The sequence below is a fragment of the Pseudophryne corroboree genome (genome assembly GCF_028390025.1).
Source record: "Pseudophryne corroboree isolate aPseCor3 chromosome 7 unlocalized genomic scaffold, aPseCor3.hap2 SUPER_7_unloc_5, whole genome shotgun sequence".
Lineage (NCBI taxonomy): Eukaryota > Metazoa > Chordata > Amphibia > Anura > Myobatrachidae > Pseudophryne > Pseudophryne corroboree.
Genome location: NW_026967614.1, coordinates 379,642 through 430,426, shown reverse-complemented (window position 1 = coordinate 430,426; position 50,785 = coordinate 379,642). Strand labels below are relative to the sequence as shown.

The 50,785-nt window shown below is 48.3% G+C and overlaps 16 non-coding genes across 16 annotated transcripts; all 16 read right to left on the bottom strand.

Moving 5' to 3' along the window:
- Positions 1 to 9,018: 9,018 nt before the first annotated feature.
- On the bottom strand, positions 9,019 to 9,181 carry LOC134986689 (U1 spliceosomal RNA). Its single transcript, XR_010192517.1, has one exon. It is a non-coding gene; the product is annotated as a U1 spliceosomal RNA (small nuclear RNA).
- A 145-nt stretch (positions 9,182 to 9,326) lies between these two features.
- On the bottom strand, positions 9,327 to 9,490 carry LOC134986733 (U1 spliceosomal RNA). Its single transcript, XR_010192560.1, has one exon. It is a non-coding gene; the product is annotated as a U1 spliceosomal RNA (small nuclear RNA).
- Positions 9,491 to 10,151: 661 nt separating this feature from the next.
- On the bottom strand, positions 10,152 to 10,314 carry LOC134986704 (U1 spliceosomal RNA). The gene has a single exon (XR_010192533.1). It is a non-coding gene; the product is annotated as a U1 spliceosomal RNA (small nuclear RNA).
- Positions 10,315 to 10,466: 152 nt separating this feature from the next.
- Positions 10,467 to 10,630, bottom strand: LOC134986675 (U1 spliceosomal RNA). The gene has a single exon (XR_010192503.1). It is a non-coding gene; the product is annotated as a U1 spliceosomal RNA (small nuclear RNA).
- A 14,280-nt stretch (positions 10,631 to 24,910) lies between these two features.
- Positions 24,911 to 25,073, bottom strand: LOC134986716 (U1 spliceosomal RNA). The gene has a single exon (XR_010192542.1). It is a non-coding gene; the product is annotated as a U1 spliceosomal RNA (small nuclear RNA).
- Positions 25,074 to 25,225: 152 nt separating this feature from the next.
- On the bottom strand, positions 25,226 to 25,389 carry LOC134986750 (U1 spliceosomal RNA). The gene has a single exon (XR_010192577.1). It is a non-coding gene; the product is annotated as a U1 spliceosomal RNA (small nuclear RNA).
- Positions 25,390 to 26,060: 671 nt separating this feature from the next.
- On the bottom strand, positions 26,061 to 26,223 carry LOC134986706 (U1 spliceosomal RNA). The gene has a single exon (XR_010192535.1). It is a non-coding gene; the product is annotated as a U1 spliceosomal RNA (small nuclear RNA).
- A 152-nt stretch (positions 26,224 to 26,375) lies between these two features.
- Positions 26,376 to 26,539, bottom strand: LOC134986753 (U1 spliceosomal RNA). Its single transcript, XR_010192579.1, has one exon. It is a non-coding gene; the product is annotated as a U1 spliceosomal RNA (small nuclear RNA).
- Positions 26,540 to 27,210: 671 nt separating this feature from the next.
- LOC134986712 (U1 spliceosomal RNA) lies at positions 27,211 to 27,373 on the bottom strand. The gene has a single exon (XR_010192539.1). It is a non-coding gene; the product is annotated as a U1 spliceosomal RNA (small nuclear RNA).
- A 152-nt stretch (positions 27,374 to 27,525) lies between these two features.
- On the bottom strand, positions 27,526 to 27,689 carry LOC134986759 (U1 spliceosomal RNA). The gene has a single exon (XR_010192584.1). It is a non-coding gene; the product is annotated as a U1 spliceosomal RNA (small nuclear RNA).
- A 670-nt stretch (positions 27,690 to 28,359) lies between these two features.
- On the bottom strand, positions 28,360 to 28,522 carry LOC134986696 (U1 spliceosomal RNA). Its single transcript, XR_010192524.1, has one exon. It is a non-coding gene; the product is annotated as a U1 spliceosomal RNA (small nuclear RNA).
- A 152-nt stretch (positions 28,523 to 28,674) lies between these two features.
- Positions 28,675 to 28,838, bottom strand: LOC134986748 (U1 spliceosomal RNA). The gene has a single exon (XR_010192575.1). It is a non-coding gene; the product is annotated as a U1 spliceosomal RNA (small nuclear RNA).
- Positions 28,839 to 29,508: 670 nt separating this feature from the next.
- On the bottom strand, positions 29,509 to 29,671 carry LOC134986683 (U1 spliceosomal RNA). Its single transcript, XR_010192512.1, has one exon. It is a non-coding gene; the product is annotated as a U1 spliceosomal RNA (small nuclear RNA).
- Positions 29,672 to 29,823: 152 nt separating this feature from the next.
- LOC134986766 (U1 spliceosomal RNA) lies at positions 29,824 to 29,987 on the bottom strand. Its single transcript, XR_010192592.1, has one exon. It is a non-coding gene; the product is annotated as a U1 spliceosomal RNA (small nuclear RNA).
- Positions 29,988 to 30,662: 675 nt separating this feature from the next.
- On the bottom strand, positions 30,663 to 30,825 carry LOC134986693 (U1 spliceosomal RNA). Its single transcript, XR_010192521.1, has one exon. It is a non-coding gene; the product is annotated as a U1 spliceosomal RNA (small nuclear RNA).
- A 152-nt stretch (positions 30,826 to 30,977) lies between these two features.
- Positions 30,978 to 31,141, bottom strand: LOC134986730 (U1 spliceosomal RNA). Its single transcript, XR_010192556.1, has one exon. It is a non-coding gene; the product is annotated as a U1 spliceosomal RNA (small nuclear RNA).
- Positions 31,142 to 50,785: the final 19,644 nt, after the last annotated feature.

Here is a 50,785-nt window from a genome sequence, read left to right as displayed (position 1 = left end):
CTCCTAAGGCTACCATCACTAAGCGTAACATTGAAGCTATTGACACCACATTCCTTTCCTCCCTGTTTGACTCACTTCTCTCTCCTATTCTCTCTCTCTCATGCCGTGAACAAGCCACTTCCACATACAATGCTTCCCTTACTTCTGCTCTTGACTCTGTTGCTCCACCAACCACTATTCACCCTCACAAATTAACACCTCAACCCTGGCACACCAAATGCACCAGATATCTGCAAAAATGCTCACGTACGGCTGAGCGACACTGGAGGAAATCACGCTCTAAGGCAGACTTCCTCCATTTCAAACTTATGCTCTCATCCTTCAGTGCTGCCCTTTCTCTTGCTAAACAGTCATACTTCAAGAACCTCATCTCCTCCCAGTCTTCCAACCCCCGGCGCCTCTTTGCCACTCTCAACTCACTCCTCTGCCCACCTCCACCTCGTCTCCCTTCCTCACTCTCTGCTCTTGACTTTGCCACTTACTTCACATCCAAAATTGACTCCATACGTCAGGACATCACATCACACCAGACTATCAGTAACCAGCCTTCTCTCGTGGATGGCCAAGAAGAGCTTGGTACCCAGAACTTCAAGAATTTATATCGGAGGACCCATGGCCTCTGCCACTCAGACAGGACCTGCGGCAGCAGGGGCCCTGTCTGTTCCAAGACTTACCGCGGCTGCGTTTGTCGGCATGGCGGTTGAACGCCGGATCCTGAAGGAAAAGGGCATTCCGGAGGAAGTCATTCCTACGCTTACTAAAGCCAGGAAAGAGGTTACAGCAACTCATTATCACCGCATATGGCGAAAATATGTTGCATGGTGTGAGGCCGAAAGGGCCCCAACAGAGGAATTTCAACTAGGTCGATTTCTGCATTTCCTGCAAGCAGGAGTGACTATGGGCCTTAAATTGGGTTCCATTAAGGTACAGATCTCGGCTCTGTCGATTTTCTTTCAAAAAGAACTAGCTTCAGTACCTGAAGTTCAGACATTTATAAAAGGAGTGCTGCAGAGTCAGCCCCCGTTTGTGCCTCCTGTGGCACCTTGGGATCTCAACGTGGTGTTGAGTTTCTTAAAATCACATTGGTTTGAACCACTAAAAACCGTGGATCTGAAATATCTCACGTGGAAGGTGGTTATGTTATTGGCCTTGGCTTCTGCCAGGCGAGTATCAAAGTTGGCGGCTTTGTCTTGTAATAGCCCTTATTTGATTTTCCATATGGATAGGGCAGAATTGAGGACTCGTCCCCAGTTTCTCCCAAAGGTGGTGTCAGCGTTTCACCTGAACCAGCCTATTGTGGTGCCTAGGCTACTAGGGACTTGGAGGACTCCAAGTTGCTAGACGTTGTCAGGGCACTGAAAATATATGTTTCCAGAATGGCTAGAGTCAGAAAATCTGACTCGCTGTTTATCCTATATGCACCTAACAAGCTGGGTGCTCCTGCTTCTAAGCAGACTATTGCTCGTTGGATTTGTAGTACAATTCAGCTTGCACATACTGTGGCAGGCCTGCCACAGCCAAAATCTGTCAATGCCCATTCCACAAGGAAGGTGGGCTCATCTTGGGCGGCTGCCCGAGGGGTCTCGGCTTTACAACTTTGCCGAGCAGCTACTTGGTCAGGGGCAAACACGTTTGCAAAATTCTACAAATTTGATACCCTGGCTGAGGAGGACCTGGAGTTCTCTCATTCAGTGCTGCAGAGTTATCCGCACTCTCCCGCCCGTTTGGGAGCTTTGGTATAATCCCCATGGTCCTTACGGAGTTCCCAGCATCCACTAGGACGTTAGAGAAAATAAGAATTTACTCACCGGTAATTCTATTTCTCGTAGTCCGTAGTGGATGCTGGGCGCCCATCCCAAGTGCGGTTTATCTGCAATACTTGTACATAGTTATTGTTAACTAAATCGGGTTATTGTTGAGCCATCTGTTGAGAGGCTCTATTGTTTCATACTGTTAACTGTGTTTCATATCACGAGTTGTACGGTGTGATTGGTGTGGCTGGTATGAGTCTTACCCGGGATTCAAAATCCTTCCTTATTGTGTACGCTCGTCCGGGCACAGTACCTAACTGAGGCTTGGAGGAGGGTCATAGTGGGAGGAGCCAGTGCACACCAGGTAGTCTAAGATCTTTCTAGAGTGCCCAGCCTCCTTCGGAGCCCGCTATTCCCCATGGTCCTTACGGAGTTCCCAGCATCCACTACGGACTACGAGAAATAGAATTACCGGTGAGTAAATTCTTATTATAGTAGTGTATACACTAGAGATGAGCGCCTGAAATTTTTCGGGTTTTGTGTTTTGGTTTTGGGTTCGGTTCCGCGGCCGTGTTTTGGGTTCGAACGCGTTTTGGCAAAACCTCACCGAATTTTTTTTGTCGGATTCGGGTGTGTTTTGGATTCGGGTGTTTTTTTCAAAAAACACTAAAAAACAGCTTAAATCATAGAATTTGGGGGTCATTTTGATCCCAAAGTATTATTAACCTCAAAAACCATAATTTACACTCATTTTCAGTCTATTCTGAATACCTCACAATATTATTTTTAGTCCTAAAATTTGCACCGAGGTCGCTGTGTGAGTAAGATAAGCGACCCTAGTGGCCGACACAAACACCGGGCCCATCTAGGAGTGGCACTGCAGTGTCACGCGGGATGTCCCTTCCAAAAAACCCTCCCCAAACAGCACATGACGCAAAGAAAAAAAGAGGCGCAATGAGGTAGCTGTGTGAGTAAGATTAGCGACCCTAGTGGCCGACACAAACACCGGGCCCATCTAGGAGTGGCACTGCAGTGTCACGCAGGATGGCCCTTCCAAAAAACCCTCCCCAAACAGCACATGACGCAAAGAAAAAAAGAGGCGCAATGAGGTAGCTGTGTGAGTAAGATTAGCGACCCTAGTGGCCGATACAAACACCGGGCCCATCTAGGAGTGGCACTGCAGTGTCACGCAGGATGGCCCTTCCAAAAAACCCTCCCCAAACAGCACATGACGCAAAGAAAAAAAGAGGCGCAATGAGGTAGCTGTGTGAGTAAGATTAGCGACCCTAGTGGCCAACACAAACACCGGGCCCATCTAGGAGTGGCACTGCAGTGTCACGCAGGATGTCCCTTCCAAAAAACCCTCCCCAAACAGCACATGACGCAAAGAAAAAAAGAGGCGCAATGAGGTAGCTGTGTGAGTAAGATTAGCGACCCTAGTGGCCGACACAAACACCGGGCCCATCTAGGAGTGGCACTGCAGTGTCACGCAGGATGTCCCTTCCAAAAAACCCTCCCCAAACAGCACATGACGCAAAGAAAAAAAGAGGCGCAATGAGGTAGCTGTGTGAGTAAGATTAGCGACCCTAGTGGCCGACACAAACACCGGGCCCATCTAGGAGTGGCACTGCAGTGTCACGCAGGATGTCCCTTCCAAAAAACCCTCCCCAAACAGCACATGACGCAAAGAAAAAAAGAGGCGCAATGAGGTAGCTGACTGTGTGAGTAAGATTAGCGACCCTAGTGGCCGACACAAACACCGGGCCCATCTAGGAGTGGCACTGCAGTGTCACGCAGGATGTCCCTTCCAAAAAAACCCTCCCCAATCAGCACATGATGCAAAGAAAAAGAAAAGAAAAAAGAGGTGCAAGATGGAATTGTCCTTGGGCCCTCCCACCCACCCTTATGTTGTATAAACAAAACAGGACATGCACACTTTAACCAACCCATCATTTCAGTGACAGGGTCTGCCACACGACTGTGACTGATATGACGGGTTGGTTTGGACCCCCCCCAAAAAAGAAGCAATTAATCTCTCCTTGCACAAACTGGCTCTACAGAGGCAAGATGTCCACCTCATCTTCACCCTCCGATATATCACCGTGTACATCCCCCTCCTCACAGATTATCAATTCGTCCCCACTGGAATCCACCATCTCAGCTCCCTGTGTACTTTGTGGAGGCAATTGCTGCTGGTCAATGTCTCCGCGGAGGAATTGATTATAATTCATTTTAATGAACATCATCTTCTCCACATTTTCTGGATGTAACCTCGTACGCCGATTGCTGACAAGGTGAGCGGCGGCACTAAACACTCTTTCGGAGTACACACTTGTGGGAGGGCAACTTAGGTAGAATAAAGCCAGTTTGTGCAAGGGCCTCCAAATTGCCTCTTTTTCCTGCCAGTATAAGTACGGACTGTGTGACGTGCCTACTTGGATGCGGTCACTCATATAATCCTCCACCATTCTATCAATGTTGAGAGAATCATATGCAGTGACAGTAGACAACATGTCCGTAATCGTTGTCAGGTCCTTCAGTCCGGACCAGATGTCAGCATCAGCAGTCACTCCAGACTGCCCTGCATCACCGCCAGCGGGTGGGCTCGGAATTCTGAGCCTTTTCCTCGCACCCCCAGTTGCGGGAGAATGTGAAGGAGGAGATGTTGACAGGTCGCGTTCCGCTTGACTTGACAATTTTGTCACCAGCAGGTCTTTCAACCCCAGCAGACCTGTGTCTGCCGGAAAGAGAGATCCAAGGTAGGCTTTAAATCTAGGATCGAGCACGGTGGCCAAAATGTAGTGCTCTGATTTCAACAGATTGACCACCCGTGAATCCTTGTTAAGCGAATTAAGGGCTGCATCCACAAGTCCCACATGCCTAGCGGAATCGCTCCCTTTTAGCTCCTTCTTCAATGCCTCCAGCTTCTTCTGCAAAAGCCTGATGAGGGGAATGACCTGACTCAGGCTGGCAGTGTCTGAACTGACTTCACGTGTGGCAAGTTCAAAGGGCATCAGAACCTTGCACAACGTTGAAATCATTCTCCACTGCACTTGAGACAGGTGCATTCCATCTCCTATATCGTGCTCAATTGTATAGGCTTGAATGGCCTTTTGCTGCTCCTCCAACCTCTGAAGCATATAGAGGGTTGAATTCCACCTCGTTACCACTTCTTGCTTCAGATGATGGCAGGGCAGGTTCAGTAGTTTTTGGTGGTGCTCCAGTCTTCTGTACGTGGTGCCTGTACGCCGAAAGTGTCCCGCAATTTTTCTGGCCACCGACAGCATCTCTTGCACGCCCCTGTCGTTTTTTAAAAAATTCTGCACCACCAAATTCAAGGTATGTGCAAAACATGGGACGTGCTGGAATTTGCCCATATTTAATGCACACACAATATTGCTGGCGTTGTCCGATGCCACAAATCCACAGGAGAGTCCAATTGGGGTAAGCCATTCCGCGATGATCTTCCTCAGTTGCCGTAAGAGGTTTTCAGCTGTGTGCGTATTCTGGAAAGCGGTGATACAAAGCGTAGCCTGCCTAGGAAAGAGTTGGCGTTTGCGAGATGCTGCTACTGGTGCCGCCGCTGCTGTTCTTGCGGCGGGAGTCCAAACATCTACCCAGTGGGCTGTCACAGTCATATAGTCCTGACCCTGCCCTGCTCCACTTGTCCACATGTCCGTGGTTAAGTGGACATTGGGTACAACTGCATTTTTTAGGAGACTGGTGAGTCTTTTTCTGACGTCCGTGTACATTCTCGGTATCGCCTGCCTAGAGAAGTGGAACCTAGATGGTATTTGGTAACGGGGGCACACTGCCTCAATAAATTGTCTAGTTCCCTGTGAACTAACGGCGGATACCGGACGCACGTCTAACACCAACATAGTTGTCAAGGACTCAGTTATCCGCTTTGCAGTAGGATGACTGCTGTGATATTTCATCTTCCTCGCAAAGGACTGTTGAACAGTCAATTGCTTACTGGAAGTAGTACAAGTGGGCTTACGACTTCCCCTCTGGGATGACCATCGACTCCCAGCGGCAACAACAGCAGCGCCAGCAGCAGTAGGCGTTACACGCAAGGATGCATCGGAGGAATCCCAGGCAGGAGAGGACTCGTCAGACTTGCCAGTGACATGGCCTGCAGGACTATTGGCATTCCTGGGGAAGGAGGAAATTGACACTGAGGGAGTTGGTGGGGTGGTTTGCGTGAGCTTGGTTACAAGAGGAAGGGATTTACTGGTCAGTGGACTGCTTCCGCTGTCACCCAAAGTTTTTGAACTTGTCACTGACTTATTATGAATGCGCTGCAGGTGACGTATAAGGGAGGATGTTCCGAGGTGGTTAACGTCCTTACCCCTACTTATTACAGCTTGACAAAGGGAACACACGGCTTGACACCTGTTGTCCGCATTTCTGGTGAAATACCTCCACACCGAAGAGCTGATTTTTTTGGTATTTTCACCTGGCATGTCAACGGCCATATTCCTCCCACGGACAACAGGTGTCTCCCCGGGTGCCTGACTTAAACAAACCACCTCACCATCAGAATCCTCCTGGTCAATTTCCTCCCCAGCGCCAGCAACACCCATATCCTCCTCATCCAGGTGTACTTCAACACTGACATCTTCAATCTGACTATCAGGAACTGGACTGCGGGTGCTCCTTCCAGCACTTGCAGGGGGCGTGCAAATGGTGGAAGGCGCATGCTCTTCACGTCCAGTGTTGGGAAGGTCAGGCATCGCAACCGACACAATTGGACTCTCCTTGTGGATTTGGGATTTCGAAGAATGCACAGTTCTTTGCTGTGCTGCTTTTGCCAGCTTGAGTCTTTTCATTTTTCTAGCGAGAGGCTGAGTGCTTCCATCCTCATGTGAAGCTGAACCACTAGCCATGAACATAGGCCAGGGCCTCAGCCGTTCCTTGCCACTCCGAGTGGTAAATGGCATATTGGCAAGTTTACGCTTCTCCTCCGACAATTTTATTTTAGGTTTTGGAGTCCTTTTTTTACTGATATTTGGTGTTTTGGTTTTGACATGCTCTGTACTATGCCATTGGGCATCGGCCTTGGCAGACGACGTTGCTGGCATTTCATCGTCTCGGCCATGACTAGTGGCAGCAGCTTCAGCACGAGGTGGAAGTGGATCTTGATCTTTCCCTAATTTTGGAACCTCAACATTTTTGTTCTCCATATTTTAATAGGCACAACTAAAAGGCACCTCAGGTAAACAATGGAGATGGATGGATTGGATACTAGTATACAATTATGGACGGGCTGCCGAGTGCCGACACAGAGGTAGCCACAGCCGTGAACTACCGCACTGTACTGTGTCTGCTGCTAATATATAGACTGGTTGATAAAGAGATAGTATACTCGTAACTAGTATGTATGTATAAAGAAAGAAAAAAAACCACGGTTAGGTGGTATATACAATTATGGACGGGCTGCCGAGTGCCGACACAGAGGTAGCCACAGCCGTGAACTACCGCACTGTACTGTGTCTGCTGCTAATATATAGACTGGTTGATAAAGAGATAGTATACTCGTAACTAGTATGTATGTATAAAGAAAGAAAAAAAAACCACGGTTAGGTGGTATATACAATTATGGACGGGCTGCCGAGTGCCGACACAGAGGTAGCCACAGCCGTGAACTACCGCACTGTACTGTGTCTGCTGCTAATATATAGACTGGTTGATAAAGAGATAGTATACTCGTAACTAGTATGTATGTATAAAGAAAGAAAAAAAAACCACGGTTAGGTGGTATATACAATTATGGACGGGCTGCCGAGTGCCGACACAGAGGTAGCCACAGCCGTGAACTACCGCACTGTACTGTGTCTGCTGCTAATATATAGACTGGTTGATAAAGAGATAGTATACTCGTAACTAGTATGTATGTATAAAGAAAGAAAAAAAAAACACGGTTAGGTGGTATATACAATTATGGACGGGCTGCCGAGTGCCGACACAGAGGTAGCCACAGCCGTGAACTACCGCACTGTACTGTGTCTGCTGCTAATATATAGACTGGTTGATAAAGAGATAGTATACTCGTAACTAGTATGTATGTATAAAGAAAGAAAAAAAAACCACGGTTAGGTGGTTTATACAATTATGGACGGGCTGCCGAGTGCCGACACAGAGGTAGCCACAGCCGTGAACTACCGCACTGTACTGTGTCTGCTGCTAATATATAGACTGGTTGATAAAGAGATAGTATACTCGTAACTAGTATGTATGTATAAAGAAAGAAAAAAAAACCACGGTTAGGTGGTATATACAATTATGGACGGGCTGCCGAGTGCCGACACAGAGGTAGCCACAGCCGTGAACTACCGCACTGTACTGTGTCTGCTGCTAATATATAGACTGGTTGATAAAGAGATAGTATACTCGTAACTAGTATGTATGTATAAAGAAAGAAAAAAAAACCACGGTTAGGTGGTATATACAATTATGGACGGGCTGCCGAGTGCCGACACAGAGGTAGCCACAGCCGTGTCCTTCGTTTGGGAGAAAAATGCAAAGGTACAAGACAGCTTTTCCTTGCCAATATCTCTCTTTTGCAAAGAGCTACGCATTGGAAAATTCAGGGCTATACCGTGTAGATGAAGCACTAACAGGAGGCTTTAAAATTTTCATTCTAGTGTCCTTCGTTTGGGAGAAAAATGCAAAGGTACAAGACAGCTTTTCCTTGCCAATATCTCTCTTTTGCAAAGAGCTGCGCATTGGAAAATTCAGGGCTATGCCGTGTAGATGATGGCCTAACAGGAGGCTTTAAAAAAAATGTTCTAGTGTCCTTCGTTTGGGAGAAAAATGCAAAGGTACAAGACAGCTTTTCCTTGCCAATATCTCTCTTTTGCAAAGAGCTGCGCATTGGAAAATTCAGGGCTATGCCGTGTAGATGATGGCCTAACAGGGCTGGGGAGGGCCGCTGCTCAGGCACATCTCTGTCAAGTAAAGAAGATTCAACTGAGGCAGCAGTTGGTGTGGGGCTCATGTTGGCTATGCCCCAGCCCCTGAAGCATTCAAGCTGATTTCTTGCAGCAGCTAGGCACTGTAACAGCTCCAGAGCTGCTCTGTAAGGCAAGTAAAAGGGCGTGGGCCCTGCAGCACTACCTGTAGTTCGCATTGTGCGTTGGAAGGCACAAATTAAGCAGACGGGAGAAGTCAGGATAGTGCGCAAGGGCATAGAAGGGAGCGGCTCAAGAAAAAAGAAGTGGAAATAGACAGCAAACTAGGCTGGAGAGAGACCTGAGACAAAGAGATCTGAATTATACGAGAGCCGACCAGGGGAAACACAAATTATGCAGTCAAGTTTCCCACATTTGGGGAAATCGCAGGAGCAGCACACCCAGAGTGCAATGGGTGAGACTTGCCCTGGGAGAAGCACCTTCATGATCATAGTATCTCACCTGGCAGGTAAGTAGGATTTGGGATAGTTCTGGGGAGGGTCGCTGCTCGGGCTGTCAAGTGAAGTAGATCCAACTGAGGCAGCACAAGGAAACTCTCGATAGAAGAACAAGGCTAGAGGAAGATCTGAGACAAATAAATCTGACTTTTACCAGAGCTGACCAGAGGAAAGAACAAACACAGTCCCCCACTACCACAAATAATGCAGTCGAGTTTCCCACATTTGGGGAAATCATAGGGGTCAGCATACCCAGAATGCAATGAATGAACCTCACCCTGGGAGAACAATCTTCATGACCATGGTATCTCCTATGCAAAATAAGTATGACTTAGGATAGGGCTGGGGAGGGCCGCTGCTAAGGCACATCTCTGTCAAGTAAAGGAGATTCAACTGAGGCAGCACAAGGGAACTCTCATCTGGGGACAACAACTGCAGGGAGAACACATATTTTCAGATGAACATGGGAGGGCAGAAGGCTGCCTAATACTGAAGCACCCCCAAACAACAAACCAAATGCAACAACTAGTGCAAGCATTCCTGGGGGAAGGCCTGCAGCAGATGGATTTGCATATGGTGATGTCATCCAAGCAGTGGGTCAAAGTTGGCTTCAACCCTCGTCTGCATATGAAAAGAGAAAAGGGGCGTGCAGGGCATGGCGGCCTTTTGCGGCGCTTGGATGACCCCTAGTTCGCATTAAACACCTCCACCCTACTTCGGTGTGGGGCTATGCCCCAGCCCCTGAAGCATTCAAGCTGATTTCTTGCAGCAGCTGGGCACTGTAACAGCTCCAGAGCTGCTCTGTAAGGCAAGTAAAAGGGTGTGGGCCCTGCAGCACTACCTGTAGTTTGCATTGTGCGTTGGAAGGCACAAAGTAAGCAGACGGGAGAAGTCAGGATAGTGCGCAAGGGCATAGAAGGGAGCAACTCAAGAAAAGAGAAGTGGAAACAGACAGCAAACTAGGCTGGAGAGAGACCTGAGACAAAGAGATCTGAATTATACGAGAGCCGACCAGGGGAAACACAAATTATGCAGTCAAGTGTCCAACATTTGGGGAAACCGCAGGAGCAGCACACCCAGAGTGCAATGGGTGAGCCTTGCCCTGGGAGAAGCATCTTCATGATCATAGTATCTCACCTGGCAGGTAAGTAGGAGTTGGGCTAGAGCTGGGGAGGGTCGCTGCTCGGGCACCCCCCTGTCAAGTGAAGGAGATCCAACTGAGGCAGCACATGGAAACTCTCGAAAGAAGAACAAGGCTAGAGGAAGATCTGAGACAAATAAATCTGACTTTTACCAGAGCTGACCAGAGGAAAGCACAAACACAGTCCCCCACTACCACAAATAATGCAGTCGAGTTTCCCACATTTGGGGAAATCACAGGGGTCAGCATACCCAGAATGCAATGAATGAACCTCACCCTGGGAGAACAATCTTCATGACCATGGTATCTCCTATGCAAAATAAGTATGATTTGGGATAGGGCTGGGGAGGGCCGCTGCTCAGGCACATCTCTGTCAAGAATTTATAAAGTCTATACATATATATAACCAAATGTCAATATATATATATAGAACCCAGTGCTCCTATCAAAACTTATCTATTTCACCAATTTGTTGCTTATTTAATCTTTATACATCTATTAATTTTCACCATATATTATAAAATGCTGCTCCCTTAGGTAGTACTGTTCTACCAATAATAAACCAAATTTTAAAGATAATCACACTTGTTATCAAGGGAGCGCAAAAAATAAAATATACAAGCTCCTTATTTTTAAAAAATATATATAGACAGAAGAAACCCACATTCAATAAAATACAATGGAGTCAACATATATAGGCACCACTATCCATATCTAAATGTAATCAGGATCTATTTCATATTGCCCTTGATGACAACGGAATGTTTATTAAAGGGTCCAAAAAATCCTACTGGATACAGCTGTTGTAATTTAATCGTTTGTAACCCTACCTTGAACGAGAGCTGTCTATGTATTCTATTAAGGGATGGTTACCTAATAGCTGTGCCTCCACTCAAGCTATGTGTAGTATTTAACTACCGTTAAGGCTTGCTTGAGTAAGCCTGATCTCTATCCTTAGGGGATGATTCCCTTATATCATAGATATATTATCTAATATACCTGTCTCTTTCTTCCAGGATCTTCAGATCAACTTCCAGACGGACCAGACACACATGGAAAGTATAACACTTTAATGACCAGTACCAAATGGATTAAGTATACATTAACATTTCATCAATTACACATTCCCCTTTAAGTCATTAATCCATGCTAACCCCCTGTCAATTAGGCCTATACACAGTACCTGCATGCAATACAACAAATCCTTTTTCTTTTCAAGACACCCTTAGGTGTTAGAGTGACCCGGGTACTCTTAATATGATAGTGCACTATAAGGGCCCATAAACTTCCTAAAAATAACAGCAGTTAATACAGAATGTCTGACACTATGTTTTAGTATCAACTATCAGTTCTCCCTTCAGTTAAAGAGAAAGATGTTTGGCTCAGTCTACTTATGGTAGCGATTACTTTCTCCTATAAGGTTACTTATAGTTCCTCCTTGGCAGATAACAGAAAGTATCTATTTAGCTCATAGATAGTAACATCAACAGTTGATTACCAAGGAATCTGTATCCTTTCCTCAGTAAAAATGTTACTGTAGTTGTCCAGTATTAAACTAAACTCCTAAGAAGCTGGTATGATAAACCTTTGTTATGCTGCGTCCTTGTGTCCATTTGAAGTAGCTGATGCTTTCTATATTTCAGAGCATATATAGCTTTTCGATTCCTGTATGCCTCAAATTATTGTTGTCTCTTAGGATGAGTCTATATTAAATATATCTGCAAGAGATGGTTTCTCGTATCATTGTCACAGCGAGCTCAAATCCTTTAACTTTATAACTAATAGTCTCTTACGTGTCAGTCCTTCTTACGGGTTCACGAATATACATATAACACAGTTGTATTAAAGTGCCACAAGCTAGTCCTTGAATCGGGATGATATTCTAATCCTTTGTGGCTAAGAGGCTTTAACATCCATCCAATGTCACTGTAGTATGGCTACCTTTAATGTCCTTGACTCTAATTCTGCTAATTCAGGGGCATAAATACACACATTAGGTGGCAGCTTTAGGGTGTTACTTTCTATTTAGCGCTGCGGAACAATGTCTCTGGCTCTCCTTTGACTGATGTGATGCTGATATATGGGGGAGTTTTAAAACTATTTATGAAGCGTTAAACAGTTCAAGTTTCACTCCACTCCTCCTGTTACATATATATACCCAGTGCTTTCTACCTTCTCCTTAGCACTATGATTAAGCCATACATGGAACTGTAATTATAGGTCACTCTGACTACTGTGACCCATTACTATCCTCCTGCTTAATAGCCATTATTGCGGCCTAGCCCTGGAGTACTTAGTCCCAATATGAAATTGACTATGTACAATAGTCACCTATGGCTTGCTGTGCTTAGTGTAGGGGTAATATAAATGGCTGGATTATGCACTCACACTTCTACCATCTAGTGATGCTGCTGCCGGATGCTCCCCCGACTCCTCCCTTACACTTACAGCCACACAGAATGGAGCCTCTGCTGCTGGTCCTGGCTTCTTTGTTGTGGCTGTCAGAGTCTGTGCCGGTAATAGGTAGGAAGGAACCCTCTCTGTGTCCCTGTCACAGATGTGCCCTTCCAATACTGCTGGGTGAGTTGACTAGCGCTGATCTTGGGTTCTATGAACAGTTCTGAGTCTCAATGCTGCTGTCACCACCTTTACAGTAAGGAAGCCCTGTTCTGGCTTCACACACTAAGCCCCCTCCGGCCGCCGCAATGTATACCGCTCAGCTCTAATGCGGGCGACGGCCGGAGCAGCAAAAAACTATGTCCTCTCACCAAGGGATATGCAGTCTCTATCTCAGCTACACTCACAGCACCTCTCCACTCCTCTCTAGTAGTCACATGACCCACTCTGAGGTGATGCCCCGCCCACTGGCAATCACCTCACTAGGTGATTGACAGTTAGGAGCACAAGGACATTAACCCTTTAGATACACTGTGAAACCATAAAATAAGCCTTCATTGTATTCACCACTACATTTACATCAATGTACATACAATTACATATATGTGAACTGTATTATTTACCTCACAACATGCATACAGTATTACAACATCCATTAACTTTTATATGAATAATATATATGCTTATACTCCATTTTAGTCACCATATTATAACTACCTCAGTATAAGTGTTGTTTAAACCCTAAATCAGGGTTACATTTCTCCCCCTGGTGCATTGTCACTGTTTAACATCTTTAGGTGCCAATGCACCATCTACCTTACTCACTATGCTAAAATAGTATATATTCATTCACATCCATTAGCAAGCCACCTCATCTCAACCATTTTAACTGTTGGCCAAATAGGGAGGGATGGAACTACATAGCCTTCATGCCTCCCAGGGATAGTGTTCTCTGATCGTGCTGGTTTCCCTTGCTCTTCTACACCTGATTTATTGACTTCTTTTAGTACTGGACTTCGGATGGAAGATTTAAGAGATTGTGCTAGGGTAAAGTTATCATGTACCTCACTACGATTTTCACTGAGACTAGTTTCTTTCTCTGACGAAGCTTCTAAAGTTATCAAGTCTTTAGCATCTGAATTTTCCGTTTCTTGATCCTGGGACTGATTTACTCTACCATTGAATCTCGAGAGAGGTCGGTAATGTAAGGTTGTAGAAGGATGACATGGAGCTGGATCTCTCCCTTGCCTTTGTTCTGAATATGCACTTCCTTCATCAACCACTTTTTCTCGTGGTTGATAACAATAACTGTATGATCCTCGTCGGTTTGGAGCAAATCGACTCCCTTTCACTGGTACTCCACCTATGCCAGTCACATTTGCTTCATGTACACCCTTTTCCCCTTCCAACACTTCAAATTCTACTTTCTCTCCATCTCCTACACTGTACAACAGTTTTAGGGGGTTATTCTTCGTTATGGATGTCCAATGTACAAATATGTCTTCTCCGGTGTCATGCCTTTTAATGAAGCCATAGCCTTTCTTCACATGGAACCATATTACTGTGCCAGTCATTTTAAGAGACATATACTGTGTCCCTTTACTATCAACTTTATTCATAGAAGATTGTCTCAGCAATATACCATCCACTACCTCAGTCTGTAATGCTATGTCCTTAGTATCCGGTCGCATAGAAAATTCATGGATACGGTCTTCAGGACAGTTGTTTAGGAAGTTGGCATCCTTGAGTATTTTATTCTCAGATTCTAGCTGAGACAGTCTTTCTTTCATTTCATTCAGACAAATATGATCCTCCTTTTCAGTTTCTTTACCCACTTCCAATAATTCAGACAACTCAGTTATTTTTGATTCCAGAGAATGAATATTGTCTTCCTGCTGCTGGTACATTATCAACTTTTGTTGCTCCTGATCCACTCTGGTTTGTCTTTCATCAGATGCCATGGTTTCCATCTCTCTCTGTATAAACCAAAGTTCTCTCTCAAGCTCTTTGTTCCTCTCATCAATTTTGGTGTTAAACATCTGTTCTTCTTTTAGCTTCCATTGGGTTTCATCTAGAACCTCCAACAACTGATGTTTAGACCTGTCCAGTGCTATATGTCTTATCACCTCTATTGGGGTCTGTAGATCCACTGGGCTATCTCTTCTTGTTGGTTCCTCAATGGAAGTTGGAAACCGGGAAAGCAGGTCCTTCTGTTGATCTTTTGGAAGAGCTAATACTAATTGTCCATGTTTCTTATAATCCTCAGCTATTTGCTTTAGCACAGTTTCTAATCTCTGTATACCTACATCTATCTTCACTTCCCCTGGAACTCTCTCTTTCAGTGGTAGAACATTCTTATCTCCTTTCATTCCATAATCCATGTTAGCGACCAAAGTATGAGCAAGGTTGTCACTAACACCTCCCTCACTATCCTTTAGGTGGGGATCAAGTTTGACTTTCTTGTCCTTTGATTTTTTCTTTCTCTTCTCCAACTCTACAGGGATATCTAATATTTTTTCATTTTTCACACCTAGGTTATTTACAAAAGTTCCCACAAACTTGCATGTCACCTCTTCCTTTAAGCCTGGTCCCTTACGGTACTCTTGTTTGTCCATACTTTTACATTCTCTAATGGCTTCAACTCTCCCAACTGATACAGCAATGGCTTTATGTCCAACCTTCTCCCTGTTCCTTTGCTTCTTTCCCATATTTGTATTTTATTTTTAGGGATGTGAGGACTTTATCAATAATAATTAATGGCAGCTGACACCTGTGGTGTAACAGGGCCTGAGTGTAACTTCTATCTCACGCGGTGCCTCCAAATGTAACCCTACCCTCATTACCTTGAACGAGAGCTGTCTATGTATTCTATTAAGGGATGGTTACCTAATAGCTGTGCCTCCACTCAAGCTATGTGTAGTATTTAACTACCGTTAAGGCTTGCTTGAGTAAGCCTGATCTCTATCCTTAGGGGATGATTCCCTTATATCATAGATATATTATCTAATATACCTGTCTCTTTCTTCCAGGATCTTCAGATCAACTTCCAGACGGACCAGACACACATGGAAAGTATAACACTTTAATGACCAGTACCAAATGGATTAAGTATACATTAACATTTCATCAATTACACATTCCCCTTTAAGTCATTAATCCATGCTAACAGCCTGTCAATTAGGCCTATACACAGTACCTGCATGCAATACAACAAATCCTTTTTCTTTTCAAGACACCCTTAGGTGTTAGAGTGACCCGGGTACTCTTAATATGATAGTGCACTATAAGGGCCCATAAACTTCCTAAAAATAACAGCAGTTAATACAGAATGTCTGACACTATGTTTTAGTATCAACTATCAGTTTTCCCTTCAGTTAAAGAGAAAGATGTTTGGCTCAGTCTACTTATGGTAGCGATTACTTTCTCCTATAAGGTTACTTATAGTTCCTCCTTGGCAGATAACAGAAAGTATCTATTTAGCTCATAGATAGTAACATCAACAGTTGATTACCAAGGAATCTGTATCCTTTCCTCAGTAAAAATGTTACTGTAGTTGTCCAGTATTAAACTAAACTCCTAAGAAGCTGGTATGATAAACCTTTGTTATGCTGCGTCCTTGTGTCCATTTGAAGTAGCTGATGCTTTCTATATTTCAGAGCATATATAGCTTTTCGATTCCTGTATGCCTCAAATTATTGTTGTCTCTTAGGATGAGTCTATATTAAATATATCTGCAAGAGATGGTTTCTCTTATCATAGTCACAGCGAGCTCAAATCCTTTAACTTTATAACTAATAGTCTCTTACGTGTCAGTCCTTCTTACGGGTTCACGAATATACATATAACACAGTTGTATTAAAGTGCCACAAGCTAGTCCTTGAATCGGGATGATATTCTAATCCTTTGTGGCTAAGAGGCTTTAACATCCATCCAATGTCACTGTAGTATGGCTACCTTTAATGTCCTTGACTCTAATTCTGCTAATTCAGGGGCATAAATACACACATTAGGTGGCAGCTTTAGGGTGTTACTTTCTATTTAGCGCTGCGGAACAATGTCTCTGGCTCTCCTTTGACTGATGTGATGCTGATATATGGGGGAGTTTTAAAACTATTTATGAAGCGTTAAACAGTTCAAGTTTCACTCCACTCCTCCTGTTACATATATATACCCAGTGCTTTCTACCTTCTCCTTAGCACTATGATTAAGCCATACATGGAACTGTAATTATAGGTCACTCTGACTACTGTGACCCATTACTATCCTCCTGCTTAATAGCCATTATTGCGGCCTAGCCCTGGAGTACTTAGTCCCAATATGAAATTGACTATGTACAATAGTCACCTATGGCTTGCTGTGCTTAGTGTAGGGGTAATATAAATGGCTGGATTATGCACTCACACTTCTACCATCTAGTGATGCTGCTGCAGGATGCTCCCCCGACTCCTCCCTTACACTTACAGCCACACAGAATGGAGCCTCTGCTGCTGGTCCTGGCTTCTTTGTTGTGGCTGTCAGAGTCTGTGCCGGTAATAGGTAGGAAGGAACCCTCTCTGTGTCCCTGTCACAGATGTGCCCTTCCAATACTGCTGGGTGAGTTGACTAGCGCTGATCTTGGGTTCTATGAACAGTTCTGAGTCTCAATGCTGCTGTCACCACCTTTACAGTAAGGAAGCCCTGTTCTGGCTTCACACACTAAGCCCCCTCCGGCCGCCGCAATGTATACCGCTCAGCTCTAATGCGGGCGACGGCCGGAGCAGCAAAAAACTATGTCCTCTCACCAAGGGATATGCAGTCTCTCTCTCAGCTACACTCACAGCACCTCTCCACTCCTCTCTAGTAGTCACATGACCCACTCTGAGGTGATGCCCCGCCCACTGGCAATCACCTCACTAGGTGATTGACAGTTAGGAGCACAAGGACATTAACCCTTTAGATACACTGTGAAACCATAAAATAAGCCTTCATTGTATTCACCACTACATTTACATCAATGTACATACAATTACATATATGTGAACTGTATTATTTACCTCACAACATGCATACAGTATTACAACATCCATTAACTTTTATATGAATAATATATATGCTTATACTCCATTTTAGTCACCATATTATAACTACCTCAGTATAAGTGTTGTTTAAACCCTAAATCAGGGTTACACGTTACTTTCCAATTGTAATTGATACATTAAATTCCTTCTTGTGGATGAACAGCAACAGTTGTAACCAACGCCTCTTTTCTCTAACGTCCTAAGTGGATGCTGGGGACTCCGTAAGGACCATGGGGAATAGCGGCTCCGCAGGAGACTGGGCACATCTAAAGAAAGCTTTAGGACTATGTGGTGTGCACTGGCTCCTCCCCCTATGACACTCCTCCAAGCCTCAGTTAGATTTCTGTGCCCGACGAGAAGGGTGCACACTAGGGGCTCTCCTGAGCTTCTTAGTGAAAGTTTTAGTTTAGGTTTGTTATTTTCAGTGAGACCTGCTGGCAACAGGCTCACTGCATCGAGGGACTAAGGGGAGAAGAAGCGAACTCACCTGCGTGCAGAGTGGATTGGGCTTCTTGGCTACTGGACATTAGCTCCAGAGGGACGATCACAGGCCCAGCCTGGATGGGTCCCGGAGCCTCGCCGCCGGCCCCCTTACAGAGCCAGAAGAGCGAAGAGGTCCGGAAAAATCGGCGGCAGAAGACGTTCCTGTCTTCAATAAGGTAGCGCACAGCTGTGCGCCATTGCTCTCAGCACACTTCATACTCCGGTCACTGAGGGTGCAGGGCGCTGGGGGGGGGCGCCCTGAGACGCAATAAAACATGATAAAAATACCTTACATGGCAAAAAATACATCACATATAGCTCCTGGGCTATATGGATGCATTTAACCCCTGCCAGAATATACAGAAAAACGGTAGATAAGGCCGCCGAAAAGGGGGCGAAGACTATCTCCTCAGCACACTGGCGCCATTTTCCCTCACAGCTCAGTTGGACGGAAGCTCCCTGGCTCTTCCCTGCAGTCACTACACTACAGAAAGGGTTAAAAAAAGAGAGGGGGGCACTAATTAGGCGCAGTATTAAAACATACAGCAGCTATAAGGGAAAAACACTTATATAAGGTTATCCCTGTATATATATATATATATAGCGCTCTGGTGTGTGCTGGCATACTCTCCCTCTGTCTCCCCAAAGGGCTAGTGGGGTCCTGTCCTCTATCAGAGCATTCCCTGTGTGTGTGCTGTGTGTCGGTACGTTTGTGTCGACATGTATGAGGAGAAAAATGATGTGGAGACGGAGCAGAGTGTCTGTAACAGTGATGTCACCACCTAGGGGGTCGACACCTGAGTGGATGTACTGTTGAAAATTACATGACAGTGTCAGCTCTGTATAAAAAAACAAAAAAAAAAACAGTGGTTGACATGAGACAGCCGGCTACTCAGCTTGTGCCTGTCCAGACGTCTCATAGGCCGTCAGGGGCTCTAAAGCGCCCGTTACCTCAGATGGCAGATACAGACGCCGACACGGATACTGACTCCTGTGTCGACGGTGAAGAGACAACCGTGATTTCCAGTAGGGCCACACGTTACATGATTGAGACAATGGAAAATGTTTTATACATTTCTGATAATACGAGTACCACCAAAAAGGGGTATTATGTTCGGTGAGGGAAAAACTACCTGTAGTTTTCCTGAATCTGAGAAATAAAATGAGGTGTGTGATGATGCGTGGGTTTCCCCCCGATAACAATTGATAATTTCTTAAAAAGTATTGGCTGTATACCCTTTCCCGCCAGAGGTTAGGGTGCGTTGGGAAACACCCCCTAGGGGGGATAAGGCGCTCACACGCTTGTAAGAACAAGGGCTCTACCCTCTCATGAGATGGCCGCCCTTAAGGATCCTGCTGATAGAAAGCAGGAGGGTATCCAAAAATGTATTCACACACATACTGGTGTTATACTGCGACCAGCAATCGCCTCAGCCTGGAGGTGCAGTGCTGGGTTGGCATGGTCGGATTCCCTGACTGGAAATATTGATATCCTAGATAAGGATAGTATATTATTGCCTATAGAGCATTTAAAAGATGCATTTCTATATATGCATGATGCACAGCGGAATATTTGCCGACTGGCATCAAGTATAAGTGCGTTGTCCAATTCTACCAGTAAAATGGTCAGGTGATGCGGATTCCAAACGGCATTTGGAAGTATTGCCTTTGAAAGGGGACATTTGGGGTCGGTATTTTAGACCTGGTGGCCACGGCAACAACTGGGAAATCCACGTTTGTACCCCAGGTCGCCTCTCAAAATAAGACGCCGTATTATCAGGCGCAGTCCTTTGTTGGCAAGCGGACAAAAGGTTCCTCTTTTCTGCTCGTGACAGAGGGAGAGGAAAAAGGCTGAAGAGATTAGCCAGTTCCCAGGAACAGAAACCCTTTCCCGCCTCTGCCAAGCCCTCAGTATGACGCTAGGGCCTTACAAGCTCAGGCACGGTGGGGGCCCGTTCTCAATGAATTTCAGTGCGCAGTGGGCTCACTCGCAAGTAGACCCCTGGATCCTTCAGGTAATATCTCAAGGGTACATATTGGAATTCGAGACGTCTCCCCCTCGCCGTTTCCAAAATTCGGCTTTACCGACGTCTCCCTCTGACAGGGAGGCAGTTTTGGAAGCCATTCACAAGCTGTATTCCCAGCAGGTGATAATCAAGGTACCCCTCCTGCAACAGGGAACGGGGTATTATTCCACACTATTGTGGTACCGAAGCCAGACGGCTCGGTGAGACCGATTCTAAATCTAAAATCTAAAATCTTTGAACACTTACATACAGAGGTTCAAATTCAAGATTGAGTCACTCAGAGCAGTGATTGCGAACCTGGAAGAAGGGGACTACATGATGTCTCGGGACATCAAGGATGCTTACCTTCATGTCAAAATTTACCCTTCTCACCAAGGGTACCTCAGGTTATGGTACAGAACTGTCACTATCAGTTCAGACGCTGCCGTAGGGATGGTCTACGGCACCCCGGGTCTTTACCAAGGTAATGGCCGAAATGATATCCCTTCGAAGGAAGGGAATTTTAGTTATCCCTTACTTGGACGATTCCCTGATAAGGGTAAGATCCAGGGAACAGTTGGAAGTCGGTGTAGCACTATCTCAGGTAGTGTTGCGGCAGCACGATTGGATTCTCAATATTCCAAAATCGCAGCTGGTTCCGACGACTTGTCTTCTGTTTCCTAGGGATGTTCCTGGACACAGTCCAGAAAAAAGGTGTTTCTCCCGGAAGAGAAAGCCAGGGAGTTATCCGAGCTAGTCAGGAACCTCCTAAAACCGAACCAAGTCTCAGTGCATCAATGCACAAGGGTTCTGGGTAAAAATGGTGGCTTCCTACGAAGCAATCCCATTCGTTAGATTCCACGCAAGAACTTTCCAGTGGAACCTACTGGACAAATGGTCCGGGTCGCATTTTCAGATGCATCAGCGGATAACCCTGTCACCAAGGACAAGGGTATCCATCCTGTGGTGGTTGCAGAGTGCTCATCTTCTAGAGGGCCGCAGATTCGGCATTCAGAACTGGGTCCTGGTGACCACGGATGCCAGCCTGCGAGGCTGGTGAGCAGTCACACAGGGAAGGAATATCCAGGGCTTAGGGTCAAGCCTGGATACATCACTTCACATAAATATCCTGAAGCTAAGGGCCATTTACAATGCTCTAAGCTTAGCAAGACCTCTGCTTCAAGGTCAGCCGGTGTTGATCCAGTCGGACAACATCATGGCAGTCACCCACGTAAACAGACAGGGTGGCACAAGAAGCAGGAGGGCAATGGCAGAAGCTGCAGGGATTCTTCGCTGGGCGGAAAATCATGTGATAGCACTGTCAACAGTATTCATTCCGGGAGTGGACAACTGGGAAGCAGACTTCCTCAGCACGACCTCCACCCGGGAGAGTGGGGACTTCACCCAGAAGTCGTCCACATGATTAAAAAACTCGACAGGTATTGCGCCAGGTCAAGAGACCCTCAGGCAATAGTTGTAGACGCTCTGGTAACACCGTGGGTGTACCAGTCAGTGTATGTGTTCCCTCCTCTGCCTCTCATACCCAAGGTACTGAGATTGATAAGATGGAGAGGAGAAAGCACTATATTCGTGGCTCCGGATTGGCCAAGAAGGACTTGGTAACCGGAACTTCAAGAGATGCTCACGGAGGATCCGTGGCCTCTACCTCTAAGAAGGGACCTGCTCCAGCAAGGACCCTGTCTGTTCCAAGACTTACCGCGGCTGCGTTTGACGGCATGCCGGTTGAACACCGGATCCTGAAGGAAAAAAGGCATTCCGGATGAAGTCATCCATATCCTGATCTAAAGCCAGGAAGGATGTAACCGCAAAAACATTATCACCGCAATTGGCGAAAATATGTTGCGTAGTGCGAGGCCAGTAAGGCCCGATGGAGGAAATTCAACTGGGTCGATTCCTACATTTCCTGCAAACAGGAGTGTCTATGGGCCTGAAATTGGGGTCCATTAAGGTTCAGATTTCGGCCCTGTCAATTTTCTTCCAAAAAAGAACTAGCTTCAGTCCCTGAAGTTTAGACGTTTGTAAAAGGGGTACTGCATATACAGCCTCCTTTTGTGCCTCCAGTGGCAATTTGGGATCTCAATGTAGTTTGGGTTCCAAAAGTCACATTGGTTTGAACCACTTAAATCTGTGGAGTTAAAATATCTCACATGGAAAGTGGTCATGCTGTTGGCCCTGGCCTGGGCCAGGCGCGTGTCAGAATTGGCGGCTTTATCCTGTAAAAGCCCTTATCTGATTTTCCATTCGGACAGGGCGGAATTGAGGACTCGTCCTCAGTTTCTCCCTAAGGTGGTTCCAGCGTTTTCACCTGAACCAACCTATTGTGGTGCCTGCGGCTACTAGGGACTTGGAGGAATCTAAGTTGCTGGATGTTGTCAGGGCCCTGAAAATATGTTTCCAGGACGGCTGGAGTCAGGAAATCTGACTCGCTGTTTATCCTGTATGCACCCAACAAGCTGGGTGCTCCTGCTTCTAAGCAGACTATTGCTCGTTGGATTTGTAGTACAATTCAGCTTGCACATTCTGTGGCAGGCCTGCCACAGCTAAAATCTGTAAAAGCCCGTTCCACAAGGAAAGTGGGCTCATCTTGGGCGGCTGCCCGAGGGGTCTCGGCTTTACAACTTTGCCGAGCAGCTACTTGGTCAGGGGCAAACACGTTTGCTAAATTCTACAAATTTGATACCCTGGCTGAGGAGGACCTGGAGTTCTCTCATTCGGTGCTGCAGAGTCATCCGCACTCTCCCGCCCGTTTGGGAGCTTTGGTATAATCCCCATGGTCCTTACGGAGTCCCCAGCATCCACTTAGGACGTCAGAGAAAATAAGAATTTACTTACCGATAATTCTATTTCTCATAGTCCGTAGTGGATGCTGGGCGCCCATCCCAAGTGCGGATTGTCTGCAATACTTGTACATAGTTATTGTTACAAAAATCGGGTTATTATTGTTGGGAGCCATCTTTTCAGAGGCTCCTCTGTTATCATGCTGTTAACTGGGTTCAGATCACAGGTTGTACGGTGTGATTGGTGTGGCTGGTATGAGTCTTACCCGGGATTCAAAATCCTTCCTTATTGTGTACGCTCGTCCGGGCAAAGTATCCTAACTGAGGCTTGGAGGAGGGTCATAGGGGGAGGAGCCAGTGCACACCACATAGTCCTAAAGCTTTCTTTAGATGTGCCCAGTCTCCTGCGGAGCCGCTATTCCCCATGGTCCTTACGGAGTCCCCAGCATCCACTACGGACTATGAGAAATAGAATTATCAGTAAGTAAATTCTTATTATTTACTGCAGTTAAAGTTCATATGTAACTCACGTGAGTAATGAAAGAAAACAGGGGGAGAGCGCTGTGATGGTTGGTGAAACACAGCGGTATGCTACGACCCCCGTTAACCGTGGCTGGATCTTATTGGCACTCGCGGTCGGGATATTTCTCCCTGCCGTGGGGTAGAGACCTCCTTTTGCTCGGTCTCAAATTGCTTTTTCCCCTTCACCGCTGTCTTTACATCAGACGTCCGCCGTGATGTAGCTCGTTCATGAACGGGCTTATATCTCAGCAATCAGAGTGTCCGGTAATCACCTTTCTTACGCGTTTCTCCGCTGTTATCCAAGAGCGGTTTCGTCAGAGGATACATCAGCAGCCTAGCAGGCTCTTTTTAAAATGCACCGGACCAATAGCATTACTAATTAGTTGATTGGATACATACATGTACTAATTGGATGCATACATGTAATGACTCACATATGGAACAACTTTCTAATTGCAATTGCACATATAAAGGCATTTCATAATATAAAAATAAGCAACATGGTGATTAAAAATAATAATAAAATAAGCAACAAGGTGGTTTAAAAAATAACAGAAAATATATAATCTATATACAGATTAACCTATAATCTTTCAATCAATACCTCATATCTATAATCACATATACATAATTCAGAGACTCAGCACTAAGGATCCCCATTTACTTATATAAAACCTTTTAGGGTAACATAAATCCATGCCACTACTAAAGCAGTTCTTGTGGCACAGGGGAAACATCAAATGCACTCTATGCAGCTAGTCCCATGTTCGAATCCAACCCGCTCAGCTTAACATCCATATTATTTATTTACTTTTAATGGGATCATTCTATCAATTCATTTTTACCTTTAATTTTTGTTAATATTATTTCTATATTTCATTATTTTAACCCCTGGAATAACTACATTGCTGTTTAAACAACAAAAAGAATTGAAGAAAAAATAAATATTAAACAGACAATTTAAGGATTCGAAGATTTAAATATTTAAAGATTTTAAAATTTAAAACAGGGAGGGGGGGGAGGGAGGGGGGCCTTTTGGGAGAAGGAGGGGGAAAAAATAAAATAAAAATAAAAAAATATATATATAGAACCAAGAGAAAGTGTAAAAAGCTGATTACTTGCAGCAGCTGGGCACTGTAATAGCTCCAGAGCTGCTCTGTAAGGCAACTAAAAGGGTGTGGGCCCTGCAGCACTACCTGTAGTTCGCATTGTGCGTTGGAAGGCACAAAGTAAGCAGACGGGAGAAGTCAAGATAGTGCGCAAGGGCATAGAAGGGAGTGGCTCAAGAAAAGAGAAGTGTAAACAGACAGCAAACTAGGCTGGAGAAAGACATGAGACAAAGAGATCTGAATTATACGAGAGCCGACCAGGGGAAACACAAATTATGCAGTCAAGTTTCCCACATTTGGGGATATCGCAGGAGCAGCACACCCAGAGTGCAATTGGTGAGCCTTGCCCTGGGAGAAGCACCTTCATGATCATAGTATCTCACCTAGCAGGTAAGTAGGAGTTGGGCTAGAGCTGGGGAGGGTCGCTGCTCGGGCACCCCCCTGTCAAGTGAAGGAGATCCAACTGAGGCAGCACAAGGGAACTCTCGAAAGAAGAACAAGGCTAGAGGAAGATCTGAGACAAAGAAATCTGACTTTTACCAGAGCTGACCAGAGGAAAGCACAAACACAGTCCCCCACTACCACAAATAATGCTGTCAAGTTTACCACATTTGGGAAAATAACAGGGGTCAGCATACCCAGAATGCAATGAATGAACCTCACCCTGGGAGAACAATCTTCATGACCATGGTATCTCCTATGCAAAATAAGTATGATTTGGGATAGGGCTGGAGAGGGCCGCTGCTCAGGCACATCTCTGTCAAGTAAAGGAGATTCAACTGAGGCAGCACAAGGGAACTCTCATCTGGGGACAACAACTGCAGGAGGTACACATATTTTCAGATGAACATGGGAGGGCAGAAGGCTGCCTAATACTGAAGCACCCCCAAACAACAAACCAAATGCAACAACTAGTGCAAGCATTCCTGGGGGAAGGCCTGCAGCATATGGATTTGCATATGGTGATGTCATCCAAACAGTGGGTCAAAGTTGGCTTCAACCCTCGTCTGCATATGAAAAGATAAAATTGGCATGCAGGGCATGGCGGCCTTTTGCGGTGCTTGGATGACCCCTAGTTCGCATTAAACACCTCCACCCTCCTTCGGTGTGGGGCTCATGATGGCTATGCCCCAGCCCCTGAAGCATTCAAGCTGATTTCTTGCAGCAGCTGGGCACTGTAACAGCTCCAGAGCTGCTCTGTAAGGCAAGTAAAAGGGTGTGGGCCCTGCAGCACTACCTGTAGTTTGCATTGTGTGTTGGAAGGCACAAAGTAAGCAGACGGGAGAAGTCAGGATAGTGCGCAAGGGCATAGAAGGGAGCAACTCAAGAAAAGAGAAGTGGAAACAGACTGCAAATTAGGCTGGAGAGAGACCTGAGACAAAGAGATCTGAATTATACGAGAGCCGACCAGGTGAAACACAAATTATGCAGTCAAGTGTCCAACATTTGGGGAAACCGCAGGAGTAGCACACCCAGAGTGCAATGGGTGAGCCTTGCCCTGGGAGAAGCACCTTCATGATCATAGTATCTCACCTGGCAGGTAAGTAGGAGCTGGGCTAGAGCTGGGGAGGGTCGCTGCTCGGGCACCCCCCTGTCAAGTGAAGGAGATCCAACTGAGGCAGCACAAGGGAACTCTCAAAAGAAGAACAAGGCTAGAGGAAGATCTGAGACAAAGAAATCTGACTTTTACCAGAGCTGACCAGAGGAAAGCACAAACACAGTCCCTCACTACCACAAATAATGCAGTCCAGTTTCCCACATTTGGGGAAATCACAGGGGTCAGCATACCCAGAATGCAATGAATGAACCTCACCCTGGGAAAACAATCTTCATGACCATGGTATCTCCTATGCAAAATAAGTATGATTTGGGATAGAGCTGGGGAGGGCCGCTGCTCAGGCACATCTCTGTCAAGTAAAGGAGATTCAACTGAGGCAGCACAAGGGAACTCTCATCGGGGGACAACAACTGCAGGGAGAACACATATTTTCAGATGAACATGGGAGGGCAGAAGGCTGCCTAATACTGAAGCACCCCCAAACAACAAACCAAATGCAACAACTAGTGCTAGCATTCCTGGGGGAAGGCCTGCAGCAGATGGATTTGCATATGGTGATGTCATCCAAGCAGTGGGTCAAAGTTGGCTTCAACACTCATCTGCATATGAATAGAGAAGAGGGGCGTGCAGGGCATGGCGGCCTTTTGCGGCGCTTGGATGACCCCTAGTTCGCATTAAACACCTCCACCCTCCTTCGGTGTGGGGCTCATGTTGGCTATGCCCCAGCCCCTGAAGCATTCAAGCTGATTTCTTGCAGCAGCTGGGCACTGTAACAGCTCCAGAGCTGCTCTGTAAGGCAAGTAAAAGGGTGTGGGCCCTGCAGCACTACCTGTAGTTCGCATTGTGCGTTGGAAGGCACAAAGTTAGCAGACGGGAGAAGTCAGGATAGTGCGCAAGGGCATAGAAGGGAGCGGCTCAAGAAAAGAGAAGTGGAAACAGACAGCAAACTAGGCTGGAGAGAGACCTGAGACAAATACATCTGAATTATACGAGAGCCGACCAGGGGAAACACAAATTATGCAGTCAAGTTTCCCACATTTGGGGAAATCACAGGGGCAGCACACCCAGAGTGCGATGGGTGAGCCTTGCCCTGGGAGAAGCACCTACATGATCATAGGATCTCACCTGGCAGGTAAGTAGGAGTTGGGCTAGAGCTGGGGAGGGTCGCTGCTCGGGCACCCCCCTGTCAAGTGAAGGAGATCCAACTGAGGCAGCACAAGGGAACTCTCGAAAGAAGAACAAGGCTAGAGGAAGATCTGAGACAAAGAAATCTGACTTTTACCAGAGCTGACCAGAGGAAAGCACAAACACAGCCCCCCACTACCACAAATAATGCAGTCGAGTTTCCAACATTTGGGGAAATCACAGGGGTCAGCATAAACAGAATGCAATGAATGAACCTCACCATGGGAGAACAATCTTCATGACCATGGTATCTCCTATGCAAAATAAGTATGATTTGGGATAGGGCTGGGGAGGGCCGCTGCTCAGGCACATCTCTGTCAAGTAAAGGCGATTCAACTGAGGCAGCACAAGGGAACTCTCATCTTGGGACAACAACTGCAGGGAGAACACATATTTTCAGATGAACATGGGAGGGCAGAAGGCTGCCTAATACTGAAGCACCCCCAAACAACAAACCAAATGCAACAACTAGTGCAAGCATTCCTGGGGAAGGCCTGCAGCAGATGGATTTGCATATGGTGATGTCATCCAAGCAGTGGGTCAAAGTTGGCTTCAACCCTCGTCTGCATATGAAAAGAAAAAAGGGATGTGCAGGGAATGGCGGCCTTTTGCGGCGCTTGGATGACCCCTAATTCGCATTAAACATCTCCACCCTCCTTCGGTGTGGGGCTCATGATGGCTATGCCCCAGCCCCTGAAGCATTCAAGCTGATTTCTTGCAGCAGCTGGGCACTGTAACAGCTCCAGAGCTGCTCTGTAAAGCATGTAAAAGGGTGTGGGCTCTGCAGCACTACCTGTAGTTTGCATTGTGCGTTGGAAGGCACAAAGTATACAGACAGGAGAGGTCAGAATAGTGCGCAAGGGCATAGAAGGGAGCGGCTCAAGAAAAGAGAAGTGGAAACAGACAGCAAACTAGGCTGGAGAGAGACCTGAGACAAAGAGATCTGAATTATACGAGAGCCGACCAGGGGAAACACAAATTATGCAGTCAAGTTTCCCACATTTGGGGAAATCACAGGGGCAGCACACCCAGAGTGCAATGGGTGAGCCTTGCCCTGGGAGAAGCACCTACATGATCATAGTATCTCACCTGGCAGGTAAGTAGGAGTTGGGCTAGAGCTGGGGAGGGTCGCAGCTCGGGCACCCCCCTGTCAAGTGAAGGAGATCCAACTGAGGCAGCACAAGGGAACTCTTGAAAGAAGAACAAGGCTAGAGGAAGATCTGAGACAAAGAAATCTGACTTTTACCAGAGCTGACCAGAGGAAAGCACAAACACAGTCCCCCACTACCACAAATAATGCAGTCAAGTTTCCCACATTTGGGGAAATCACAGGGGTCAGCATACCCAGAATGCAATGAATGAACCTCAACCTGGGAGAACAATCTTCATGAGCATGGTATCTCCTATGCAAAATAAGTATGATTTGGGATAGAGCTGGGGAGGGCCGCTGCTCAGGCACATCTCTGTCAAGTAAAGGAGATTCAACTGAGGCAGCACAAGGGAACTCTCATCTGGGGACAACAACTGCAGGGAGAACACATATTTTCAGATGAACATGGGAGGGCAGAAGGCTGCCTAATACTGAAGCACCCCCAAACAATAAACCAAATGCAACAACTAGTGCAAGCATTCCTGGGGGAAGGCCTGCAGCAGATGGATTTGCATATGGTGATGTCATCCAAGCAGTGGGTCAAAGTTGGCTTCAACCCTCGTCTGCATATGAAAAGAAAAAAGGTATGTGCTGGGCATGGCGGCCTTTTGCGGCGCTTGGATGACCCCTAATTCACATTAAACACCTCCACCCTCCTTCGGTGTGGGGCTCATGTTGGCTATGCCCCAGCCCCTGAAGCATTCAAGCTGATTTCTTGCAGCAGCTGGGCACTGTAACAGCTCCAGAGCTGCTCTGTAAAGCATGTAAAAGGGTGAGGGCCCTGCAGCACTACCTGTAGTTTGCATTGACGTTGGAAGGCACAAAGTAAGCAGACAGGAGAGGTCATAATAGTGCGCAAGGGCATAGAAGGGAGCGGCTCAAGAAAAGAGAAGTGGAAACAGACAGCAAACTAGGCTGGAGAGAGACCTGAGACAAAGAGATCTGAATTATACGAGAGCCGACCAGGGGAAACACAAATTATGCAGTCAAGTTTCCCACATTTGGGGAAATCGCAAGAGCAGCACACCCAGAGTGCAATGGGTGAGCCTTGCCCTGGGAGAAGCACCTTCATGATCATAGTATCTCACCTGGCAGGTAAGTAGGAGTTGGGCTAGAGCTGGGTAGGGTCACTGCTCGGGCACTTCCCTGTCAAGTGAAGGAGATCCAAGTGAGTCAGCACAAGGGAACTCTCGAAAGAAGAACAAGGCTAGAGGAAGATCTGAGACAAATAAATCTGACTTTTACCAGAGCTGACCAGAGGAAAGCACAAACACAGTCCCCCACTACCACAAATAATGAAGTCGAGTTTCCCACATTTGGGGAAATCACAGGGGTCAGCATACCCAAAATGCAATGAATGAACCTCACCCTGGGATAACAGTCTTCATTACCATGATATCTCCTATGCAAAATAAGTATGATTTGGGATAGGGCTGGGGAGGGCCGCTGCTCAGGCACATCTCTGTCAAGTAAAGGAGATTCAACTGAGGCAGCACAAGGGAACTCTCATCTGGGGACAACAACTGCAGGGAGAACACATATTTTCAGATGAACATGGGAGGGCAGAAGGCTGCCTAATACTGAAGCACCCCCAAACAACAAACCAAATGCAACAACTAGTACAAGCATTCCTGGGGGAAGGTCAGCAGAAGACGGATTTGCATACAGTGATGTCATCCAAGCAGTGGGCCAAAGTTGGCTGGAACCCTCATCTGCATATGAAAAGAGAAAAGGGGTATGCAGGGAATGGCGGCCTTTTGCGGCGCTTGGATGACCCTTAGTTCGCATTAAACACCCCCACCCTCCTTCGGTGTGGGGCTCATGTTGGCAATGCCCCAGCCCCTGAAGCATTCAAGCTGATTTCTTGCAGCAGCTTGGCACTGTAACAGCTCCAGAGCTGCTCTGTAATGCAAGTAAAAGTTTGTGGGCCCTGCAGCACTACCTGTAGTTTGCATTGTGCATTGGAAGGCACAAAGTAAGCAGACAGGAGGAGAAGTCAGGATAGTGCACAAGGGTATAGAAGGGAGGGGCTCAAAAAAAGAAGAAGTGGAAACAGACTGCAAACTAGGCTGGAGAGAGACCTGAGACAAAGAGATCTGAATTATATAAAAGCCGACCAGTGGAAACACAAATTATGCAGTCAAGTTTCCCATATTTGGGGAAATCACAGGGGCAGCACACCCAGAGTGCAATGGGTGAGCCTTGCCCTGGGAGAAGCACCTTCATGATCATAGTATCTCACCTGGCAGGTAAGTAGGAGTTGGGCTAGAGCTGGGGAGGGTCGCTGCTTGGGCACCCCCCTGTCAAGTAAAGGAGATCCAACTGAGGCAGCACAATTGTACTCTCGAAAGAAGAACAAGGCTAGAGGAAGATCTGAGATAAAGAAATCTGACTTTTACCAGAGCTGACCAGAGGAAAGCACAAACACAGTCCCCCACTACCACAAATAATGCAGTCAAGTTTCCCACATTTGGGGAAATCACAGGGGTCAGCATACCCAGAATGCAATGAATGAACCTCACCCTGGGAGAACGATCTTCATGACCATGGTATCTCCTATGCAAAATAAGTATGATTTGGGATAGGGCTGGGGAGGGCCGCTGCTCAGGCACATCTCTGTCAAGTAAAGAAGATTCACATTAAACACCTCCACCCTCCTTCGGTGTGGGGCTCATGTTGGCTATGCCCCAGCCCCTGAAGCATTCAAGCTGATTTCTTGCAGAAGCTGGGCACTGTAACAGCTCCAGAGCTGCTCTGTATGGCAAGTAAAAGGGTGTGGGCCCTGCAGCACTACCTGTAGTTCGCATTGTGCGTTGGAAGGCACAAAGTAAGCAGATGGGAGAAGTCAGGATAGTGCGCAAGGGCATAGAAGGGAGCGGCTCAAGAAAAGAGAAGTGGAAACAGACAGCAAACTAGGCTGGAGAGCTCTTCTGTCTATATTTTGCAAACCTGCTCTTGTCCTCTCCAGCTGCTCCATGTAGATTTGACGTCTGGAAAGGTGCATAACCCACTGACAAGCAGGCACACTCCTGCATGAGTTTTCTCTCTCACTAGCTGGATGATACACAATCATTTGCATGTGCTCCACCTCCGACACACCACCCACCCAACCACCCAGTCACCAGAGCCACCCACAAACCAACTGGCTCCGTGATTTAATTTGCACAGTGTAGTCATCCAGGCAGCATGTCCTTCTCAATGGAAGGATCTCTGGTTCCATGGAATCTTCCACATTGGAATGCTGCGGAACAAAAAGGATTTAAATATTCAGCTTGCTAGCATTCAATGTACCTGCGGCTTGGCTTTAGCACATGGGTCTTCATCCTGTGGCCCTCCAGCTGCTGTGAAACTACACATCCCAGCATGCCCTGCCACAGTTTTGCTATTAAGGTATGCTAAAACTGAGGCAGGGCATGCTGGGATGTGTAGTTCCACAGCAGCTGGAGGGTCGCAGGTTGAAGACCCATGTTCTAGCATGCCTGTTCTATGATGCATGTACCGTGATGTCACAATCAGCTTGGAATGGGGTGTCTAGCAGGCATTTGCTGACAGACACTTGAGGGAGACACACATCAGGAGATGCAGCATATCGGAGGTCTTCGATGCCTTTCCAGCAAATGCACACCACCTGCTGCTGGTCTGGACACAAAACAATGCCCACAATCGAAGTCCCAAAATGCCCAACTACAGGATTCATGTAAGTAGTGAATTTAGGAATGAATTTAGAAGTAGGAAATTAAGTTAGTTCACAAGTACATTCAAATTCAGATCTAAAGTCTAGGTAGGCCTCACGTCCTGGCAGCCCCCAGCATTTAAAAATGCCTTGATTAGAGGTAGAGAATTAAATGTAGATAAGAAGTAGACACAAAATAAGACTCCACAGAGCAGTTATCAGGTGTCTTTATCAATTGTTGCATTTAAAAAATCAAGCAATTAGGGAACACAATGTTGCAACAATGTAACCCTATTTGCAAAATAGTACTAAATAAGTTTGTCGATGTAAGACATTTGCAAAGGCGCATCCAAAACACGCTGGAAAATGCAACTTAATCTGTTTTTGGAGGCTAGAATAGGAAATGAGCATCGGTCCTACAAGTACTGAAAGCTCTTCTCCCATCTCCCTTTTCAGAAAAGCCATTTAATATATGGTTCCCAGATAGGGGACATATCAGATATTGCCTTTCAAAAGCAGCAAATATCATACCACTTCTATTGCCATCAAAGATAAACATTAATTGTTTTCAGATATTGGATTGAAAAAGCAGTCTTTATTGACATAAAGAAGCAAAAAAACATACATAAACATTACACACATAAGTACCGTGTTGCAGCACAGCCAAAACACAATACAAATGCTGTCGGTATAGTACAGTTCAAGAACTACAGCACAGGCCAGCCTACACTATAAATCATGAACTGCACTATACATTTAAACAATACAATAATACAACAGTTAATAAGGCTATGGGTGTGGAGTGTAAGAGGGTGAGGGAATCACAAGCCCAAAGCTTTATTGAAAGACAGACACATATAAAGGGAGGATTAATAAATACAAAGATATCCTTTACTATAGAATGTAGTCCAATCCGGTCTTTCAACTCTTCCACAACTGAAAAACGGATAGTGTTCCCAAGCCTTCCATCCTGGAATATCTTCAGTCTCTCGCCAATGAAGAAAACAATCCCTCCAGCAGACTCTTCAACCACGATACAAGATCACAGCCAAAAGGGCGAGAAGCCACTACACTTGCGTTTAACCAAAATGGCTAAAACTTAGTGAAGGAAAGTGCAGTGCACCAAAACATAAGCTGACACAATCATGGAGAATGCGCCAGCATATATGCTCTTCTATCTATATTTTGCAAACCTGCTCTTGTCCCCTCCAGCTGCTCCATGTAGATTTGACGCCTGGCAAGGTGCATAACCCACTGACAAGCAGGCACACTCCTGCATGAGTTTTCACTCTCACTAGCTGGATGATACACATACATTTGCATGTGCTTCACCTCCGACACACCGCCCACCCAACCACCCAGTCACCAGAGCCACCCACAAGCCAACTGGCTCCGTGATTTAATTTGCACAGTGCAGTCATCCAGGCAGCATGTCCTTCTCAATGGAATAATCTCTGGTTCCATGGAATCTTCCGCATTGGAATGCTGCGGAACAAAAATGATTTAAACATTCAGCTTGCTAGCATTCAATGTAGCTGCGGCTTGGCTCTAGCACATGGGTCTTCATCCTGTGGCCCTCCAGCTGCTGTGAAACTACACATCCCAGCATGCCCTGCCACAGTTTTGCTATTAAGGTATGCTAAAACTGAGGCAGGGCGTGCTGGTATATGTAGTTCCACAGCAGCTGGAGGGTCGCAGGTTGAAGACCCATATTCTAGCATGCCTGTTCTATGATGCATGTTCCGTGATGTCACAATCAGCTTGGAATGGGGTGTCTAGCATGCATTTGCTGACAGCCACTTGAGGGAGACACACATCAGGAGATGCAGCATATCGGAGGTCTTCGATGCCTTTCCAGCAAATGCACACCACCAGCTGCTGGTCTGGACACAAAACAATGCCCACAATTGAAGGCTCAAAATGCCCAACTACAGGATTAATGTAAGTAGTGAATTTAGGAATGAATTTAGAAGTAGGAAATTAAGTTAGTTCACAAGTACATTCAAATTCAGATCTAAAGTCTAGGTAGGCCTCACGTCCTGGCAGCCCCCAGCATTTAAAAATGCCTTGATTAGAGGTAGGGAATTAAATGTAGATAAGAAGTAGACACAAAATAAGACGCCACAGAGCAATTATCAGGTGTCTTTATCAATTGTTGCATTTAAAAAAATCAAGCAATTAGGGAACACAATGTTGCGACAATGTAACCCTATTTGCAAAATAGTACTAAATAAGTTTGTCGATGTAAGACATTTGCAAAGGCGCAAACAAAACACGCTGGAAAATGCAACTGAATCTGTTTTTGGAGGTTAGAATAGATGCAGGATCAAGTAGCTCAATGGGTAGGGTATTTGATTAGAATTCAACAGGTTATAGGTTTGAATCCTGGGTATGATAGTTTGAGGTGTTATTTAATAAAGTATGTTTATATATTAGTCACACATGGCTTACTTGTACAAATGGCATGTCACCAGTTAGTGCTGACTGCTGATATGCCATTTGCACAAACACGCCATGTGTGACTGTATATGCATTTAAGGAGGGCACCCCGGCAATACCACAAACCATTGAGTGTCAAGTATACTAGATATATCTTCATATCTCATGTGCTTTCTCTGAGACCAATCTTGTTATGCCCCTTCCCCACAAGGCATGCGCCTTTTGTCCATATTGCAAAAATGGGGAGGGGGGGGGGCATATAATTATCTGTCACAGGGCACCAAAAAGTCTAGTTATGGCTCTGGTATGCATTATGTAATCTGGCAGACCATATCTCCAACACTGGCTGGTTGGAATAGAAATCCGGTTATCTATGTGAGCAAATGACCATCAACGATTTACTCTCAAACACTAGAAAATGGACAAAAATGGTCCCCTAAACAAATTGGTTAAATTTTGGGTTTAACCAATTTGTGTAATGACCATTTTTGACCACTTTTCTAGTGTTTGGGAGCAAATGGTTAATTGACATTTGCTCCTATACATTACCAGATTTTCATTCCATCCATCCAGACTGGATAGATAGCCTGACAGATAATTGTGTAGTGTACGCCCAGGATAACTGTCAGTTGTGCTTTCTTTTATGACGGCACATAAATGGGTGGGCAGATCCAGAGCAAGCACTGCCCACTCATGCATAGTTGTCAACTGATGTGAAGTTCCAGGGGGCAATCTCAGTTATAAAGAAAAGTATCTGGAAATTGTCCCTAGTTTAAAAAAAAATTAAAAAAAAATTGATCAACTCCATTTATTTAGTATGATATCCCAGGTGATAGGATGCCAGCAGTCAGAACAACATACTTTATTAAATAACACATCTCAAACTACCATACCCAGGATTCAAACCTATAACCTGTTGAATTCTAATCAAACCCCCTACCTATTGAGCTATTTGATCCTGCGTAAAAATTGTGAACATTATATAAAGCTATTGGTACTTTGAAAAAAAAAGTATCAGCATTACAACGCAGCAGATCCATGCAGTTTGCAGCCACACACTACATGTATCTGCTCAGCCACAATGCTGATTATTTCTTCACAAAGTACAAGGTGAGCTCCAAACAGAATTCTCTAGCTTAGAATTATGCCAAACCTAGAAGTCGGGCCCCCCACCCTGGGATCCCCCAGAGGGAGGCCTGCACCGTCATGCGGCAGGCTTGTCTGTTTTGGAAGCAGGCTGATGGGCAGCCCAGGCTTGCTTCAGTCTGGGCTTGGCAGGTCTGGAAGCATGAGCTTGCTTTGGGTATGCCTGACCTTGGGTACGCTTTACCTTGAGGATGAAAGGGCCAAGGGAAAGTACTTTTAGCCTTCTGCGTGGTAGGAGTCATACTAGGTAGGCAAGCTGTTTTAGCAGTAGCCAGATCAGCTACAATCTTATTGAGGTCTTCTCCAAAGAGAGTGTCTCCCTTGAAAGGAAGCACCTCCAGGGTTTTCTTGGAATCCATATCCACCGACCAGGATCTCAACCAGCTGTATAAAGTATTACCTTGGAACTGGCTCTCCACTCCCCATTATCTGGTTATCATGGCTTCCTCCGCCAGTGTCCAGACTCGCTTGCTGAAGCTCGGCCACTTCTTCCTAGCAGCAGGCTCCTGGATCACTGGGCAGCAGAGGTGCTTGGGAGCCGGAAGGGGGCGGAGCAATCAGGCAGGCAGTTGCAGTGCTGCCCAGCTATCTGTGGTGTGAGAAGAAGCAGGGGCACCCCACCGCTGGCAGTGCTGCAGCTAGCGGTGGTGGCAGCGGCGAGGCTGCTGGGCTGGGTCTTGAAAAAGGTGGAAAGAAGGGTGTTACGGCATGGAATGTACAAACTGCGAGACCCTGCTGGTAGCGCCTTTGTCTATTTAGTAGGAAGGGCACGTAACAGCCGGAGGGCAATGGAGGAAGCCCCTTTAGGGCTGGAGCCCGGCGGCAACTGACTCCGTTGTCTCTGGCAGTTCCGCCCCTGGACTAGAGGAATGGTCAAGAACATGGCAACATTTAATGCCAAAAAATGCAAAATCATACACGTCTCAAAAATACAAAGGCTAACTATAATATTAAGGGCATTATAATGGCAAGAGGAAAGCTATCTAAGTATTACTATTTCAGGTGAGCAATGTAACAAAGCAATAGGAAAGGCAAGTCAGATGCTTGTTTGCATAGGTAAAGAACCAGTAGCAGAAAAAAGTAATACAGGTTGAGTATCCCATATCCAAATATTCCGAAATACGGAATATTCCGAAATACGGACTTTTTTGAGTGAGACTGAGATAGTGAAACCTTTGTTTTTTGATGGCTCAGTGTACACAAACTTTGTTTAATACTCAAAAAGTTATTAAAAATATTGTATTAAATGAACTTCAGACTGTGTGTATAAGGTGTATATGACACATAAATGAATTCTGTGAATGTACACACACTTTGTTTAATGCACAAAGTTATAAAAAATATTGGCTAAAATGACCTTCAGGCTGTGTGTATATGGTATATATGAAACATAAATGCATTCTGTGCTTAGATTTAGGTCCCATCACCATAATATCTCGTTATGGTATGCAATTATTCCAAAATACAGAAAAATCCGATATCCAAAATTCCTCTGGTCCCAAGCATTTTGGATAAGGGATACTCAACCTGTAATGCCACTGTATAGGTCCTTGGTACAGCCACATTTAGAATCCTGTGTTCAGTTCCAGAAGCCATATCTCAAGCGCCTTGAGTCCTGTTGGAGACAGAGCACTATATAAATAAATAGTATCAAAATTTGTTTCACGGCACCCCTAGGCCAAAGTTTTTTTTATTGAGAAATTCAGAAAAAAATATAAAATTAAGTAAATTGTGTTTATAGCATGTCATCCTCAGGTTCAGTTATGTTGTGAGGGAATGGTTTTGCCAATTTAATAAAGTATAAATAATTTTAATTGGTCCTGGACCACCAAACTATGCTACCAGTGCAAGAACCCCAGTTTGGAAACTACTGCCATAAAATAAACCTTTTTTGGTTTTTTTTAAACTACATGTAATACACCTTAGATCTCAGTTCCTAAAAGGTTTTAAACCCTTGCATACAGTAAACTACACATATTTAAAAATCCTACACCGGGCACAAGTGCTCACGGGCCAATTTCATGGCAGTCTCGGATAGGAGGGCATTGTGGATTCACCAAGGGAATGCTGATGCTGACTCCAAGAAGCCTCTTCAAGATCGCAGGAGCAGAGTCCTCTGCTTCTGCCAAATCCACTGCATGACGCTGGGGCTCTCTTGCAGGAGCCCACACCAGTGGGGGGCACCAGGGGCGGAACTACTGGCAGGGCAGGCAGTGCATTGCACTGGGGCCCCGCCGCACTCAAGGGCCCACAGCCGCCGGCATTACAATGAGTCACAATGACTCATTGTATCATGCCGCAGCCGCACACCAGCGCTCCCGTCGGGTCTGCGTCCTGCGACTCCCGCCGCCCGCCCGCCCGTCGTAACGAACAGATCAGGCCAGGGCACTACGGGCAGCAGCCGCAGCACCAGACACGCTGCCGCCTCTGTAACACACGAAGAGGGAGGAGGGTCGCTTGGAGATGAGAGGAGCAGCGGCACGGGGGGGAGGAGGAGGAGGAGGGAGGTGAAGGAAGGAGCCGCAGCAGCGCTTTGTTACTGGTGGAGGCGCTGCTGCTGCCCCTCTGCTTCACTATAGGCTGTCTTCCGAGAACAGCCTATAGTGAAGCAGAGGGGCAGCAGCAGCAGCGCCTCCACCAATAACACAGCGCTGCTGCGGCTCCCTCCTCCACCTCCCTCCTCCTCCTTCTCTACTGCCCGGGAATCGTCAAGCTGCACGAGGAGCCTGAGCCAGCGGAGAGGGTAAGTATAATTCTTCTTTCTTTCTTTCTTTCTTTCTTTCTTTCTTTCTTTCTTTCTTTCTTTCTTTCTTTCTTTCTTTCGTATCTTTCTTTCTTTGTTGGGACTGCCTGCCGCTATGTGTAAAAAGGGGGAATCTGCCTGCCGCTATGTGTAAAAAGGGGGAATCTGCCTGCCGCTATGTGTAAAAAGGGGGAATCTGCCTGCCGCTATGTGTAAAAAGGGGGAATCTGCCTGCAGCTATGTGTAAAAGGGGGGAATCTGCCTGCAGCTATGTGTTAAAAGGGGGAATCTGCCTGCAGCTATGTGTAAAAAGGGGGACTGCCTGCCGCAATGTGTAAAAAGGGGGAATCTGCCTGCCGCTATGTGTAAAAAGGGGGAATCTGCCTGCAGCTATGTGTAAAAAGGGGGACTGCCTGCCGCAATGTGTAAAAAGGGGGAATCTGCCTGCCGCAATGTGTAAAAAGGGGGAAGCTGCTTGCCGCAATGTGTAAAAAGGGGGAATCTGCTTGCCGCAATGTGTAACAAGGGGGAATCTGCCTGCCGTAATGTGTAACAAGGGGGATGCTGTCTGCCGTAATGTGTAACAAGGGCACGCTGTCTGCCATAATGTGTAACAAGGGCAAGCTGTCTGCTGTAATGTGTAACAAGGGCAAGCTGTCTGCTGTAATGTGTAAAAAGTGTACGATGTCTGCCATTATGTGTAACAAGGGCAGGCTGACTGCTGTTATGTGAAAAAAGTGTACGCTGTCTGCCGCTATGTTTAACAAGGGCAGGCTGTCTGCCGTTATGTGTAAAAAGTGTACGCTGTCTGCCGCTATGTGTAACAAGGGCACGCTGTCTGCCATAATGTGTAACAAGGGCAAGCTGTCTGCTGTAATGTGTAACAAGGGCAAGCTGTCTGCTGTAATGTGTAAAAAGTGTACGATGTCTGCCGTAATGTGTAACAAGGGCAGGCTATCTGCCGTTATGTGAAAAAAATGTACGCTGTCTGCCGCTATGTGTAACAAGGGCACGTTGTCTGCCGTTGTGTAAAAAAGGGGGATGCTGTCTGCCGTAATGTGTAAAAAGGGGACGCTGTCTGCTGTAATGTGTAAAAAGAGGACGCTGTCTGCTGTAATGTGTAAAAAGAGGAATCTGTCCGCCGTAAGGTGTAAAAGGGTCTCTACCTGGTGTAGTGGTGCTACTGTGCGGCATAATTTGAATAATGGAGACTACTGTGCACCGTTTTATGAATTGGTATTATTTTGTGGCCACACCCCTTAACCACGAAGCCACGCCACTATGTTTTTTTGCGCGCGCCTACGGCGCGCACTGCCCCTGTTTTGCATGCAGGGGTGGGGCTCCAATGCCGTTTCTTGCACACACTGCTAAAATGTCTAGTTACGGCACTGTTGCTAGGTATCCACTTCCCTGAGCAGGCCCCCCTCACCAGATCCTCTCCAGGGGTGAGGGGGTGGACTTGGATGGGATGGGATGGGGGGGGGGCCCAAGCCATTTTGTCGCACATGGGCCCATTGCTCGCTAGTTCCGCCACTGGGGGGCACGTCTAAAACTCTTCAGTCAGTTCTGGATTCATTCGGACCTGGACTTGTGGGTTTTACAAATAGTGTCCCAAGGGTACAAACTGGGGTTTCAAGAAGTTCCCCCTCACCGATTGTTCAAATCAGCCTTAGTCAGCAGGGAGAAGGTTTTTATTCAAGCCTCTTCGTGGTCCCGAAGCCGGACGGCTCAGTCAGACCAATCTTAAATCTGAAATCCCTTAATTTCTACCTAAAGAAATTCAATTTCAAGATGGAATCTCTCAGGGTAGTGATCTCCAGTCCGGGGGATAAAGGAGATTTCATGGTTTTGGTAGACATAAAGGATGCCTACTTACATGTTCCCATTTAGCCACTGCATCAAGCTACCTGAGGTTTGCAATTCAGGATTGTCATTACCAATTTCAGACGTTGCCGTTTGGTCTGTCCACGGCTCCGAGGATTTTCACCAGGGTGATGGCGGAAATGATGGTTCTCCTTCGCAAGCAAGGAGTCACAATTATCCAGTACTTGGATGATCTCCTGATAAAGGCGAGATCCAGGTACCAGTTGGTGCAAAACATCTACTCTCCCTGACAGTTCTTTAACAACATGGTTGGCTCCTAAACTTGCCAAAATCGCAGTTGGTCCTAATGACGCGGTTGTTGTTTTTGGGAGTGATACTGGACACAGAAGAGGTTTTCTTCTAGTGGAATGGCTCTGGAGATCCAGAGTCTGGTCAAACAAATTCTGAAACCAGCAAGAGTGTTAATCCATCAATGCATTCGGTTGCTGGGGAAGATGGTTGCGGCCTACGAGGCCATTCAGTTTGGCAGGCTCCATGCCAGAGTGTTCCAGTGGGACCTGTTGGACAAGTGGTCCGGATCCCACCTACACATGCACCGGAGGATAATCCTGTCTTCCAAGACCAGAATCTCACTCCATTGGTGGCTGCACAGTTCTCACCACCTAGAGGGGCGATGGTTTGGGATCCAGGACGGGATCCTAGGGACCACGGATGCAACCCTCCGAGGCTGGGGAGCAGTCACACAGGGGGAAAACATCCAAGGAAGATGGTCAAGTCAGGAAAGTTGTCTCCACATAAATGTTCTGGAGTTAAGGGCCATTTCATAACTGCAGACACAGTACGCACTGGGATGGGTGCCCAGCATCCTCTACGGACTAAGAGAAAAGGATTTACCAGTAGGTATTAAAATCCTATTTTCTCTAAAGTCCTAGAGGATGCTGGGGACTCCGTAAGGACCATGGGGATAGACGGGCTCCGCAGGAGACATGGGCACTTTAAGAAAGACTTTAGTTCTGGGTGTGCACTGGCTCCTCCCTCTATGCCCCTCCTCCAGACCTCAGTTTGATACTGTGCCCAGTGGAGACTGGGTGCTTTTCAGGAGCTCTCCTGAGCTTTCTGACAGAAAGTATTTTGTTAGGTTTTTAATTTTCAGGGAGCACTGCTGGCAACAGACTCCCTCATCGAGGGACTGAGGGGAGAGAAGCAGCCCTACTCTCTGAGTTGCAAGGTCCTGCTTCTTAGGCTACTGGACACCATTAGCTCCAGAGGGATTGGTACGCAGGATCTCACCCTCGCCGTCCGTCCCAGAGCCGCGCCTCCGTCCCCCTCGCAGAGCCGGAAGATAGAAGCCGGGTGAGTATGAGAAGAAAAGAAGACTTAAGAGGCGGCAGAAGACTTCATGATCTTCACTGAGGTAACGCACAGCACTGCAGCTGTGTGCCTTTGCTCCCATACACCTCACATACTCCGGTCACTGTAAGGGTGCAGGGCGCAGGGGGGGCGCCCTGGGCAGCAATATAAACCTTTTTCGCAAAAATATAACATATATACAGCTGGGCACTGTATATATGTATGAGCCCCCACCAATTTTACAGTTTAAGCGGGACAGAAGCCCGCCTCCGAGGGGGCGGGGCTTCTCCCTCAGCACTCACCAGCGCCATTTTTTCTCCACAGCACCGCTGAGAGGAAGCTCCCCGGACTCTACCCTGCTTATACCACGTTAGACAAGAGGGTTGAAAAGAGGGGGGGGGGCACATAATTCGCAAATTACATACAGCAGCACTACTGGGCAAACATTAAGTTACTGTTTTATTCCTGGGTTATATAGCGCTGGGGTGTGTGCTGGCATACTCCCTCTCTGTCTCTCCAAAGGGCCTTGTGGGGAAACTGTCTTCAGAAAAAGCATTCCCTGTGTGTGTGGTGTGTCGGTACACGTGTGTCGACATGTCTGAGGAAGAAGGCTATATTAGAGAGGAGCGGGAGCAAATGAATGTGGTGTCTCCGCCGACAGCTGATTGGATGGATATGTGGAATGTTTTAAATGCTAGTGTAAACTCATTGCACAAAAGATTAGACAAGGCAGAAGCTTTGGGACAGTCAGGGTCTCAACCCATGCCTGATCCTATGTTGCAGGGACTGTCAGGGTCTCATAAGCGCCCACTATCCCAGTTTGTTGACACAGATACCGACACGGATTCTGACTCCAGTGTCGATTACGATGATGCAAAGTTACAGCCAAAATTGGCAAAATCCATTCGATTTATGATTATGGCAATAAAAGATGTTTTGCACATCACAGAGTAACCCCCTGTCGCTGACAAGAGGGTACATATGTACAAGGGAAAGAAGCCTGAGGTAACCTTTCCCCCCTCACGCGAGCTGAACGAGTTATGTGAAAAAGCTTGGAAATCTCCAGATAAAAGACTGCAGATTTCCAAAAGGATTCTTATGGCGTATCCTTTCCCATCAACGGATAGGTTACGATGGGAATCCTCCCCTAGGGTGGACAAAGCATTAACACGCTTATCCAAGAAGGTAGCCCTCCCGTCCCAGGATACGGCTACCCTCAAAGAGTGTGCTGACCGCAAACAGGAGATTACCCTGAAGTCCATTTATACACATTCAGGTACCTTACTCAGACCGGCAATTGCGTCGACCTGGGTGTGTAGTGCTGTAGCGGCATGGACAAATGCCTTATCTGAGGGGATGGATAGCCTAGACAAGGATACTATTTTATTGACCCTGGGGCATATAAGAGATGCTGTCCTATATATGTGTGTATGCAAACTACCGGTGGTGCTGCAGGGCCCACACCCTTTTACTTGTCTTGTAGAGCAGCTCTGAAGCTGTTACAGTGCCCAGCTGCTGCAAGAAATCAGCTTGAATGCTTCAGGGGCTTGGGCATGGCCAACATGAGCCCCACACCGAAGGAGGGTGGGGGTGTTTAATGCAAACTTGGGGTTATCCAAGCGCCGCAAAAGACCGCCATGCCCCGCATGCCACTTTTCTCTTTTCATATACAGATGAGGGTTCCAGCCAACTTTGGCCCACTGCTTGGATGACATCACCGAATGCAAATCCGTCTGCTGCAGACCTTCCCCCAGGAATGCTTGCAATAGTTGTTGCATATGGTTTAATGTCTGAGGGTGCTTCAGTATTAGGCAGCCTTCCGCCCTCCCATGTTCATCTGAAAAGATGTGGTCTCCCTGCAGTTGTTGTCCCCAGACGAGAGTTCCCTTGTGCTTCCTCAGTTAAATCTCCTTAACTTGACGAGGGTGTGCCCGAGCAGCCGCCCTCCCCAGCCCTTTCCCAACACATACTTATCTTGCATATGAGATCTCTTGATCATGAAGATAGTTCTCACAGGTTGAGGTTCATCCTGGCCCCGCTCCCCGCTGGAGAGCGCTGATGAGGACAGCAGCGGGGCTTCAGCAGCAGGGTGAGTATGTGTGGCCAGAGACCTCCCTTCCCATGTGCAGGCCTGCAGAGTGTGCCGCGCAGGATGGGGCATGTGACACTCTCCCTCCCTGGGGCTCTTCCAGATGTAGCTCCTCAGCAGTATTTTTCCCGGGCTGCGCGGCGCTCTCCCTGACTGGCATCCGCCCTGGAACACTGCCTTCCTCAACGCAACATCAGCAGGGGGCCCGGGCCTCATCACCATCCCAGGTCTTTCTCATGTATGTATCATGTATGTGTGTGTGATATATGTATGAATCATATATGTTTGTGATATATTATAAGGGCACGGTCGTGCCCTTATATTAAGGCTGAATCGAACAAACGGAATTCTCCCATAGGGAACTTCTGAGATGGGGGCATGGTGTTTGAGGGGCTACACCTCAAAACTGATTGGACGTACTGAGCTGAAATTTGGCATGGGCGTGTAGAATCGTCACCCTGTGCTGCATGCCAAATTTCAGGGCAAAATAATAAAAAATGAGGAATTGGGAGTAACCTAAAGTTCCAACTGTCAGTTTTTTTCTGTGACTTCCTTTGTGGCTTTTTGACACCGTTTTCCTATAGAGTGAATTAGATATTTTTTGGGAAGGCATAACTCCGGATAGAGGACGAATTAAGACTTGGGGTTTGTTTTACTAGATAGAGTATGCCCCAGTGTAGTGCCTTTTGGGGTTGTGGTTTTTCAGAAAGTTATAGGGTTTTTTTAATTAAGAGAAATATGCCCCATTATAGAGATAGGGCTTTTCAATTTGTTGCGGCTGCGCAGTGGCCGCCAGGAGAGCGAGAGTGAGTGAGGGAAGGGGTCTCGTGCAGGCTGAGGTTATAAAAGTAGCTGCTGGCGGCGGGAAGAGAGCCAGCGGTTCCTGGGTGTGTGCACCTGCGGTCCCTTACAGACTGCAGCGACCCATTAGGACTGTGGAGGAGAGGGGTAGCGGCATAGCAGCCGCAGGCTTACCGAAAGTGCTCACTACTGAGCAATATGGTCCCCTTACCCGAAGTGGGAGCCGCAGCGGGAGGAATAGCTGGAGCTGCGCCGCAGGAGAAAGTCAGAGGACATCCAGAAGAGACATCCGGTGCAGCGCTGACTCCTGACTGACAGCGCTTGCCTACTGAGCGGTGTGGTACCCCCACACCTGAAGCGAGTGCGGGAGCGGCAGCCGGAGAAGACAGCTGTGCTGCACGGAAGAAGTCAGGCAGCAGCGGCAGCACCAGCGGGCTGAGGTGGGGAGGATCAGTATGGTCCCTTACGTGCGGCTCACATTCAGATCCATCCGGCTCCCTTCCCCTCCTCCCCTGCACCCTTAGCAGCCTGCCCCCACCATGTATTCCATCCTGGGGAGGGGGGGGAGACTGGCAACAGTAGCAGTGGCATCGGAGCATAGATACATACTCTGCGGTAGTTACCGGCAGCGGGACGTGCGGCTCATGTTCAGATCCCTCCGGCTCCCTCCCCCCCTGCAACTTTAGCAGCCTGCCCCCACATCTCATTCACCCACCGCCGCAGACTCCTCCCCCACACGGTTATTATAATAAGGCCACCCCCCTACGCCCTTCCCTCCCTGCTGTGTGTCCAGCCACCCCCCCCCTCACTTGCTGTGTGTCCGGCCTACCCCCCCCCCTCACCTGCTGTGTGTCCGGCCTACCCCCCCCTCACCTGCTGTGTGTCCAGCCACCCCCCCCCCCCTCACCTGCTGTGTGTCCGGCCTACCCCCCCCCTCCCTGCTGTGTGTCCGTCCACCCCCCCCCCTCACCTGCTGTGTGTCCGGCCAACCCCCCCCCTCACCTGCTGTGTGTCCGGCCTACCCCCCCTCACCTGCTGTGTGTCCGGCCTACCCCCCCCCCCTCACCTGCTGTGTGTCCGGCCTACCCCCCCCCCTCACCTGCTGTGTGTCCAGCCCCCCCCCTCACCTGCTGTGTGTCCAGCCCCCCCCCTCCTCCTCTGCTGTGTGTCCGGCCTACCCCCACCCCCCTCCCTGCTGTTTGTCCGGCCACCCTCCCCTCCCCTGCTGTGTGTCCGGCCACCCTCCCCTGCTGTGTGTCCGGCCACCCTCCCCTCCCCTGCTGTGTGTCCGGCCACCCTTCCCTCCCCTGCTGTGTGTCCGGCCTACCCCCTCCCCTGCTGCGTGTCCAGCCTACCCCCTCCCCTGCTGCGTGTTTAGCCTACCCCCCCCCCTCCCCTGCTGCGTGTCCAGCCTACCCCCCCCCTCCCCTGCTGCGTGTCCAGCCTACCCCCCCCCCTCCCCTGCTGCGTGTCCAGCCTACCCCCCCCTCCCCTGCTGCGTGTCCAGCCTACCCCCCCCTGCTGTGTGTCCAGCCCCCCCCTCACCTGCTGTGTGTCCAGCCCCCCCCATCACCTGTGTGTCCAGCCCCCCCCCCTCACCTGCTGTGTGTCCAGCCCCCCCCCTCACCTGCTGTGTGTCCAGCCCCCCCCCTCACCTGCTGTGTGTCCAGCCCCCCCCCCTCACCTGCTGTGTGTCCAGCCCCCCCCCCTCACCTGCTGTGTGTCCAGCCCCCCCCCTCACCTGCTGTGTGTCCAGCCCCCCCCTCACCTGCTGTGTGTCCAGCCCCCCCCCCTCACCTGCTGTGTGTCCAGCCCCCCCCCCTCACCTGCTGTGTGTCCAGCCCCCCCCTCACCTGCTGTGTGTCCGGCCTACCCCCCCCCCTGCTGTTTGTCCGGCCACCCTCCCCTCCCCTGCTGTGTGTCCAGCCCCCCCCCCCCTCACCTGCTGTGTGTCCGGCCTACCCTCCCCCCTGCTGTTTGTCTGGCCACCATCCCCTCCCCTCCCCTGCTGTGTGTTCGGCAACTCCCCCCTCTTCCCGCTGTGTTCGGCCACCCCCTACCCCCTCCCCTCCCTGCCGTGTGTCCGGTCACCCTCCCCTCTCTGCTGTGTGTCCAGCCACCCCCCCCCTCTCTGCTGTGTGTCCGGCCACCCCCCCCCAGACACGCAGCGCCTGACACACACAGACATGCAACGCCTGACACACGCATACGCATATGCAGCGCCTGACACACACGCACACACACACACACACAGCACCTGACACACACGCACACACACAGCACCTGACACACACACACACAGCACCTGACACTCACACGGACCTGACACACGCGCACACACTCACACGCAGCACCTGACACACACGCAGCACCAGACACACGCACACACAGATGCAGCACCTGACACTCACACGGACCTGACACACACGCACACACTCACACGCGGCGCCTGACGCACACGCGGCGCCTGACGCACACGCGGCGCCTGACGCACACGCGGCGCCTGACACACACGCACAGGCAGCGCTTGACACACACGCACAGGCAGCGCCTGACACACACGCACACGCAGCGCCTGACACACACAGACACGCAGCGCCTGACACACACAGACACGCAGCGCCTGACACACACAGACACGCAGCGCCTGACACACACAGACACGCAGCGCCTGACACACACAGACACGCAGCGCCTGACGCACAGGCAGCGCATTACAAACACGCACACGCACACGCAGCGCCTGACACACGCACACGCAGCGTCTGACACACACACGCACCTGACACACACACGCACCTGACACTCACATGCACCTGACACACGCACTCACACGCAGCACCTGACATACTCACACGCAGCACCTGACACACACGCAGACACGCAGCACCTGACACACACACACGCAGCACCTGACACACACACGCAGCGCCTGACACACACGCAGACACGCAGCGCCTGACACACGCAGACACGCAGCGCCTGACACACGCAGACACGCAGCGCCTGACAGACACGCAGACACGCAGCGCCTGACAGACACGCAGCGCCTGACAGACACGCAGCGCCTGACAGACACGCAGCGCCTGACAGACATGCAGACACGCAGCGCCTGACAGACACGCAGACACGCAACGCCTGACACACGCATACGCATATGCAGCGCCTGACACACACGCACACACACACAGCACCTGACACACACGCACACACACAGCACCTGACACACACACACACACACACAGCACCTGACACTCACACGGACCTGACACACGCGTACACACTCACACGCAGCACCTGACACACACGCAGCACCTGACACACGCACACACAGATGCAGCACCTGACACTCACACGGACCTGACACACACGCACACACTCACACGCGGCGCCTGACGCACACGCGGCGCCTGACGCACACGCGGCGCCTGACGCACACGCGGCGCCTGACACACACGCACAGGCAGCGCTTGACACACACGCACAGGCAGCGCCTGATACACACGCACACGCAGCGCCTGACACACACAGACACGCAGCGCCTGACACACACAGACACGCAGCGCCTGACACACACAGACACGCAGCGCCTGACACACACAGACACGCAGCGCCTGACACACACAGACACGCAGCGCCTGACGCACAGGCAGCGCCTGACAAACACGCACACGCAGCGCCTGGCACACGCAGCGCCTGACACACGCACACGCAGCGTCTGACACACACACGCACCTGACACACACACGCACCTGACACTCACATGCACCTGACACACGCACTCACACGCAGCACCTGACATACTCACACGCAGCACCTGACACACACGCAGACACGCAGCACCTGACACACACACACGCAGCACCTGACACACACACGCAGCGCCTGACACACACGCAGACACGCAGCGCCTGACACACGCAGACACGCAGCGCCTGACACACGCAGACACGCAGCGCCTGACAGACACGCAGACACGCAGCGCCTGACAGACACGCAGCGCCTGACAGACACGCAGCGCCTGACAGACACGCAGACACGCAGCGCCTGACAGACACGCAGACACGCAGCGCCTGACAGACACGCAGCGCCTGACAGACACGCAGCGCCTGACAGACACGCAGCGCCTGACAGACACGCAGCGCCTGACACACACGCAGACACGCAGCGCCTGACACACACGCAGCGCCTGACACACACGCAGGCACGCAGCGCCTGACAGACACGCAGCACCTGACAGACACGCAGCACCTGACAGACACACACACACACAGCACCTGACACAGATATGCAGCGCCTGACACACACACGCAGACATACAGCGCCTGACACACACGCAGACATGCAGCACCTGACACACACATGCAGCACCTGACAGACACACACACCCACACACACACACAGACATGCAGCGCCTGACACACACACACACACACACACACACACCCACACACACACACATGCATCACCTGACACACCCACACACACAGACATGCAGCACCTGACACACACACACACACACATACAGACATGCAGCGCCTGACACACACACACACACACACATACAGACATGCAGCACCTGACACACACACACACACACATACAAACATGCAGCACCTAACACACACACACACACACACACACACACGCAGCACCTGACACACATATATACATGTGGCATTTAACGCACACACGCACAGCACCTGACACACAATCATATACACTCAGAGCACCTAACACACACATACACTCGCAGCACCTCACACACACTCGTATACACACGCAGCACCTGCCACTCACACATATATACACATGCAGCACCTGCCACTCCCACATACATGAACAGCACCTGACACACACATACACGCGCAGCACCTGACAGTCACACACATACAGATGCGACAGCTGACACAAACACGCTCAACACCTGACACCCACGTGGCAGCTGACGCATACAAATGCAGCACCTGAAATACACACATATACACGTGCAGCACCTGAGACACACACATACACGTACAGCACCTGAGACACACACACACACACATGCATGTACACGCGCGGCTCCAGGCACACACATACGTACGTACACACGCGGCACTTGACACACACACGTACACGTGCGGCACCTGACACACACACACACACACAAACACACACGTACGTACGTACGTACGTACGTACGTACACGTGTGGCACCTGACACACACACGTATGCACACGTGTGGCTCCTGACACACACGCGCGTTGCTCCTGACACACACACATGTACGTACACGCTCGGCTCCTGACACACACACGTATGTATACGCGCGGCACCTGACACCTACACGCATGTACGTATACACCCGGCTCCTGACACCCTCACGCATGTACACGCGTGGCTCCTGGCACACACACACACACACGTACACGTGCGGCACCTGACACATACACGCGTGTACGTACACACATGCACAGCACCTGACATACACACATGTAGGTATGCGCCACCTAACACACGCACGACACCTGACACACACGTAAATACGTACGTACGTACGTACGTACGTACGTACGTACGCGCACGGCACCTGACACACACGTACATACTAGTGATGAGTGGGTTCGGTTCGTCGGAATCCGGACCCCCCGAACTTCACCCATTTTACATGGGTCCGAGGCAGGTTCGAACCTTCCCGCCTTGCTCGGCTAACCCGAGCGCGCCCGAACGTCATCATCCCGCTGTCGGATTCCCGCGAGATTAGGATGTCTGCATTCGTGGAAAGGGGTCCCATGTGTAAACATGGGACCCCTTTCAGTCCGTCTGGTCCGGGTGTTCGGTTTGTTGTTTTGCCAAGTACGTGGATTTAATCTGGAACCTGGATCAGGTGAGTATAATTATCTTTTATTTTCAGGTACCCGTGGATTCTACTTGGAGAAGAGGACCGACTGCTTCGTGTCAACATAGGTAAGTATGTGTGTGTCGGCAGGTGTGAAATAAAGTTATACTTTCACGGTGTCTGTGTCCTGTTTTTATTTGGGTATTTTTTCCCCAGTAGAACTACAGGTACCAGCGGGCCCGTTTTTCTCCCGCATGCTGGTACTTGTGGTTCTCAAAGTACCAGCTTGCGGGGGAGGCTTGCTGGGACTTGTAGTACTACTGGAAAAAA